Source organism: Lonchura striata, chromosome 17, assembly GCF_046129695.1.
Source record: "Lonchura striata isolate bLonStr1 chromosome 17, bLonStr1.mat, whole genome shotgun sequence".
NCBI lineage: Eukaryota > Metazoa > Chordata > Aves > Passeriformes > Estrildidae > Lonchura > Lonchura striata.
The window spans coordinates 1,451,160-1,521,173 of record NC_134619.1 but is presented as its reverse complement, the minus strand read 5'-3'; the positions used below and the strand labels follow the sequence as shown (position 1 = coordinate 1,521,173).

At 47.5% G+C, this 70,014-nt stretch overlaps 2 protein-coding genes across 3 annotated transcripts in view; both read left to right on the top strand.

The window, feature by feature from the left end:
- SALL4 (spalt like transcription factor 4) overlaps positions 1-5,610 on the top strand; it is a 12,364-nt gene extending 6,754 nt beyond the window's left edge. The window contains exons 2-4 of the mRNA XM_021534037.2: positions 619-3,141; positions 3,721-4,028; positions 5,098-5,610. Coding sequence (XP_021389712.1) covers positions 619-3,141; positions 3,721-4,028; positions 5,098-5,511 — 3,245 coding nt within the window. The 3' untranslated portion in view covers positions 5,512-5,610. The remainder of the gene's footprint in view (positions 1-618; positions 3,142-3,720; positions 4,029-5,097) is intronic.
- Positions 5,611-16,047: 10,437 nt separating this feature from the next.
- ATP9A (ATPase phospholipid transporting 9A) lies at positions 16,048-68,781 on the top strand. Of its 2 annotated transcripts, none has more exons than XM_021534035.3 (28): positions 16,048-16,210; positions 23,388-23,532; positions 23,845-23,958; positions 25,362-25,470; positions 30,638-30,696; positions 31,546-31,597; positions 32,602-32,696; positions 33,854-33,934; positions 34,121-34,196; positions 36,223-36,299; positions 36,896-37,056; positions 37,729-37,871; positions 38,695-38,807; positions 40,775-40,984; positions 46,223-46,384; positions 49,814-49,906; positions 50,990-51,073; positions 52,207-52,377; positions 54,624-54,722; positions 54,977-55,066; positions 55,965-56,109; positions 57,740-57,804; positions 58,558-58,713; positions 59,058-59,122; positions 59,827-59,935; positions 61,184-61,241; positions 63,335-63,538; positions 64,656-68,781. In XM_021534035.3, exons 1-28 carry the CDS (start codon positions 16,143-16,145, stop codon positions 64,790-64,792), a joined length of 3,141 nt encoding a protein of 1,046 aa, XP_021389710.1. In that variant the 5' UTR covers positions 16,048-16,142; the 3' UTR covers positions 64,793-68,781. The 2 variants fall into 2 exon arrangements, with proteins under 2 accessions (XP_021389710.1, XP_021389709.1); XM_021534034.3 differs by having other exon boundaries at positions 40,772-40,984.
- Positions 68,782-70,014: the final 1,233 nt, after the last annotated feature.

Below are 70,014 nucleotides of genomic sequence, written 5' to 3'. Positions count from 1 at the left end.
ATTACTGCTTGGGGTGTGTTGGCTTTCAAAGGATTTTAGAGCTAATTATTGGCATTGCTTTGCTGTTGTCAGCCCTCTTGGGTTGTAATTATTTTCATAATGATAAAGCAAAAGTCGTTTAGATCGGTACAGTCAGAATTGCTCAAAATTCCTGTGTCAACGATCTTGTATGAATTTTTGAGAGGTGGGTAACAAAGAATTAGGACCTGAAGTGTAAACATGTGGTAACAGATAACTCGTGTGTGGTGTTTTGCTCAGTGTTTCAATGCCTCCTCTGTCCTGGTGTTCCTTTTAAGCTGTTGCAGGTGCTGCCTTGCAGAACTGTTCCAGGGGATTTTTACCTGTATGAAAAGAGATTTTTTCGAAATCCCTTTTCATTGAGCCTTGTGAGAGTCCTTTTAAAATATGTTTTTTCTCGTAAACTGAACTGAGATGCAGATTAATTTTGAATTGTGAAGGAATTGGCCTCAAAACAAAGAGCAGAACTTCAGACTGATCTGCAAACTTGATTCCAGTGTCATGTACTTTAACTTGCAATTCAGGTGCAGTCAGTGATCTTAATAGGGAATGCTTGGTCTAAATCTACCAATTAATAATGTGACTTTCTTTTATTTTAAGGGAGTCCACAAGACGTCCCAGGTGATAGAGATGGTGAAATGAGTTCCAAAAGGTGCCGCACGGAGGAAACCAAAATCTGTGAGAAATGCTGTGCAGAATTCTTTGTTCTCTCCGAATTCCTTGAGCATAAGAAAAATTGCACTAAAAATCCGCCTGTTCTAATCATGAACGACAGTGAGGGAACAGTCCCCCCCGAGAGCTTCTCCGAGGCTCCTCTGGGGACCTTCCCAGGCGACCGAGTGGATGGCAGGACACGCAAGGACGTTCAGGCCAAGGGCTGCACTGGCTCTGTGGAAAAGAGAGAAGGAAAAATGGACGCTGAACCGGTAGGAGGAATGTACCTTAAAATAGAGCCCCCCCTCACGCCTGCGGCTGCCAGCCTAAGCTATCTACCCAAAGCCAAAGTACCAAACACTAACGTGACTCTGCAGACCATCCGCGGCACCAAGGTGGCCGTGAACCAGCGGGCGTCCGACGCCATCTCCTCCTCGGCGGCGGGCTTCAATGCCATCCCCATGATCCTGGAGCAGCTGGTGTGCTTGCAGCAGCAGCAGCTCCAGCAGATCCAGCTGACGGAGCAGATCCGCATCCAGATTGCCATGATGGCTCCCCACGCCCTGCACCCCTCCATAGCAGCTGCTACTGACCCGCTCAAGGCTCTGGGTGCCCACATGTCCCAGCAGCTCTCGGCTGCCGTGGCTTTAATCGGGCAGAAGGCGGGGAGCCAGAGCCTGTCGCTGGAGTCCTTGAAGCAAGGAAAACTACCTCACTCGAACACTGGCATTGCGGCCGCCAGCTCGCTGGCTGCTGGGCTCTCCTCCTCCTTCCCCCTGAAGCCAGAGGGGAGCCGAGGCCTCCCCGGCTCCATCTCTCAGTTCCCAAATCCTTTGCTACCTCAGTCCTCCGGCTCGGTCATCTTCCAGAACCCGCTTTCGGCCGTCTCGTCTGTGATGGATTCTGCCAAGAAGGGCAAGGGGAAGCCCCCCAACATCAGCGTGTCTGAAAGCAAACCGAACGCAGAGGAGCCGTTCTTCAAACACAAGTGTAAATTCTGTGGGAAGGTCTTTGGCAACGACAGTGCCCTGCAGATCCACCTCCGCTCCCACACTGGGGAAAGACCCTATAAATGCAACATCTGTGGGAACCGCTTCACGACCAAAGGAAACCTCAAAGTGCATTTTCAGCGTCACAAAGACAAGTACCCCCACATAAAGATGAATCCTTACCCAGTTCCTGAGCACCTGGACAATGTTCCTACCAGCACTGGAATCCCGTACGGGATGTCTGTGCCACTGGATGAGTCCAACCTGATTGTGGACAGCAAACCTCTCCTAACAACTCTGCCTACCTCCGTGGCCAGCGGCGCGCCTCAGAGCATCTCCAGCCTGGCAGGCATCAAGGAGGCTCTGCCTGGTCCGTTCTCAAGCGAGCTGCAGTCAAGGCCCTCTCCCGAAAGCGAGGGTGGCTCCTCCTCGTCGGGGGCGGTCGGTCACGAGTCGGGAACGGAGCAGAGCTTGAGCTCACCACAAGCTGCCTGCAGCGTGAGCATCTTCCACGTAGGTGGGTCAAACGAGCAAGGCTCAGAGACATCAAAGCTCCAGCAGCTGGTTGAAAATATCGACAAATCCACTGCTGACCCCAACGAGTGCCTGATCTGCCACAGAGTGCTGAGCTGCCAGAGCTCGCTGAAAATGCATTACCGCACCCACACTGGGGAGAGGCCCTTCAAGTGCAAGATCTGCGGCCGTGCCTTCTCCACTAAAGGGAACCTTAAAACCCACTACGGCGTCCACCGGGCCAATACCCCCTTGAAGATGCAGCATTCGTGCCCCATTTGCCAGAAGAAGTTCACCAATGCCGTGGTGCTGCAGCAGCACATCCGCATGCACATGGGCGGGCAGATCCCCAACACGCCGATGCCAGAACCCCCCTGCGACAGCGCCGAGGCCGAGGCCGCCGCGCCCGAGAAGAACGGAGACGTCGGGCGCCCGGAGGAGACGGTGGAAAGCATAGACATGGAAGACGACGTGGACTCTCAGGATGGCCCCAGGAGCTCTTCCAAGCCTCCCACTCCGTACGATGCGCAGTCAGAGTCGCCCGCCTTCTCAGGGGTTGCAGCGCTGGAGAACCAGATGAAGATGGTCGCCTCCTCTCTGAGCTTGCAGCGGCAGAGCAGCCTCAAGTCCAGCGACAACGGCTCGGCAGAGAGCGATGGCATGACCAACGACTCGTCCTCGGTGGCGGGTGACGCCGACTACCAGAACGGCAGGAGCCCCGCCGCCTCCGAGGCCGCGTCCCTGCAGGCGCCGTCCCCGGCCAACAGCCAGGCTGAGAGCGTCAGGTCCAAGTCGCCTGCCTTCAACACCCAGGAGGATGCAGGCACGGGCAGCAAGTCGGAGGCTCCCGAGAATGCTCCTGCAGAAGTGGAAGGGGTTGTCGGCGCGTTGGATTTAACCTACGGCAATATTGGTCGCAAGGTCATTAAGGAAGAGCCTGGGCTACACTTTGCAAATGGAGAATATGGTGAGCAAGGCAAAATGCTGCCAGGGATTTGGGGTGGGGCAGTAGGAAATCAATCCTAAAAGGACCAGCAGTAGAACAAAACTTGCTCAGCTTTCCCCTCTTCCTGCTCTGTTTGGATAAGGCCCTGTAAAGTTTTCCTGATTAAGACCCAAAATTCAAAGGCTTAACTGCTGTCATCTCCTTAAAATTAATGCAGACTGTGCCCTCTCTGTCTTTCATGGGCCCACTTAACATGTCCTTATAGTTCTTTAAAAATACACATTTGTGTTTTAAGGGAAAACTGCTTATCCCAGGAGTGTGACATGGAGACCCTAAAATAGTTTGTGGGGTTTTCAGGCTCTTTAGCATTGAGGTGTTAGGGTCGATCTAAATGTGGCCGGAAGATTTTGTATTTCAATCTCACCAACAAACCCAGGAATGAACTAATCAGTTTTAGGGTATCCTGGGAAGTGTGGTGCCCTCTGCAGATGTGCTCTTCAGGCACACACAGCTTCAAAGGCGGGGCCTGGAGTCTCAGCCAGGCTTAAGTTTGGCAGCAGAATTAGGCTGGGATAAGCATCACCTTTGCTTTCTTTCCAGGTCGAAGCAGTATTCCAGCTGCTTTTGTCAGAGCCCCACCAGCCCTGATAAAAATGGAGCTGCCCAGCGATCGTCCCCTCAGCACTGGCCACTTCATTGGCCCTCCAGCTCTGTCCCCTGGGGTCGCCCCTCTGCTGGTGCCACGCCCCAAGTTCTGCCGTCCTGCCAAACAGCACATCTGCACTACCTGTGGGAAGAACTTCTCCTCTGCCAGCGCCCTGCAGATCCACGAGCGCACCCACACCGGGGAGAAGCCCTTTGCCTGCACCATCTGTGGGAGAGCCTTCACCACCAAAGGAAACCTGAAGGTGGGTCCTGTCTGTTGTCATCTCCTTGGTCTCTGAGACTAAGACTAGAGATGGAAAGGCTGTTTCTGATATTTGACCTGCCTCTGAGACAGCACTGATTTTCTTTTAGTTCCTCGAATACTTACTTTTGACCCTTGTCTCCTTCCTGACTTTTTCCACACAGTTTTTTGTGTGCTACTGAGATCACCCACAGGTCTTTGCTGCCGTCCTTGACTTTCCTTTTGGGATGGAAGGGGAGGCTTAGCACTCACTAAGCAGATTGCTTTCTTTTTTAATTTGGATTTGGATGTGTCAAGACATAAGCATTCCATAGACTGCTACAAAACGCTGCCTGCTGAGTAAATGCATTACACTGCGCTGCTTGAAATTTTGTGAGATGAGAAGGGATAAACTAGGATAATCCTGAGATGGCAGAAAGTGCTTGGGGATTGTGGCTAAGCACATGCTGAAGAAGTGCTGTGAGTCTGTCCCTTTGCCAGATGAATCCATTTGCCCTGTGAGGGATTCAGCTCCCTCACTTGCACAGAGGCTTTTCCCTCCCTGTGGGAACCTCTTCAAGCTCTTCAGTCCTCTTGCATAAATGCTGATGGGGAGGGAGAGAAAATACTCTGCAGTGCCTTGCTGGAAGCACCAGCAGAATGTGGTGTGGAAGATTTCAGCTTAAATGAACCTCTCTGCCAAATTACTTAGTGTTTTTTGGGGTTTTTTTTGCATTACCCAGCATTTTTTTTCAGTATGGTCTGTTTGCAGCAGATAATGTGGTTTCTGTTTTGGGCAGAGAGAGGGTGTCTTTGCCAACAGCGCTTATTCCGAGTGTAAAACTGTCCTCTAAGCCCTCTAGCAGCCAACTCCAGAGAGCCACGGTGATGTCAGACAGTGAATGACTGTGTCTTACACGTGCCAGGAAGGGAGCTCTTACAAGAATCGCCCAACTTAATATTTACCAGAATGCAAACGGAGCAAGCCTGACTTCTCTGGGCTACTTGGCTGCAAGCAAAGTAGAATTCGGGTGCGCCATGGAAGAGCTGCAGCATTAACGATTCTCTTTGCTTCCCCCCCTCTCCGGAAGGTCCACGTAGGAACCCACATGTGGAACAACTCGGCCAGGCGGGGCAGGCGGCTGTCCATCGATAACCCCATGGCCCTGCTGGGCAACGACCCCAAGAAGGTGTCGGAGATGTTCCCCAAGGAGATGGTGGCGCCCTCGGTGAGCATCGACCCCGCCGTGTGGAACCAGTACGCGGCCGTGCTCAGCAACGGGCTGGCCGTGAAAACCAACGAGATCTCGGTGATCCAGAGCGGGGCCCTGCCCGTGCCCGTGCCCGGGGGCTCGCCCGTGAACTCCGGCCCGGCCTCCAAGGCGGACCCGGGCCAGGCTGGCGCCGCCTCGGAGGCGGAGAAGGCGGGCGGCGCTGCTGCAGACAGTGTGCCAAAACACCAGTTCCCTCTCTTCCTGGAGGAGAACAAAATCGCCGTTAGCTAAAGACTCGAGAGGAGTTGACCTACACAAAGAACAAATATATATAGACGCAAACATATATTTTTAAGAGATTCCACTTCGGCCTCCTATTTTCCTATCAACGTGCAAATGATTTTATGGTTGTCTTTGTAAGAGTTGCCCAGAGTACAATCATGACGTTGCTTTGCAAATAGTAATTAATAAAGAATAGGATTTCCTTCTATTTGGAAAGATGCGGGTCTTGCAAAGTAGTTCTTACGTGTGACTTTAATGTGTACAAGCCTTACAGAAGTTTCTACAACTTGAAATTCCAAAGGTTAGACTATTTACCTCTTTGTTTAGAGTGATAATGGGGGTTTTGAATAGAGTGGAAACAACCTACTGTTGATGGAAAAGCTTCTATTTACTGATGAGAAATGGAAACTATTGATGCGGGTAAATATCCTAGAATGTCTGCCACCCTCTTAGAATTTTTCTGTTTGGATTTTTGGCTCTGTGTGGTTTCTGAATGTACTTTTTCTTAATAATTGCTATGAAAACTACAAAGTTGGTTTTTTTTTTTTTAATTCCTTTGGTTTTTTTGCCTCAGAAGTTCTATGAAAAGGAAGTTGCTGTTTTTCTTTAGTCACTGCTATTAAGTAATTAATTGTGTTGTTGACTGCTGCTTATTTAATACTACTACTAGGACAGTCCTTCAAGTATAGTGCCAAAATTCCTGCTTCCAAAGATGTGCAGTTTTTCCTAGATGTTTTATTTCAATACCAAGAGCCCCAAACAAGCATGGGTGGGTATGTATATACTTTTTTTTTTATTGTTGTCTCCTCTTGAAAGGGAAGGCTTGCCTTGGGAAGTCAGGTCTGAAAGCTCTGCAAGGAATCTCAGGTGACTGTTGCAATTTGCCATGGGAACTGGTTTCCTTAGCAAGAGACTTTTTTTTTTTTTTTTTCGTTTGGGTAATTTAGGAGATCAGTCTATGTAAACCTGTATTTAAATATGAAGTATTCATGCTTAGGTTAAATGTTTTGTGGGTTTTTGGATGGCATTCCTACTCTGGTCATTAAGGCTTTTTTGGTGGTCTGTCAGCCTGCATTCCACCAAAATGGTAATTAATGATTCATGTGTGTTGTATGAAGGTTGCTGGGATAGTCATCTGGATTCTAAGTTATCTACCTCATTTTTTTCCTTTTGTAGTTGTAGTGTCTATTTTTTCTAATAATGACCACTGTAATGACTGAGATTCGAGCAGATGCTTCCATGCACTATGTGAAACCAAAACCTGTTGTATTATTAGTGGAAGCACCTGAGGAGTTGCTGGACTGACCTTTCACTATTCCTCGAACGCCTGCTGGAACTGGATGTGGAATGGGATCCGAACCAGGCTGCAAAGGGAGCATTTGGTGTGGAAGGACTGAAGGAAGGAAAGAAACCTGGCTGTTGACTGCAGGAAAGCTTCAAGTCCAGTCTCTTGTGGAAGGCCCCAGAAATGCAGATTTACCAAAAGTTTGTGTGATGCTGTTGCACCTGATTCTTGCTTATGATCTCTGTATGCCGAGTTGTGCCTTTCCTGCTGGACTTGTGGGTAAGAACATACCAGTACCTGTTTACACTGTAAAATGGATATTGTTACATAGACCACGCAAAAGGCATCCCAATGGTCACGTTTCTACATTGTGAATGTATGATTTCTAAGAACTCTGTAGTTTTGAGTATCTACTGATGCGTTTCTGTTGACATTTTTGAGAATAAATTTTGGGATGGCTTTTTCACACTTGGTGCTGAACATTTTTCTGGCAAAAAGCTTTTTGTCTGCTGGAGAGCGAGTTCAGGAGCAGCATGCTGCTTCACTCCAGGGACCTGAGATCCAGGAGCTAGAGTTAGGCTTTAGTTCATTCCTTGGAGCAAGAGGAGCTAGGAAGCCATGGAGGAATTGGAGATCCATTCCTCAGGAACAGCTGGGGTTTGATGCAGGGGTTGGGATGTGCCAGGGATGTTGATTTCCACACTAGAATAGAATTACAGGAATATGTGCAATCCTTTTTCTGCTGTGATCATCCTACAAAGGGAAAAAATAATATTAAGTTGTCAAATTGCCAGTGCTTGAAGATGCTGGCTGCATAGAAAAGGGATAAATAACTTCCCCTAAAGAGCAAAGAAACAGTTCTGAGAACAGCCCTGATAAAATGGAGAAGTGCTGAGACCCTGATTCTGACAACATAATCCAGCAAATGTATTTTGCCTTTGGGAGGTAAGAGAGGAGGAAAAGGGGTTCAGAACCAGGGAACCCCAAAAGCTGCACCTTTCCAACATCAGAGCTGCCTGACCGTGGTGCTCCTTGCTCAATCCTTGGGTGCAAAGAAAGGCAGAAAGCAAACACTTGTTTTCTCATCTCTGCCCCAAGCTCTCGAGGAAGGTGTAGGGAGGGCAGGACAAGTCCGAGGTCCAGGAACCTCTTGTCCCTTCCAATGGATTTCTGGCCAAGCTGAGGGGCTCTGCCTCTTCTTTACCATCCATAGCAGCATAATTCCATATTCACACCTCTGCTGCCTTCAGGTGTGTGGCTCAGCAGGCTGGACAGTGAGGGGAGATGAGGGAAGGAGTTTTGGAAAGCCTGAGTGCTGGGGTGGAAATAAACCCCGAGGAACGTGGGCAAAGCAGGACAGCAGGAAGGCTGTGGCAGGCAGGTGTGGTGGGCACTGGGGTCAGGCTGCCCTGGGGGCTGTGAGCTGCCCCGGGCACTGCAGGGCTTTGCTCTCCAGGCCAGGGTGGCAGGCAGGTGCTGGCTGTGTCCCAGGCTGTGGCAGCCTGGTGACAAGGCAGCTCCAGGCTGGAACAGGGGGAGATCCCTGGCTAAGCCACCGAGTCCTGATCTTCCCACAACACCTGGGTGACAGGTAGGACCTCTCTGAGGCTGTCCCCACAGCGGGAGCTGGGCCACAGGGATGCTCCTGCTGCAAGGGAGGGTTTGCAAAGCCAGCAGGGTGGGGATTACCTGCCCTCCCACGTGTGAGAGCTGAGCCAAGCCTGGGGCAAGTCAGTGTGCTGGAAGTGCCCACTGTGGCAAGTGTGCTCAGCTTACAGTAACACCTCCACTTGCATCTCGACAATTAAAAGAGACAGTTGATTGTCTTGTGGCCTTGCTGATGTGAATCAGGAGGGAGTTCACCGTGCTGGTGCAGCTGCAGTGGAGAGCAGAGTGAGCTCGGTATGTGCACTGTCTCTGCCCATTAGCCTCTCCTCTTGCCTGGAGGACTTTCTTCTTGCTGTTTGTTATTCCTTGCTTTGCCCCTCACTCACAGGATTTGCAGGCTGTTGCTGTTGTGTGAGTAGCATATTTGCTTGCATGAGCTAAGGTAAAATCTGGCTTGCTTGAAATGTCAGATTTGAACTTAAATGTTGCATTGTTTAAAACAAAACAGCTGAACAGTCAGTAAGTGCATTTGCTTTACCTTAATGTATTGCCTCACGTATTCCTCTAAGGAAAGATTTCTTTTAACCTGCCCTTTCTGTTCAAAGCTTCCCAAAAAGTCGATGGGAGCTTTGAGGAGGGAATTTGACAATTGCAGATGAGCAGCTCTGGGCTGAGCTCAGCGAGGCTGATTTGCCTTTCCACAGCTGGCAGGGAGGGAAGGACCTGGCTGAGGTGCTTGAACTGGCAGAGAGGGGCTGAAACAACAGCAAAGAGATGAGTATGACATTAATGTTCAATTTTTTTCTGTTGAAGGCCATGGGGCTCCGTGCAGGGTTTGCAGTCTGGAGTCGGGGAAGGTGATGCAAGGACAGAAATCTGTGAGATTCCAAGAAGTTCCTGCTCAGAGCTGAGACTTTCTTGGTGCTTTTCTGTGCTGAGAGCTCAGCTCAGAGGGCTCCTCTGCCTGCCCTTGCCCTGCCTCTGCTGCCGGGCTGTGCTGAGCGCTGGGCTCACGTGTTTGACTCCAGCTCACATTCACCACTGACCTAGAAAAGCTCCTGGCACTGCACAGCCCCAGCAGGACAGGAAAGAGCTCGGAGGCACAGAAAGAGCAGCAATTACACACTCCTGGAGCCTATTGCATGCTGTCTCTTCTGTTAGCATAGCTTCTGCTCCGTGCACTTGGAGTTCACTGCATTTAAGGGCTGTGTTCTTTGCAACGTTCTGGTTGCTGTTGGTGCTGGCTGCTTCATTGGAAAGCTTCTTTGTTAATGCCTGTTATAAGTGATTTTGTGCTGGACTTCCCAGCCACTCTCTGCCAGCATCACTCTCCTTTTAAACTTCTTTATTGACGTGTCTGATTGTCACATCTCACAGGCCCGAGATTCACTTCTCTGACTCAGTTTCTTGGTGCAGAAAGGGAAGTCTCAAGTCAGAATGAGAACAGGTGGAGCTCATCATGGGCCTTCTTTTCCATACTTGGTTTAGGCAAAATCCAGACGTGACTAAACATTTGTGTAAGTGTCTCTCTAAAGAAAACTAAAACCCCAAATCCAGTAAAATTCACAATATCTGGTGCTAATAAATATTTATGTTTATTTATCTTGTCCCCAGCCCAGAGCTCTGAGTGCACCTCCAGGAATTGCTGGGACACCTGCAGGGATGGGGATCCAAACCTCCCTGGCAGTCCCTTTCCATGCAGGGGACAAAGCTGAGCAGAGCCAAAGCACTCAGCTCATGAACTCACGGGAATGGGAGGGCCAGGTACAAACCACGCTGTGCTGTGAGCAGAATGTCTGGGGAAAAGAATGACAAATAAACTGTATTCTCAGCGTGGTAATACAGAATCAGTTCTGAAATCCTCTGTTCACCCCCTCTTCCCTGCCCTTGCAGTCCTGTGCATGTGCTGACAGAGGATGTTTGTAAATCAGGTTACCTGCCTTGGCTTTACAGCCCTGCACACTCCTGTCCACCCACTTGGCAGAGTTTGTTTTAGAAAAATTTGTCTCCATGCAGTCTAGATGTTCAGAATACCAAACATAACTTTTTTTTTTTTTTTTTGACACACTGTTTTGGTTCTCTTTCCCATGAAACCAGTTTGATTACTTAGGTCCTTAAAGTTCAGCACACATTCAGGTGATTTGCTGCCTCGGGGTACCTAAATCTCTGTATGTGTTAAAAGTACTCCACCCCTCTCAAGTCCCGAAGTCCAGATTTGAAAAACATCAAATGTCTTCGTAACTTATTCTTCTGTCTTCCCCAAAATTCTTCCAATCTTAAATGACAAAATAACTATATTATGTAGGGATTTTATTTTTTTTTCTTTTACTTTTTATAAAAGTTGCACATGTAACAAATATTTTCAGTTTATAGCTTTACATTTTTTTATCACACTCACGGGAGGTGTAACACAAAAACAATATGCCAAGAATTCACAGAACAGCTAATAGCCAGATCATGTCAAGAACTAACAAAACACAAACATAAAATGCAAGTGGGAGTGTATTTACCTAGAAAACCTTTTTTCTTTCTTCATTTCTTAAGCTGACAGCTGTCCTAGCTGAACGACAGTTTGACTATTATGGTTTTAAAAATTAGGTGCTAAAGGGTTGTTTTCTTCTTGATCCACAACATGCAATTATGCGAGGAAGAAAACGATCCTACACAAAGACTGCACTTCCTCAGAGCAGTATCTGCTCTGAAACTTCATTATGAGAACGCCAAATGTTCCCTGCATAGCAGAGCCCGTGGCAGGGGGAGCTTTATTGTCGTTTCCCTTAGCAAGTGTTGATGGATTTATGGAGGGCTTCATTAAATATGGGCTTAAAGGATATCCGCTATCGCCCACTTGTCAAAAGCAAAAATAATATCAAAGCCATGGGTGCAGGCCCGAGCTGCAGGTGTTAACAGTGCCCGCTAATCTGGGAGTGTTTAAGTCCCCAATTAATGGCAGTAGTCTTGTCTGAGCTCAGCCCTCTCAGAGATAAATTTCCAAGATGAATGCATGCCGTGGAGGCTGAGGGCACTGCTGCAGCCATCCCACCCTGCCGATGGCCCAGCTCGCCTTGTGTTTCCTGCCCTGGGATGGTGGAGAGGCTGCCTGCAGCGGGGGCTGGCCAGGGTTAAAGAGTAAAATAGGGATTTATCAAAAGGCCTGCAAAGGATGCACTGGGCAGGACAAGGCTACACCCAAGATGGATGGGGAGGCACGAGTTTCACACTTTTATAAGTTTTGGTCCATTTCCATATTGGGGTTCATTGCCCAATTCCAGCTCCAGGTTAAGCAGTCCCATCCTCCCAGTTTGCTCCCCTCAGTTCCCTGCTGTTTGCACTTTTTGGAGCTGGAGCTGCAGTGGTGTCCTTGGTTCTGGGCTGGAAAAGGATTATTCAGTGTGCCTGAGCTGGTTTTGGGCTGGAGAAGGATTGTTCTGTGTGCCTGGGCTGGAAAAGGATTGTTCAGTGTGCCTGAGCTGGTTCTGGGCTGGAAAAGGATTCCTCTGTGTGCTGAGCTGTGAGGAGAACTGCTGACACTTTACATGGAGTTCAGGGTTACACTAGTGCAGTGCAGAATCTGGAAAATATGAGAGCTAAAACTTGAGGCATCACCTGGCTCTCAGTGCTCCATCCCAGCAGTGTCAGAGCTGGGCTGGGAAAGGGCAGCTTTGGCTTTGGCAGGTTGGCTCTGATTTTGGGGACTGAATGCCACAGCCCAGGCTCTGATTTTGGGGACTGAATGCCACAGCCCAGACTCTGATTTTGGGGTGCTGAATGCCACAGCCCAGGCTGTGATTTTGGGGTGTTAAATGCCACAGCCCAGGCTGTGATTTTGGGGACTGAATGCCACAGCCCAGGCTGTGATTTTGGGGTGTTGAATGCCACAGCCCAGGCTGTGATTTTGGGGAGTTGTATACCACAGCCCAGGCCTGTAATGTTTCACAGCCCCAAACCAACCCTTTGCTGTCACTGGGAGTGAGTCAGAGCACGGGGAATGATCCCAGTGTAGGAGCTGAGTGCTGCCCGTTTGCCCTTGGCAACCAAATCCCTTTTCCTGCCTTGCTCACAAACGGGGCAGCTGCAAACCAGCCCTGAACAAAGCTGCAAATGCCACCTGCAACGGGCTGTGCTTCCAGACAAAGAGGGTGCACCCTGGTGTTTGTGAAACATGCACTTATGGAATCAGATAAGAACAGGTACAAAGAATAGTGGTACAGCTCGGGCTGCTTGTGGAATTATAAACATTTTGTTCAACCAGTCATACACCCTTAATCTGAGGGAACTCCTTAGATGTCAGAATTCTCTATATTTTGATATTATGGTTAGGGTAAATATATAAACAAACCCAAAAATAGTTCCAAAATTGAATTAATCTTTCAGCTTATAAGAAGTCAAACAGGATATAATTATTATGACTTTCCTCTGTATTCATCAGGAAAAAAAAATAGTCCTATGCATAAAACCACCAATTATTTATTTAGTAGCAAACTATAATGGAAGAAAATTTATAGCATATTGTGCTAAACAGGTAATGAGTTCAGTTTGTAAATGCATTGTCAGAACCACCCATCCATTGTTTGAGTGGGAAAATGGCACCAGGACTTGCTCCTTGAAGGAGTACGGGCAGGCCCCCAAAATCCAATTTATTTCCATGTTCTTTGATCGGTGGAGCTGAGAGACCTGGGTGCATTTGGGGATCGGTGGGGCCCTGAAGGCCTCAGGGTGGGTGAGAAATTGGTGTGGTGGGCAGAGAGCAGCAGGCAAGGCTGCAGGGCAGGAGGGGACAGTGCTCTGCAGCTGCAGCCGAGAAAGGCCAGGGACGAGGCAGGAGAGGCTCCCAAACCCAGTGGGACACTGTGGCAGACACTGATGGACACAGGAATTTCTGTGTGGCTAAGATGCACCTGCAGCCAGCTGTGTCCATAGGCTTTGCCAGGCTCAGCTCCCACTGGTCCATGGGAGCCTGAACCGTGGGAGACTCAGTCCAAAAACCATCATAATCCTGCTGGCAAAGCGGGTGTGCTCGTGCTGCCTGCTCAGGGAAAAGGGGGAAAATCACCCCAGTCCACAGCCTGCTGCCTTCACCCAGCCTTCATGTGCAAAATGAGCCTCAGCCTTGGACCTGCCAGTAAACCATTCCTGGGCTGAAATGGGATTTATGGGGTGCACAGGTGAGAACGGCGACAGCCCCTGATGGACTCTCCTGACGGGACAACCTCAGAGGGGTCAAGTGGCCCAGCTCTGGTTCTAAGATAAATCACTTGCTGGGATCACATCAAACTGCTTGCTCTGTTGTTAATTTGATCATCTGGGGGGGAAAAAGTCCTGGAAAAAAAACCAAACCAAAATAATATAGATAATGATTTAAAATTACAGAAAATATCTCAGTTCCTTTTAATTAGTAGTGATGCAGTATTCATTCTGGAGCTTGCAGGGCTCCTTTGTGAGCCTCAAGTTCTGTGCTTGCAAAAATAGAGCATCAAAACATGCTGTTGGCATCAGGGGAAAAAAACCAAAATCAGTTTTATTTCACTTGATTTAACAATTCTAACTTCTCTGACTGAGGCTGGAGGTTTTCCCTTGGGCATTCCTTCTCAGTAGGAGACTGAAAATCAAAGGCTTGGAAACCAGGAGGGCTCGTACCTGCTGTGAGTGCTGCTGAGATCACAAGGGATCCTTCCAGCAAAGCAAATGTTTTGGCAGCAATATGACAAGGAGAGGGTTTAGTCCATTGGGCTACAGCCTGGTCTAGACCCTCCAGAGTGATTTTCTAACTGAAAACCAGAAGTGTCTCAATACAAAGCAGAACAGAGCGCCCATAAAGGAGGCTCTGAGCGCTTGTCTGGCTCCTCAGATGCTGTGGGAGCCTGCAGGGCATCCCTTTGCTCCTCCTTTGGGATTTCCTTTGGGGCTGAGCCACCCGACAGCAGCCAGTGCTTCCTTCTCCCACCTTCTGGGATGTTGAAGAGGGGCAGGAGTGACGTGGAGGAGCTTCAGCTGCTCCATGGAAAGGAGCAAGTTCTGTCTGAGTACAAAGGTGTCAAGGGCATAAAAGAATGTGGGGTGTTTTCAAATCCAGTGCCACTTTCACATCAAAGCAAATAAAAACTGGCATTTGGTAAGTTTTGCTTTAATCGAGGCTGGAGGCTCAGACTGGCATTCCAGCCTGTACAGCATTAGGGCAGTGGGTTTGTGGCAACAGTCTGACAAGGTCGTGTTTAGGTTCTTCTTGCTCCTTTTATGAAATTATGATTTGCAGTGAATTCTAGCATCATACCCCTTCATATAAAAAAAAATTCAGGTGTAGAATATGAGAAAAAATAGAACAAATATGTTTTGTGAGCCAAACTGTTTGTGGGAGAAAGGATTTCTGTTTCTACTTCAATTGTCTCTACAAGGGGGTAAGAACAGTAGATTGGGAAATAATAAATTAAAACATGGTATCACTTAATTGAAATACAGCCTAAAAATCAACCCTACAAACAGTTTTTGTAACAAGACAGCCCAAGTTAGGATGGCATTGGAGATACCTATCTAACCACCTCAGACTGGTGCCTGAAATTGGTGTAACTCTCCATGGTCTTGCTGAAATGCCCTCATTGCAAAATGTCAGGATGACTCTGCTTCAACTGTAAGGGAAAACATCAGTTGCAGGTTTTGTGCTGCTGTAATCCATAGTGTAATGAGATGCTTGAAATCAGAAACTGAAGTGCTGGAGCAATTTGTGCCTAAAAGTGCCCAGGACATCTGACTCTGGATGCAGAAACGGGCGTTGGGAGGAGCGGGTGAAGGTCAGGAGCAGGCAGGCTGCGAGCAGCAGCGGCAGCAGCGCGATCCCAGCCCGTGCCGCGGGCGGGAGCGGAGCTGGGGCAGCTCGGGAGGCGGAACAGGCAGGGCAGGAGCGCCCAGCGAGCTGCGAGAGAACGGGCAACGAGCGGGGGCACGGAACGGGCAGCACGGGGCGGAGGGCAGGGCAGGGAAGGGCAGGGCAGGGCAGAGCAGGGCAGATCGGGGCACGGCTGCTCTGACCCCACCGGACCCCAGCCGGCCCCGCGGAGCCGCCGGGCGCCGGCGCTCGGGCCGGGCCAGCGGAGCATCACTGCCGGCCGGTGCGGCCGTGCCCGGAGCGGCCGCGCCCGGTGTGGCGGTGCCCGGTGCCCGGAGAGGCGGTGCCAGGTGCCCGGTGCAGCGGTGCCCGGTACGGCAGTGCCCGGTGCTGGCGGTGCTCGGAGCGGCCGTGCCCGGTGCTGGCGGTGCCCGGTGTGCCCGGTGTGGCGGTGTCCGGTGTGGCGGTGCCCGGTGCCGGTGGTGCCCGGTGCCCGGTGTGCCGGTGCCCGGTGTGCCGGTGTGCCGGTGCCCGGTGCCCGGTGTGCCCGGTGTGCCGGTGCCCGGTGCCCGGTGTGCCCGGTGTGCCGGTGCCGGCGGTGCCCGGTGTGCCGGTGCCCGGTGTGCCGGTGCCCGGTATGCCGGTGCCGGCGGTGCCCGGTGTGCCGGTGCCCGGTGTGCCGGTGCCAGCGGTGTCCGGTGTGGCGGTGCCCGGTGCCGGCGGTGCCCGGTGTGCCCGGTGTGGCGGTGCCCGGTGCCCGGAGCGGCGGGGGCGGAGCGGGCGGGCGGGGCGGCAGCGGCACCTGCGTGCTGGGAGCCGGCGGCGGCGGGCCGGCCCCTCGGCGGTGCCGCCAGACGGCGGCGGCCGGGCTGGGCGCTGCCGGCAGCCGGAGCATCCCTGGCTCCGCTCCGCCCCGCAGCCGCGGCCATGACCGACAACATCCCGCTGCAGCCGGTCCGGCAGAAGAAGCGCATGGACAGCAAGCACCGCGGCGGGTGAGCGGCGGCGGGGCCGGCTCGGGATGCGCGGGGCGGGGGCGGCGGGAGGAGGATGAGGATGAGGATGAGGATGAGGATGAGGATGAGGGGGAGGCAGGCGGCGCTGACAGGTTGCTCCTGACGCCATTGCCGCGGCACGCCCGGCGCAGGGCAGGATGCAGGCGGGCTGAGGGAGCGGGGCCAGCCCCGGCGGGGAGCGGCCCTGCCCGGCCCGGCCTTCAGCGCCGGAGCCGCGGGCACGGCGGGGCAGCAGCGCCCGGAGGGGCCGGGCCGGCCGGGGGCCGTGTCACCCCCGCCGATTGTCACCGCCGATGTGTCACCGCCGCCCGGCCCGGCTCGGCTCGGTCCTGCTTGTCCTCGCTCATCCCCGCCGTGCTGGAGAATCCCCCGGCGGCGCCGGGAGGAGCGCAGGACCGGCGGCGCCGGGTGTAACAAAGGCCCGGCTCCGGTAACTGTAGCAGCTCAGCAATACAATGTCCTTGCGGGCGATGTTGCCCTGAGCCGGCTGTGCGACGCGTCTCGAAAGGAGACGCGTGGATGTGTTCGTACCGGCATTCCCGTGCGGGAAGTTAAATAAGAAAAATGGTTTCCCAATAGTCTTCCATGATGAAATCGCACACACCTTGCACACAGCAGGGTGTACGTGGTATCCGAGTCACTGGCCGTCAATTATCACAGCATTTCAGTCATCCCTGGAGAATTTCTTAAATGTGGCGAGTGATGTCAGCAAAACAAACCAAAATATTGAAAGAAATCCTCACTGTTGTAGAAGGGGAAACGTACACGTTTGCCTTGTTCGTGGTTTTGGTTGGTAGATTGGGTTCAGAGCCCTGTACCGGCATTGTTGTGCATTTGTTCAGGTTGGGTTCGTTCCTTGTTGTGGGGCTGTGGGCGGTGCTGTAGGGCAGCCGGGGCAGGGCGGTGTGTGTGACCCAGGCACGGGGATGGCTGCTGCAGCACACACACCGCCCAGCAAGGGCCGCGGGGTGCAGCCACCACGGCCTTGCCTTTGCTGGCGTGATTGAAGGCAGAGGTGAGGGCCTGGGAAATTTCTCCAAGCTGCTCGAGTGGTTTCTTTTCTTGGAGTTCCCTAATCTCCAGCAAGAGCCTCCTGGGTGTTCCGATGTGGTTAGTGCTGCCTAGCAGAACCTGCCCCCAGCTAACCCCAGCTATGGTTCACTGCCCGTGGATCCTGCCTGATTAGCAGCCACTGAGAGGCTTTCCAGTGGTAGCAAAAGAATTCCAGCAGCACGGGAAGGAAGCTCGCCTAGGCGTTTTACTCAATAGCAGCTGAAATAAATTGGATTGGGGGTTTCTGTTTGGTGCAGTACTTGTTTGGGGGTGGGATTTGTCATAGAGGATGAACCCTTGTTTTAGTGGTGTGATCTCTTGGTATTTAATCAAGTGATGGATAGCAAAAGCATCGAGGTTGAGCCAATCCAAGCCAGTGTTACAGACCATAGAAGAAATCCAGCAAGTCGAGGGGTCCCTGGTGTCGCACCCAGAGCAGAGTCCTGGGAATCCTAAGCCATAATGAAGGCCTCCTTTCTTCTGTTCTCTCTGAGGAAAAACTCAAACTAAAGCCATCCAGTTTATGTTCCTCGATGCACATGAGAGCCCAGGATGAGCAAGTGTTGATGGGCTTCACTTCAGCACAGCCCCAGCTGGTTTCTACTGTGGGGGTCCCCCAGCAGTGGGGGTGAGCTTTCAGACGGATTTTTGTTGGTGTGGCCTTCTGGAGTGGGGAGCAGATTTCTGGTCATGAATGTCTCTATAGAAATCTTTGTTTCTGTTAAAATAAAAGTGGGAAATGGCTGATTCACCTGTAGGGCAGGTGCCATCCGGCAAGGCTGTCATTCCCCTCAGCCCCTGGCAAGCTTTGAAAGGAAGCTGGGGAGGAGCTGGCTCAGGAGCCTTGCAGAGATGAGTGATGGCTCAGACAGCTCAGGACTGTGTTGGAGAGAAGCCACGAGCTTAAAGAACCGAGTGGGAGAGTGGGATCTGTTCCTGAGCACAGCCTCAGCGGGGCTCTTCTTGCTGCCATCAGGGGCTGAGCTCTGAACTCCCGTGCCAAACTCAGCCGTGTTTGTTCATCCCAGGGCTTTGCACACACAGGGAGCCCTGCGAGGCTGTGCCAGCCAGGAGGGAAGGCTGGCAGGAGCTGCAGCAGCCCTGGTGGGAGCTTCCCCTGAGCTTCCAGGACCCAGTCCTGGCAGGGAGGAGCTGCCGGGTGCCCCGCTCAGCACATGACACAAGTTTTCCCCTAAATAGCTCCTGGTGTCAGTCCCAGTCCTGCGAGGCTCCTTTTAAAGCAGCAAAGTGCTGTGCTCGTGCAGCTGCTGCCGTGGAAGAGGCCTGGATGCAGAGCTGCAGGGAAGGAGGAGCTTTACAGCAACACTTGCTGATGCCGTTGTGCTGCCTGTGTACTCTGGCTCTGTTTAAAATGGCAAATTCCATGTCAGAGTCAACAGAGAGGGATGGCAGCTCCTGCCCTGGCAGAGCCTGTGTGGGTGTGCCTTGGCACACGCAGGGCTGGGGCTGAGCTGCCTTCCCAGAGCCAGGGAATTGCAGGAATTGCAGGAATTGCAGCTCTCCTGGCCCATTCCCGAGCCACCCCAGCTGCCTGCAGCGGGAATGTTCCAGAATGTTCCACGTGGAGTGTCTCATGTGCAGGTGTACAAAAGGGTGAGGTGGTGGTGCATGGCTCTGGTTTTCTTTAGCCATGGAAAATTTGTCCCCTGCTTTTGGAATAATGGACCTGGGGGTTGGTTTGTGTATTAGGGGTGGCAAGCACAGCCCCTGAGGGTCACAGAACAAAATCTGAGAAATGGGCTCAGTTTGGAAATGACTAAATACGGCAGTGAACTTCAGCAGTAATTTGACAAATGCTCCCTCAGAACACGTTTGGCTGTAGGTTTGCACACCTACAAATGTGACACCTTTTCCCCATTGGGTTTGTTTTACATGGGAGTATTTTTCATTTCATCTTCAAATACCTCTCCAGCAAAGGCACTGCGTTTATAAATAAAACTGCTTCTTGCTAGTGGCTGTTCACCTGGCAACTGGCAGTCACTCTGCTGTGTTACTGCCTCTTACATCACCACCAGGAACGTGGTTTTGGAAGCAAATATAATCCCAGGTGAAGCGCAGAGCTGTTCTCCTGTTCCTCCTGCTCGCTTGGATCCCTCTGCAGATGAAGGGCAGCCTCACTTACAGGCCTGAGTTTCAGGTACACTTTGCATCCTGAGAGATTCTTTTCAGTGGCTGTGACTGTATTTGAGGATTTGTGAGTTTGCTTCCCGTTGTTATTTTTGCCGAGTTATGATTTAAAATGTGAATTGCTCAGTGCTGTATTAGCTGCCCCATGTAAGATGTGTTGGTGTATTTTCATGGTCTTTCTGTAAGGTGGTAACTTTTAAAGTCCATTACTTACCTTCACTTGCTAGTTTTCTCTACTTCAGGGGTTATTGCAGGATTGTTCCTCAGTCCTTCAGCTGCAAAATGGAAAAGGAGAAATGTTTAGGAATGTGTTCCCAAACTTTTACAGAAAACTGTTGACATTTATGTAACGTTGTGATTCCTGTTCTTGGAAAGTGCACATTAATTTTATCAGCGTTTCTCAGCAGCAATGTAAACTCTCAGCTGTTTTTATAGACAATCTTTCCCTTTCCAGGATGCAGCCTTTAGTTTTCATGATGGAAAATGGTTTATTATTCCTACTAATGCAAATAATTCTCTGCCAAAAACTTCCTCCTGTGCCACTGCCCCTGAGCAGAGAATTTTGTAGTAACGAAGCAGCTCCTTCCCTCATCATCTGCCTCTCTAAGCTTAAAAATAGGGGTGGTAGCCAGAGAAAAAGCAGATCACAGAGCTACAATGCCTGCAAAATTCTTGCAGGAAGGAGCAAATAAAGTAACTGGAAAAAGCTGACAGCTCCAGTCAAAAGCACTTTTTATTTAATGGGCACCAAAGCTAATCTGAAAACATGTTTGTATGTGCCAGAGAACTTTGTTTCTGGTGCCCATATGAATAGATTTTTCTTTTTTACATTAAGATTATTTCGTTTCCAGAGGAGAAAGGGAAAAGGAGAACTAATGATCTTATTGATTCTTTCCCAGTGAAGTTTAAGGCATCACTGAAAAGTTTAAAAATTATAAAATTAAGTCAATTGGCTACCTTTGGGAGGAGGGATAAACATCTGGTTGGAAGAATGAGCACATGGCTCTGTGCTTGAGAAATTATAATCTGTTCTTACCCAAACTTTTAACTTATTTCAGCAGTTCATGGGCTGGAACTGGAGCAATGACTGTGGGATAACATTGCTGCTGTTCAGGTTTGGGTGCAGAGCACAGGAGGGAGAGCCACGGGGTGGTGAGGGTTAAATACCAGCTGCTTTCAGAACAAAAACCCTGAAATGCTGTGGGATAAAAGTCAGGGTTTGCTGTCAGGATTTCCAGCCCCTGGCACAGGAGCTCCTGGCTGAGGCTGCAGCCCTGGGCTGGGATGTTTTGGCATTCCCGAGTGCTGAGGAACCTCCCCAGTTCAGGTGCTGGAACCTCCCACTGCTGCTTTTAGTATTCTGTTCTTTGGGAATTTTTAACTTAAATACTTGACAGAAACTTCCTGCTGTATGCCTGTGGAGGAGACTCCCAGCAGAAATTCTGGATATTCTCTACTTGGGCATTGATGCTCCTGATATTTGCCTTCAAAAGTTGCTAGGCAGGAAGCTTTGCTTTTGTTTGCTTAATTAGTTTGTTTAATTTTCAGTTTGCTTTCCCTGTAATTCAGGAGGTTGCAAAAACTGACTCCAGCCAAGCAGGGATTTCACAAACCTGTTATTTTTACTCAGCAGATTCTCCCGTGCCCTTTCTTGCTTATTCTTGGAGCTGCATTATTTTGGGGTTGTTTCTCAAACCCTGTAGCAGCACAGCATTTGTAAATCACCATTCTTACAGCAGCAAGTGTGCTTGTGGTGGAAATGCTACAAGGGGTCACCCTATTGTAAATATTATGATATAGGTGTGGGGCTATTTTTGCTGTTGAGTACAATCCCTGTGAGAGGCCCAACCTCAAAAATAAACAAAGGTAAATGGTTTCAGATGGCTGATTGCAAGGACTGACTGATTTTTCCTAACTGGAAAGCACATTGTGATGAAATAGGCTGTGTGGACACCAGATTTGCTCCCTTGGGTAAAGCTTCTTTTTGGAGCCTTTTTTCCTTTGTGAAAGAAGGAAAACCACATTTTTCTCCCTTTTTCTTTTTTCCCTGTAGAGCATATCTATATTCTGTTGGAATCCAAATAGTACAATTTCCAGTACTTCCTATTCAAATATATTTGGGATGCAAGTGGCTATTTGTCTTAGGTCTTCACCTGCAAACACAAAACTGTAGCTGAAAGGTATCCAGCTGATAAAATACACTTCTGTAGTAGAGCTTCTGAATTTGAGTGTTTAACACAATTTTGCTATTTGTCTGGTCTTGGTACCGAACTGCCTTTCAGTGTGGATTTTTTACATAAATGTGGGGGGCAAAAGAATCTGCTAGTTAGGTTTTTTTTAACAAGCAAAAATAGTTTGTAGAGGTAACAAAAATTGAGAGTTTCAGGGGCAAGCATGAATTTTTGAAGTGGTTCTATTTAGGGTATTTCTATTAATTATGGTTGTATGGCACTAGCTAGGGAGTGAAGAAGGAAATTCCCTTAGAAAAATTCCAAATGCAGAGTACAGGGGATGTTTCTATGCAGAGGGAAGCAGGCATGGCAGTCGTGGTGCTGCAGGAAATCAGAAGTGGTTTATAGATGCCTGAAGATGAAACCAGCTCCGTTATTCCAGTGCAGAAATTGGGTTTAGGTGTTGGAGGGGAGGGTTTGGCTCGGCCTGGAGCTGGAGGAGCAGCATCCAGAGCTGGGATTCCTGTGTTCCCTGTTGCTGCAGCACTGCTGGGGGTGCTGAGCAGAGCTCTGCTCTCTCCAGGCTCCTTTCAGGAGAAAAACCCTTTCCTGTGCTCGGGGGCATCTGTGCCCTGAGGCTTGCCAGAGAGAAAATCCACCTTTCCAGGGCTTGTCTGAGGCTCTTCATGAAAGAGAATCGTGTCCAAATAATTTGATTGAGCAGAAGGGCTTGCTGTGTAGTTCCAAAACTGTGAGAATTCTTCTTGCCTGTGCCCGCTCAGGGAGCACTGCATCATGTGGTGACACCTCCTTACTTCTGGAAGCAAAGTTGAGTTTTAGTCCCCTTCTGTACTCAGGGAACTGACTTAACTGGTAAAACTTCTTTGTATTTGCAGCCAGCAGTGCTTGAAACATGAAAAGTTGAGTTCTTTGTAGGTGAGCACCTTCATTGTGGTGAGCTGTGGGCTCTGCTCAGTGCACCGTGTGTATCTCTGCAAGGCAGGGACTTCCAGGGTGCTTTATGCACCTCCTTCAGTAGATGTTTCCTTGTCAGCTGTGCATTGAACTGAAATTTTGGGGCAGAACACTTGAATCAAGAACAGACCTTTGTGGTACATTCTGGAAGGATGATCTGTAAGAGCTTTTGGTGATCAATCTGCCAAATGTCAGCAGGTCTGCTCTTCCAGGAGCAAGGGCCCTGGGGAGAGGCTGGCTTCCAGAAAGCAGCAGTGGCAGCAGAAAAATGCCCTTTTTTGGCTCAGGGAGGGGTGATTTTGAACAGAGAGGCCTTTTCAAGGGGCAGGAAGGGTGGCTGGTACCTCTGTGCATCTTCCCTGAAGGGCTTGACCTGGATTTGAGTCTGTGCCTGGAGTAAGGATTGGTGAAGTGGGCAGGGCAGGGTTTCCTTCACTGCATTGGTGAGAGCAGAGCTCCTGGTGTGAGCAGAGCTCCTGGAGTGAGCAGAGAGCTCCTGGATTGAGCAGAGAGCTCCTGGATTGAGCAGAGAGCTCCTGGATTGAGCAGAGAGCTCCTGGATTGAGCAGAGAGCTCCTGGATTGAGCAGAGAGCTCCTGGAGTGAGCAGAGAGCTCCTGGATTGAGCAGAGCTCCTGGATTGAGCAGAGCTCCCGGATCTCCTGGTTTGAGCTGTGAGCAGAGCTCTCGTTGTGAGCAGAGCTCCCGGTGGGCTCAGTGCCAGCCTGGGGGTCCTGTTGGCAGCTGGGGCTGTTCAGGCAGTGCAGGGCTGTGTGGAATGAGCTCACGGTGGGTGGATGTCCCCTGCAGGTGCTGCGAGTGCCTGAGGTGCTGTGGCAGGAGGGAGCCCAGGCCTCGCACTGTCTGGCTCGGCCACCCCGAGAAGAGGGAGCAGAGGTACCCCCGCAATGTCATCAACAACCAGAAGTACAACTTCTTCACCTTCCTCCCTGGGGTAAGCAGCACTACAGTTCATTTTCGTCATCCCACCCCAGTGCTATCCCCATTTTCCAGTGGTTTCACAGTAGATAAGTGCAGAATGTGGGGCTGGAGAAAATGATGGGGCTGTGTTTGGTAGAGTTCATGCCAAGACCGCCCCAGGGCAGCAGCAGACCAGACACAGAAGCGTCCTGTGCGTCCAGGACTGCTTTAAATCTGCCCCAAGTCAGCATTTAGTCACTAGGAATGCATGCAGAAATGCTTCTGGTGGTTACTTCAACGTGCATAACATCCTCCCTCCTCTTTTTGTCTTCTTTTTTTTTTTTAGGTGTTGTTTAACCAGTTCAAATACTTCTTCAACCTTTATTTCTTGCTCTTGGCCTGCTCTCAGTTCGTGGTTGAGATGAGGCTTGGAGCACTTTACACATACTGGGTTCCTCTGGTAGGTCACTCAACATTTATTTATCCAAGAACGTTTTGGTGCTTGACAAAATTTATTGCACTGCCTTTTCTGTGGGGTGTTTGTGCCTTAAATAATATTTTTGACTTGTATTTTAACAGTCTGTGCTGTGCATGTTGTTGGGTTCAGCTTTCAGTGCAGAGAGATCCCTGGTAAAAGCCAGAAAGAAGGGGAAGGGCAGCTTTGGGACACTGCTGTTAAAATTCCATTTTTTTAAAGCCTGGATTCTCCGTGAATGACACATGAGATGACACAGTCAGCTGGAACATATGGGAATATTTTGGGGTGATTATTTAAAGACTCTTCAAACAGCTGGAACCTCAGCTGAAAATAGCTGATGCTTTTTTAGTTTTATTTTGGAAAGCAGGTAGGAATTTCTAGGTAAATGAATGAATGCATTTCATTACTATGTTAATGAGTTAGATCACACATTTAGATATGTGTAAGCACTAGAAATCTGCAGTTTCTCATGTCACCTTGCTCCCTTCCTGAAGTTCCTTATTGACAGCGGTAATCAGTACCTGGTCTCAGCTTTCAACACAAGCTGTAAAAAGTTCATTTTCTCTGGTGCATGAGGAGTGTTTTAACTGTTTAGTGAGTCCGAGCTAATAGTCTCTGTTAGAAACATGACTTTGTGATACCAAGCCCATAAAGAATTGGCTTGCATTAATTATTTTTTATACAGTGAAGGATGTGATGCAGGCATTTCCTCATGGCAACAGGAAATGAAATGACTGCTCATATGCACAGAAAAGCAGGACTGGAGCCCTAATCAGGCAAACGTGTAATTATGCCATGAGTAGAGCACATAATATCTCTATGGAGTTATTTGTGTAGGTGGAGTGTCTGCATACATCCACACATGCATCCTCTGTGTATCTGTATGTATAAAAAGGGAGTTATACAGATTTCTGTATACATTTCTGTACAAACAAATCTCCCAGATGAGATGTGCTGACTTCAGTGGCTCTGAGGTGCTGAGCACCAAGATTTGAGGGATCTGCCTTAGCCTGGATTTCTCACTCTGAGTTACTCAGCTGTGAGGTGAAATGAGATGTGGTACTTGCATTCTTCAGGGAAACTCCACAAAGGTTTCCTTGGGGATAAGTTTACAAAGACTTGCTTGGGGGTTACCTTTACAGAGATGTGCTTGGGGAAAGCATCATGTTAAAACTGGAAAGTTTCTTGAACTCCAAGGGTGTTTTTAAGCAGCTGGTGTGTGTTTGGTGCTGGGGGTTGCACAGCAGCCGATTCGGGAAGATGGGACAGAAAAAGGAAATGCAGATTGCTGGTGCTGGCACTGATGAATCTTGCTGTCTCGGAGGCAGAGGTGATTTTTTGCCTGACCTTTTGCTCCCTGCTCTTTCCCCCCGTGCTGCTGGCAGGGGTTTGTGCTGGCTGTCACCGTGATCCGCGAGGCGGCCGAGGAGCTGCGCTGCTACGTGCGGGACAAGGAGGTGAACTCGCAGATCTACAGCAAGCTGACGGCCAGAGGTGAGCTCCAGGCCCCAGATCCTGCCCTGCTGCCAGCCACAGCCACAGCTCAGGCCTGGCAGGGGGCTCGGGGCTCCCGCGCACGTGCCTTCGTGGCCACGCTGCTGCTGCTGCCATCTGGGGCTGCTCCTGGGTGGCTCTGCTGGAGTTGGGGTTTGCTGAGGGGTTCGTGGGATGGTTGGGTGGGAAGGGACCCTAAAGATCATCCAGTGCCACCCCATCCATGGTAGGGACACTTTACATTGTCCAAGCTGCTCCAAGCCCTGTCCAGCCTGGCCCTGGGCACTGCCAGGGATCCAGGACAGCCACAACAAATCTGGGAATTCCATCCCAGCCCTGCCCAGCCTGGCCCTGGGCACTGCCAGGGATCCAGAACAGCCACGGCTGCTCTGGGAATTCCATCCCAGCCCTGCCCAGCCTGGCCCTGGGCACTGCCAGGGATCCAGAACAGCCACAGCTGCTCTGGGAATTCTGTTCCAGGGCATCCCCACCCTGTAGAGCCTAAAAAGACCCTAAAATGTCTGTGAGGGGTGTGTTTGCCAGCAGAAGCTGATGCAGTTCTGGCAGGATCAGCTCCTGCATTTTCCTGTCCATCCCCCTGAGCTCCTGGCCAGCCTGAGGAGTTTGGAGCCCCCGTTTGGGGTTTGGGGTTTGGGAGGGAGCCAGGCTGGGGCTCAGCTGAGCCTGGCCCAGCTCTGGCCCTTGTTTCCAGCCGTGCTGTACCTGACAAAGAATTGAAATTCTCCTGTGAGCAGTCCAGTGCTGCCTCACTACGGACTTACTCCTAATGCCACGGCAAAGATGGTGAGGCCAGGCTTTTGTTTTAAAAAGGGAATGAACTGAATTTGAGCAAGTTTTGCTGCTTTTCCATTTCCAGTTTCTTAGTTATAGAAGTTGATAGCCCTGAATTAAGATGCAGTGATGGAGGTGTAGTAAAAATAGGCTGCATTTGTAGGAATAAGGCTGCTTTTCAAATGTAATTGCTTAAGGCTGATATATTTCCCATGCCAGGAGTTATGAGGCAACTCCAAACTGGGGAGTTTGGAGTTTCTGAATATTAAATCCCCCTTTAATAACATGTTCTTAGTACAACACTTAAAATGCTTGGCAACCAACAAAAGCCTCATGCAAGAGGGGTGTACTACATCTATTTAAAGATATAAAAGAGTTGCCTTCTGGATTCTATTCAATGATCTATAAGGGGCCTGACCTCTCCTTTAGTTCTTTTCATATTGCTATTACGTTTCCCATGAATGATTTCCCTCCCCCCAGTCCTTTAACTTTTCTAATTTTTGTGAAAGAAACCAAGGAGGATTGGCAGCTGGCACTAGCTGAAAATCTCAAGCCACTGTATTTAACATGAATTTTTGCAGAAACAGGAATGGGACTGTAGTATAATTTAGAGTAGAAAAAAAACATAGAAAATTATTTATGATTGTCACATGGTTTGGGGAGAAAAGTAATTTTCTGTCCCTCACCGAATCTCAGAACTTAATTTTTTGGGAGAGCTGATAATCTCATTTTCCGCTGATTTATACCTCAGCTCCTCTGGGAATTACCTGGGAGCAGGGAAGGGCCTGGTGAGGCTGGGGATGGAAATTTGGGGGTTGTTTTATCTCACCCCTTTATACAGTCAGAGGAAGGAGCTGAGTTTTCAAGGGAGAGTGTCACCAGCTCAGAGGTAGAGGCAGCAAATACCAAAATAAATTTGGAACAGCTGATCTGAACAATTAATTTTCAGTGTAGCTGACAGCAGGACTTGGGCTATTTGCAGGCTGTTTCTTTTTTTGCTGCTGTTCACCAGCACAGGTCATGCTGCAGGGGTTTGGCACAGCCCTGTGCTGAGACCTGATGACAAAAACCTCCACCCTAAACCTTCTTTATCCTTTTACCCAGATGATCCATTTATGTTCTAAAATGATGAAACCAGCAGACTTCTGGAAAGCTTTTTTTTTTTTTAGTGGAAAGCTGTGCATTGAAAGGAGAGATGTTTGGATTGTTATAAAAAATAATCAAATTTCAATCCCCTATTCATGAGGCACAAGCCTCCCTGTGTTCAGGGGTCTGTGTCCTGATCTGCTTGATGGAAAGCTCGGACTGTGCTTGCAAATTCCTGGCTTGTTTTTCTTCTCCTGCAGCCCCCCTCCCTGGGTAACGCTGCATAATAGAGAGAAACTCCACAGAGAAGTGGGAAGGGACCTCCTACTGAGGGGTGCTACTTAAGATACAGATCATTGGCATTTACCAGCCATAAAAAAACCAATATTTTCCCAAACTCTGCGAGTCCTGCTCCACAGCATAAGGCTACAAAAGCCAAAAGTTTGGTGCAGAGCATCAAAAAAACCTACCCCCACCTTATTTTTTATTTTTTAGATGTGTTTAATTTGGTTTAGTAAATCTATGGCCTCATCTTTAATTCCAAAGTAAGTGTTTGGATCTGTACTTCAGTGCAGCTTTTCAGATCTATTGTGAAATTTTGACCTAAGTGCTCACAGGGCAAAAAAGGGAATATTTTTTGGCCAATATATTTTTTACTTGAAATGATCTGCTTTCTGGTACATCCATCATGCTGCAAATTTGGTGATCATTTCAATAACCATAGCTTAAATTGGAGCAAACTGTTTGCATTTGATTATGTTTACTTCCTTGTCTCTAAAGAAGATAAATCAGAATACAGCAGAGAATGAAATGAATACCAGACCAATTTTAAAACAGATTTTTTTGAATGAGAGATCAAGACTAGTTTTAAAAAGTGATCAACACCAACTTCTATTCTGATTAACTTAAGTACAAACTGAAAGTGATATAAATGCTGAATAAACCTGTGTGTATTTCAAGGAAGCATTTCTAGTTGCACTTAGAAAACCAGGAGTTTATGATTACAAAAATAATTAAATAGCAGAGCAATTCTGGGAAATGAACCAGTTGTGCTTATTAGCTGGTTTTAAACTTGCACGAGAAAACATCTGATGTTTAGGTGGCAGTTTCCCCACAGAAAGAAAAGGGAATTACAGAATTCCCAAGATCAAAATAAAACTAATTCAAGCAAGTTGCTTTATGGGAGTCCTGAGTCAAAGGAAACATCTGGTCCTGGGCCTCCTTAGCAGGACGTGTGGTGCACACTGCAGAGATGTCACCCACGGGGCCAGGGAGGCTGCAGAAGCAGAATTAGCTACCCAAAAAGGGCATCTCATTTATCCAGGAGTTATAAAAACGTGTGCTGCTTAGAAAGGTCCCCTCTTTGTTTTACCCTCCAACAGCTGAGCTTGGGAGGCTTGGTGAACAAGACAAATCTGCTCCAGCTGCTTTGGGTTTTCTCAAATTGGAAAGATTTTAAAGCAGATGATACTGTTTTCAGCATAATGATCCCAAAAGCCTTTTATGTGCGTAATGATAGGAAATCATCACGTTGCAGCCTTGTCCAGGCATTAATTTTTCTTTTGCAGAGTGATTTTTAACCTCGTTAAGGAAAACCTCACAAAATAAGTTTGCCTGAACCCTGCAGGTAGCTCTGCTCCTTCTGACAGTCCCCAGATAAATCCTCGTGCTCTCGGAGAGAATACAGAAAATATGGTTAAACAAATCCACACTTTTTTGCACTTGGGGTCGGCAGTGGCTGTGCCTGTGTGGGGGAGCACTCGGGCTTTCCCCCGCCTCCCTTTGCCCAGGAGAATATTCAAAAGCACTTTTTGTTGCTTTGTGAATAACCGTATTAAAAGGAGAGGAAGAGATGTTATCTGTCAGACCCTTTTAGTGTCATAGTACCTAACTTTGTATAGCCCATACAGAGGACTGCCAGGGATGCTTTTTTTGATCCTCTTGGAGTGCAGCTTTTCTTTTCAAGCCCCGGCGTAATGGACTCTTAATCCCCAGTTTGCTTCCTGCCCCGGCAGAGATGTCTTTAGCCCAGCATTCATTTTGTTTACCCTTTTTTTTTTTTTTTTAAATAAATCAAAAAACCTCACACGGCAAACTCCAGAATCCACGAAAGACCTATGAGATATTTGTGAAATGGGCCATGACTGCTTATAATTTGTAGGAATAATTACAGCATGCAAGGAAGTCTGCATTTATTAGCAGCAGTGATGAAGCATGTTGTTAGGCACACAGTGTGTCACCAAAGCAGCAGGCTGCCCCCAGCCCAGAATGGCTTTCATTGTTAATTTGGAGCAGAAACACTGAAGCATATCCTGAGAAGGATGCTAATGAAGGGACTGCCAGTAGTAAAATCCCAGTGACCTTTGTGCTTTGTGCTAATTTCTATTCCCCCTCCTTTCCCCCTCTGCTTTCCCCCTGAGCTGCTATCTGGCCAGTTAGCCCGTGAATTTTGAGGTACAGTACGAGTGCTGTCCGTGCCAGGGTGAGCTCCACGTGCCTCCCCCACTTCCACTCAAATCACAGCAGATTAAAGAGGCTTTTGTTGAAATATAACAGACACGTGGAGGCAGGGTTCAAATTAACTGATTATAAATCACTAGTTAGTCTGAGGAGCCAAATCTAGAGCTGGCTAATGATTCGAAATTACTGGCCAATTGTTAAATTAATCCCCTGTTTTAAAGCAACCGGGAAATGTTTGACAGCTGCGCGGGAATAAATATTTACACCATTTCTGGAGGACCTGTTCTCTGCTTGCTTGGCCAGTCCTGCCAGAGGCACAGCAGAGGTGGCAGAGCTGAGCCAGATCCTGGAGCTGCAGCAGGGCAGGGAATGAGGCTGGAATTTGATGGACCTGTTTTATTCCAGCTTCGAGGCCTTGGCTTGGGAGTCCAGCCTTACGTTCTCAGGCACCTGAGGAGAGGAGTTGGATTTGATGGTTCCCTGCTGTAGCTTTCTGTTCTCGCTCTGGCATCTGCCCGATGCTGAAAGTGGTTTTGGATTCATGAGTTAAGCAGGACAAAAAGGAGTTTAAGGAGTTGTTTCAGAGTTATGACTGGGGACTGGCTGGGGCTGTTATATGAGGGGCTTTCATCCCTTTTTTGGGACCCACCCCTTAGTGGGGATAGTGGGCTCAGGATTCTTTTCAGGGCAGCATTGCCCACCTCCTGTGGTGGAAACATTTCCCATTTTTGCCCCCACAGTGCAGGGGAAGGAAGGGAGGGGAGGAGCAGCACACAGCACCCCAAGCCCTGTCCTGCTCTGCTCTAACACCAGCTCCTTCCCTTTGCAGGGACTGTCAAGGTGAAGAGCTCTAACATACAAGTGGGTGACCTCATCATTGTGGAAAAGGTTTGCCTTTATATTCATCTTTCTGTGTAAAGCTTTTTTTTTTTTTTTTTTTTTGTGTAAGACCATAGAAAATGAGATCTTTTGAATTCCTGCTTGCTTTATAATAGGCTTAGAATAGCAGGTGTTGAATATAAGTTTAAATATTTAATCCCTTTACAGGGTTCTCCCATCTCACCAGTAACATCAGATACCTTTACAAATGAGGCATGCACCTATAACCTCATTTTTTACTTATGCTAGAGCAAGAGAAAGAGCTTCCCTATCCTTCCTGTGAGTGTTGGACACAGGTTAAATAGCTGGAACAGATGCAGCACCCAGGTGTTTCTTTGGGTATTGGCATTGCAGTTTTGGGAGGCCCAGTGATCTCTCTGTAGGTACTGGTACATACAGGTATATTTCCCCCTTCCTACAACTTCTAATGTGGTTTTTTTAATCCACTGATTTTATATTTTTCCCACCCACTCTCTGCATGCAGCTGTGACCTCTAAAACCATTAGTATGAAAACTCTCAGTGAAAATGAGAAACTTGGTAGCTGCAGATTGCAGATAGAACCTTTCTGCTAGCATGGGACTCCTTGAAAGGAAACCAGCACTAGTTTAAGATTCCTTCATACTTCTAGAATTACTCTGCAGCCCTTTTGTAAACCTAACCCTTGGGTCTGGCCGGTGGGAGCTGGCACCAGTTATTGCCCTGCGCTTGGAATTCTGCAGGGGAGCGAGTTCAGGATTCAGAGCAGAGTCCCAGGCTCCAGGCTGACAAAGGAATCCTCTCTGTGCCTCTGCTCTGGCAGGGCGCTGCACACGCGTGCAGGGCTGCCTGCACAATCATGGCCTTTCTTCTCCTCCCAGAACCAGAGGGTCCCTGCTGACATGATCTTCCTGAGGACGTCAGAGAAGAATGGTAAACATCTGGAACCAATTGTCAAAATGGCCATTAACCTTTCACTGGTTGTTTGGAGAAAATTATCTTTGGGAAATGTGAAAGAAATAGATAATAGTAAAATTTTAGAGAGAGGGGGAACTCAAGTGGTTTTATGGACCACCACTTCTCAGGATGTTATACTCTACTTTTGTTTGCTAATGAAAGAATGTAGGGGTTGAGTCTGGGGTAAATGAATCTGGTTGCATTTTAGATATATTTACTTACAGTTCAGGCTTGTTTTGTTAAGTGTGGGATTAGGAAATGTTTGATCAGAAGGGTTAGAAAACAGATTAATGGGAACATTTCAAGTGTCTTAAAAAGGTATAGCACAGAGAATTCTGGCCTAGTGGAGGAAAGGAATGGGGTGCAGGAACGCCATCGTTCATTATGAACAAATGTAAATCAGACCCTGTTTCCAGAGAAAGTGTTAGTGTTCAGGAACACACAAAATCACGGGACATGTTTATATGCAGGTTCTTTTATTGAGAACTCTGGGAATCAGGGGTCCAGACCCAAATCTGACTCCGACACGGCTTTCGAGCTGAATGTATTTTATATTCTATTGTTATATAACTTACATATTCATTATTAAACTTATATTGTTCTATTGTATACATTGACATGAGTTTCTCATGATCTTTCTTCAGGCCCCTGACCACAGTTTCTCATGATTATTCTTACGATTAAACAGCAATTATATTTAATTACTGAACAATCATCATCTAACAATTATATCATTTATTACGTACTAGTTACACAGGTGCAGTTCTAGCAAGGTACAAGGCCTACATGTACCTAAGGTATTTATTTTTCCACGGCCTACTAAGCTTAATTTTCCTTTTAACCCTAAATGCCCATGATGTTAAAACCCTTTTGCTATCAAAAGAAGGCTGTGAGTGCCCTGGGGGGGAAGCATGCCCTGGGTTAGCTGTGGCTGTGCCTGGGCAGAGCAGGAAGGGTCCCTGACTGTGTTCCATCCCCAGGCTCCTGCTTCCTGCGCACGGACCAGCTGGACGGCGAGACGGACTGGAAGCTGCGCCTGCCCGTGGGCTGCACCCAGCGCCTGCCCACGGCCTCGGTGAGCCTGCCCCGGCTGGGCTGGGAGGGGGGGCTTCACCTGCTTGAGACCCCGGGCTTGCTCTGGGGTCTCGTGTGCTGGAAAAGTCTCTCCTCCAGCCCGAGCTTCCAAAGAAAGGCTCAGCAGTCTCTGTTGTTTGGTGTCAAGGCAGTTTATTGCAAGTTATCTAAAAGAATTTCTCCTGAGGCTGCTGTCGTTTGCTCACAGCTCAGGCAGAGGCACACACACACCCTGACATCCTCTCTGACCCCGACTGCTTCTTCTCTCCCCGCCAGAGCTGCTGCTTTCTTTTATATGGGACATTACGTGTTACATATTTATGGTTTTTCCCCAGTGCCTATTACCTATATTAAATGGTGCTTTTCTATCTTTTATATGGTACATTACGTGTTACATGTTTACAGTTTTCCCCCAAAGCCTATTACCTATATTAAATGGTGATTTTCTATCTTTTATATGTACATTACGTGTTACATGGTTACAGTTTTTCCCCAATGCCTATTACCTATATTACAAAGTGCTTTTCTACTCTAAACCAATCTGTGAGTGCCAACATCACCAAGAACATGGAGGCAAGGAAGAAGAAGGAGGAATAACAGGATCAGCCCACTTTCCTCCATCTTAGAACTTCTGACCCCCATGTACAAAGTAAAAACCCCCCTGGACAGGTGCTAAAACCTCCCTGTACAATACTAAAAAAATTTCCCTTCTGTTTTGTAACTACTTTTACTATCCCATCTAACCCTTTGTGACTGCTTGTTCCACCTTCAAAGTTGGTAATTCATTCCATGGTTCAAACTCAAAATCACAGCTGTTTGCAGCTGCCTGCTGGGATCTAAAATGCTTCTGACCAAGGCCTGGAACCTCTAAAAATGTCTGAGGGCCATTCTGAGTTCCAACAACCTGCGAGCCCTGCCTGCAGGCTGCGGGGCTGCTCCTGGGCACGGAGCAGTGCCAGGGCTGGACACTGAAATCCCCTCAGTGCTGCTGCTGCCCAGCTGTGCTGTCTGGGGGGCTCTGGGGGTGCCGCAGGTATCGAGAGGAGTTGGTTCTAAACCACGCCGAGCGACTCTTGGTGCAGCTCTGGTAAAGCCCTGTGTGCTGCTAGGCTGTGGGTGGCTGTAGCTGTGGGACTGATGGATGTGTCTGCTTGGCAGGACCTGCTGCAAATCCGCTCCTACGTCTACGCAGAGGAGCCCAACATTGACATCCACAACTTCGTGGGGACCTTCACCAGGGTGAGTCTGCTGGCAGGGTCTGGAGGCAGCCAGAGAGCCACCAGGGCTTATGAAACTTCTCCATCCTATCCGAAATCCTCTGCCAGCTCGCCCAGCACCTCTCCCCAAACACCTCTGTGGACTCTTCTCATCCTCTGCTCTTTTCCATTACTGACGAGTTTATTTTTCTCTTTTCATCCATTGCAGGAAGACAGTGACCCTGCAGTAAATGAAAGTTTAAGCATAGAAAACACCCTGTGGGCCAGCACAGTGATCGCATCAGGTAAGGTGGAGACCCATGTAAAATTGTTTTTAAGGGAATATGTTAACAATTTTTAAAGGTATTTCTGTGATGGAATAATAATTCTGTCAGTTGGAGAAATTAGCAGTTGGAATGAGGTTTCCCCCTTGTCCTGACACCTCTGGGGAGCTGAGCTGACATCTAATTGCCTCTTGGACATTTCTAGATGAGAAAGAAGTGGAGTGGCCTTTGGGGCCCTTCTTTAGCATCTAGGAGCAGAATAGCACTTAATTGCCCTGCACATTGACATCCTAATCTGTAACAGAAATGGTGTCAAATGGATTCTGGGAACAGAAACTGAGATGAAAGATTTCCAGGTAAGTGCTTCCATTGAGTTTGTCCTATATGTTCTTAAAAAAGGGGAAAAAAAATCAAGTCTTTGGCAGATTTTGACTCATGTGTACGATAAACTCCCGAGGCCTGAGATGAATCAATGCCCCCCTGTAGAGGCTTGTCACAGTAAAAGCCTTGCTCCTCTCCTGCCCAGAGTGTTTGCTGGGCAGTAGCTGGAGGAGAGTGGAATTCTGGAGTCCAGCTCTGGAATGAAACTTGTCAAATGGAGAGACTTGCCAGTGCATTTGCAAATATAATTTCAAATGGTTTATGCCACTGAGTCTGTCTGAAATGGCCATAAACCAACTAGAAACACTCCTTTTTTACAGCTCCTCAAGCTTTTAATAGTCCTGGCAGGTGCTTCCTCTCATTTTGACTGACTTAGCAATACAATACTGGATTTTGTTTCTCCTGTGGTAACAACAAATAGCATGTTGTAGGTTATTTCTGTTAGGAGAAAATGTGGATATTATTTTTCTTCTGCTGTGAGTGGTGCCATCTCGCTGGGGCAGCCCCTGTAAGATGAAGCAGAGCAATGTGTCTTTCTCCATCTGCTGCAGGAGGGCTGGGTCTGACTCTGCCTGTTTGCAGTGGATTTGGAGTAGCTGTGCCATCTGCTGATCTGAATTGTGATGATCTTACCACCACCTGCCATCTGGCTCCGAGGATTTGTTGTTGTTTTTGGGGGTGTTTTTTTAAAGGAATGTTTCTCAGTGTATTTTTAGAAACCACCTCTCTTGAATCAGCCTTATTTAAAAATAAGTCACCTGCAGCTTGTTAAAACTGATTATAAGTGAGAGCAGGGAACAGGAGAGTATAAAGTATCAATGTATTGGCAGCAGTGCTTTTTTTTAGAGTTGGTTTTCTCCATTTTTAGAGACTCCTAACACTGGGCAATAGCAGCTATTAAACTGTTGATGGTAGACAGCTTTTTCTTCATGGCTCTTTGCAAAGTCTTTAAGAGAAAAACCATAGAAACCCTGTATTTTATGGTGCTAAACTGAAATATGTTTCTGCAAGAAGAAAAATGAGAACTTCATTGCTCTCAGCTCTTTAGCAACTGTGGGACAGAGCATTCAAATTCACTGATGGGCTCCCAGCAGCTCCATCTGTTCCAGGAAGGCAGGAGTTGATATGATTCACTTTGTGGTAGGAGCAGTGTTTAGATAAACACTTAAAGGAAATTGTAGATTGTAAAATGAGGCAATTATGTCTTTGAGCTCTGAGTTCATTGGATTTGCTCTGATTGTTCCAGCCTTTACCAATAAATAACCCTGGCCCAGAGCTGGTTTAATTTGGACACACAGTGAAGTTCTGGTAGAAGGCAGCACCGAAGTGGGATTCCAAGTGGTGGGAGGAAATCCAAGAAATCCTCCATCCCTACCTGCTTTTATTTATAGTGTGGACAGACAAGTGGATCAAAAGGGGGTCAGGGAAGATGGAGCAGAGCTGGCTGCTCTTCCCATGAGCTGCTGGAGTCTGGGATGCTGCATCCAGCCCAACCCTGGGACTGAATTACTGCCTGGGAGGATGTTTCCTGTTCCAGTCTGTGTTTTCATAGGTGTTGTATTGCAGATATCAGCTTTTTGAATTTCTGGTTGCTTCTGAAATTAGCCTGCTGAAAATGCTCTCCACCTGAGAAGTATTTTGATGGAGAAAACCTTTGTGTGTGCAGGTACTGTGGTGGGAGTTGTCCTCTACACGGGCAGGGAGCTGCGCAGTGTGATGAATACTTCCAACCCAAGAAGTAAGGTATGGTGAAGAAACAGGTTTGTAAAAATAACAAGGGTCAGAAACAGATCATTTTTTAAAAGAAGATCCTTCCAAATACTCTATGTATACACTACAGGGAGAACCTCACAGGAATAATTAATATTTTCCAGCCTGTGATTTAAGATAGTTACCATAACAGAACCTATTTCTCCTGATTTTTTTCATCCTATTATACACGTGTCCTGATGCTCTTTTTAAGGTTGTCAAAACCATTGTTGTACATGTTTCTAATGAGGCAGTCCCTGTTGGAATAGAACAGCTACTTTTGCTGCATTCTTCCATTGAAGCACAGCTAAGCCACGGTGCAGGGACGTTTGCTCAGCCTGCAGCTTGTGGCAGCCTGAGCCCTCCCACACCTCTGCATCCTCTGCTGAGCTTCTGAGGGATGGAAATCTCATTCAATAAGCTGGCAAGAGTATTGATTATAAATTTAAATATGTTTGTAGTGTTTTGAAAGAAGAGGAGCTGACTAGTGGGAATGGATTTTTGAATGAAGTGGCAGCTCACTTCCTTTTGAACATTGCACTAAGCTGACACCTTCATCTGTGTGCCTGAAATCTCTCCTGCTGTTCTAGATTGGCCTCTTTGATTTGGAGGTGAACTGTCTCACCAAGATCCTCTTTGGGGCTCTGGTGGTGGTGTCCCTGGTCATGGTGGCCCTTCAGCACTTTGCAGGCCGTTGGTACCTGCAGATCATCAGGTTCCTGCTGCTGTTCTCCAATATCATTCCCATCAGGTGAGGGGACAGCTGGGAATGTTCCCCAGCACAGCACAGCCTGCTCGGGCACCTCAGCTCTTCCTGTTCCTCCTGTCACAGTGAGCAAGGCCAGGAGTGCAGTTACTGGTCAAACATAAGAATTGCTTTGTTGTTTCTGCTGAATTTGTTCCATTTGTTAGCCCATTCACTGGCTCAGGCTGTGCATTAGGCATTTAAATTCACTTCTCTCAGTGTAAGGAGGTTGCTGTGATAAGAACAGAGCAAAAAATGGAAATTGAGGGTGTTTTGTACAGAATGTAGGGGAATACATTTAGAGGGCAATGAAACTTTGATATTAAATTGTACTGTATTAGTAAGTAGATTAGTAAATTACTTTGGGTTCAGGACTGGGATTCATTTCAGTTCCATTTCTAATCTGCTCTCTGGTATCCATCACTTACTCTGTCCACCCTCAAATCATATCTGCTCTTCTCATTCAATTTTGTCATCTGTCTTTGAATCACACTGTAATTACATTGGCCACCGGAGCACTGACTCTGAATAAACTTCTCCTGAAACTCTCCTTTGGCACCTCGGGCTCACTGTGGAACTCGTCGTCTTTTCATTCACTGTGGCAGTTCACGAGGACTTTTTCCAAAGTTTACCTGGTGGTAGCTTTTTATTTTCCTTTTTCTCTTTCCTCCTGTGCAGTTTACGTGTGAATCTGGACATGGGGAAGATTGTGTACAGCTGGGTGATCCGCAGAGATTCCAAAATCCCTGGCACTGTGGTTCGGTCCAGCACCATCCCTGAGCAGCTGGGGAGGATTTCCTATTTGCTTACAGACAAAACAGGTACTGGTGCAGAAAACACAGCTTCGAGTCATGGCATGTGGTTTGGATTTTGTTATGTTTTTGGCCAGGAAAAGAGGATAATGTGAGATTTCTTTGGACTGGAAGAAATATGCATTTCCTGTCACTTTGATAATATGATTTAATCAGTTTTTGAAAAAGAAGTTCTGCTTTTTTTTGTTCTGAATGTGCTGTAAGTAAGGTAGGACAGGAATATTATACTACTTGAAGGAATACTCAAAGCACGTTATTACAACAAAAGCTGAGGGTAAAAATAAAATTAAAATCAACTTTTTAGAGCTGATTTTCAAAGCCAGGTTAAGATAACTTACATATGTAGGCAGAAGCTGTCTGCTGCTGCCCTTACACTTCTGAACCTGAGCTTGAATTGAGGGCCTGAGCTGTAAGGAAAAGTTTGGTCTGACATAAAATCCTGGTCCCACTGAAGCAGCTTCCAGTGTTTTTGGTTCCAGTGGGAACTGCAGCTCCTGCTGGCAGTGACTGTGAGGTGAATCTCACTGCTGTTTATACACCCCCAGCCCTCAGGTCTGTGATTTGGGATTTCTGCCAGCCTGGCTGTGCTGGGAGTGGCAGTGATGGTTCAGCTGCACGGTCAGGGTTTAATTTGGACACACAGTGAAGTTCTGGTAGAAGGCAGCACCAAAGTGGGATTCCAAGTGGTGGGAGGAAATCCAGGAAATCCTCCATCCCTACCTGCTTTTATTTATAGTGTGGACAGACAAGTGGATCAAAAGGGGGTGCCTGAGGCACAGCAGGACAGGGGCTGTGCTGGCAGCTGCTCCCATGCACGGTGCTCTTTTCCCAGGGACTCTCACCCAGAACGAGATGGTTTTCAAGAGACTCCACCTGGGAACGGTGGCCTACGGCCTGGACTCCATGGACGAGGTGCAGAGCCACATTTTCAGCATCTACACACAGGTACCAGCAGCTGCACTCCCTGGCTCCCTCACCCCAAAATTCCACATCACTGGGCCAGCACTGAATTCATGTGGTAGGGATCTGCTTGTGAGCTGCTTTTGGGGAAGTGTGAAGGTCTGTGGATGTTTAATTCATAATTAATATTCAGATTGCTCATTGTGTTCTGTGGGTTGTTTCACATCACCTGCAAGTGTGTGTGCCTGTGTCCTGTTGCTGAGGTCTGAGTCTAAAATAACTTCTATTTAGATATCCACTATCTCTTTTCTTTCTCCTTCCTGGCATTTGGTTCTTCTCTTGCCGTTGAGACCCTTATATGACAGAACCGTATTTAAAAATAAAAAACCAACAAAAAAACCCCAAATCACAAATCCCCAGACTTCAGCTTTATTTGCCTTCGCTTTACACTGAATCTCTAGAGAAAACTTGACTACTGATGGATTATTTGCCAAAGTGTCCAGTATTTGTCAGGAATATTTGGGTGACTGGCTAGTCCAGTGTGTGAGCAGTGACCAAGTGCACTTCAGCTGAAGTGTTTTATACTGTTCTGTCTTTTTGCTGTTGGATTTTGGCAGCAGTGCTGATGAGCAGTGATGCTAAATTTGAAGATCTTATGGGACCTAATCACTAGTGTAGAAAATAACATGTGGAAGTACCCTGGTAATGGATATATGTCTCATAAAACTTCCATAATTACCAAGTAAGATTCCTTATAATGAGAAGCATTTGCTGGCAATGATTCATTTTGAACTGTAGATCTTATTCTTTGCTCTTATTTTTACCATGTTGTGGCCCTTTGACCTGGAAGTGAAACTTTTGTCCTCTTGACACTAAAGGTTAACAGAGCAGGAAACTGGATCACTGTGTGTCCCTTCTTCAACTGGGATAATTTAGTAATTGTGCAATTATCTGAAGACTCCCATTCTGATACTATAAATAGTATTAAAAAATAAATGAATGTAATTAAGATTTTCTAGCTCCATACGAGTCATCTGTTTTGTGTTTTCACCAATTATATCCTCTTGCACATGAAACCCAAGCGATTCTGAATTTCCCAAAGCAGTGTTTTTTTTATGGAGTAAAAAAGAGGTTTCTCTGAGCCTTTTGAGGCTGGCGTGTCACCCTTTGGGTGGATTTGCAGCAAAGAGGCTTTTTGTTGGTGTACTGTCCCAAAACTTCAATCTTTTTGTAACCTAAGCGATTCTGAATTTCCCAAAGCAGTGGTTTTTTTATGGAGTAAAAAAGAGGTTTCTTTGAGCCTTTTGAGGCTAGCGTGTCACCCTTTGGGTGGATTTGCAGCAGAGAGGCTTTTGGTTGGTGTAATGTCCCAAAACTTCAGTCTTTTGGGGGCTTTCAGGAGGACGCTGCAGGAGTTGAGCCATGCTGGGGCATTGCCAGGGCCGGGCTGAGCGAGGGTGTGGTTGTGCCTGGTTTTTGGGGATGCGGATGTGGCTGTCTGTACAATCCCAGCTCAGAGGTTTGCCTGTCCCCTTGTCAGCATTTGGGAACACACATCATCATGGGATGTGATTATATGCAGGTGCTTTTATTGAGAGCTCAGGGAATCAGGGGTACAGACCCAAATCTGGCTCCGACACGTCTTTCAAGCTGAATGTATTTTATGTTCTATCGTTTTAACTTCTATCATCTATATAACTTACATATTCATTATTAAACTTATATTGTTCCATTGTATACATTGACATGAGTTTCTCGTGATCTTTCTTAGGCCCCTGACCACAGTTTCTCATGATTATTCTTACGATTAAACAGCAATTATATTTAATTACTAAACAATGATCACATCCAACAATTATATCATTTACCATGTACAGGTGCAGTTCTAGCACGTATAAGTTCTCCGTGCGCTTAGGGCGTTTATTTTCCCAGGGCCTGCTAAGCTTATTTTTCCTCCTAACGCTAAGTGCCGGTGATTTTACAGCCCTTTTGCTGTCGCCCTGTCCCAGCAGGCGCAGGAGCCGCCGGCCGTGAAGGGGCCGTCGCTGGCCACCAAGGTGCGGCGCAGCATGAGCAGCCGCGTGCACGAGGCCGTCAAGGCCATCGCGCTGTGCCACAACGTCACGCCCGTCTACGAGTCCAACGGCGTCACCGACCAGGCCGAGGCCGAGCGCCACTACGAGGACTCCTGCAGGGTGTACCAGGCCTCCAGCCCCGACGAGGTCAGCGCGGCGCCGCGGGCAGACGGCCGCGGGAGGGGATGGCCGCGGAACGCGTCTCCGGCGGGTTGTTCCTCAGCATCACTCTCGTTAGGAACACGCGGTCCTCAAAAAACGGGGAACGCGCTTGGAACCAGTATGGTTAATGGTTCTCCGGTTATTCGAGAGAAGGTGGCAGTTTAGGTACACTTCTTTATAGTTTACAAAGACACTCTAATGTTGTTTACCTTTGCCTTAAGGTGGTCAGGCTTTTCACACTGCAGCTCTACCCTAATTCACACTCAGGTAGCTCATTACTTTGTAGTTACCTTAACATCATTTCTAACTGCGCCACAACTGAATTCTTATCAAAGGTTTCTAGGCCCCCTCAAGGCCGCTTATCAGGGGTCTGGTCTGAGGGGCAGCTCAATTCTCACTCCAGACATAAATCATGCCCTCTCTCTCAGAAATTCTCAACATCATTACATGGTTATGACAATGGGAAGATGCCAGCAGCTCGCATCCCAGCCAGCAGACCAAGAACTTAATGTTACAACTCACTTTATAAGCTTTTTGACCAATTACACAAAAGCATATTGATGGTAGTTCTATCCAATCACCATAAATGCACGTACCTTTGGTTAAAACAATGATTGCTTATTTCAAATAGACACTTGCTTGTAAACCTTAAGATACAATTAATTAAGCTTAGAACTTCCTAATATCTCACTAGATATACTTTTCTGCAACTTGGGCAGTTATTCTACCCAAGCGTTAATACACAGACCATGGTTCTATTTGTCTTTTCTTTCTACATGTATAATTTTTCTGCTGACAAATCTTATAGCTACTGCTTAGCTCTAATCGCCATCCTGCTGTCTCTGAGGGCTGCCTTTTGCAACGTGCCCAAAACTCTCTGATTTGAAGGAATCCTACAGGGGCCCTCACACCGTCCGTGCCACCTGGCTGGCTGCAAAAATCCCCGCGGTGACCTGGGGAGCGCTCGGGTTCAGTGACAAGGATGGTGTTTTAATGTGTTTGTTGCTCTGAGGAGCTGGGCATAGACTGGAAGTGCCCTCTCAGCTGTTCTGCCTCTCTGCCTGAAGCTCCTGACTGGTATCTGGCTGTTCTGTCAGCCTCTGCACCACAGAATTTTGTCCGTGTTCCTGCACCTTTTGTCCTGGGTATATTTTTTATTTCAACGCCAGGAATCCCTTTGCCCACAGTTGGTAAATGATGAGTGATCTCTTGTCTGGGGGAGGACAGTTGTGAAGGGGGTTGGAATGCTCCCTCAGCTCAGCTCTGTGAGGTGTGTGACCTTCCAGACCAGGGAGAAGCTGTAAACCACTGTAACCAGGCACATCCCACGGCAGGTGGGCAGAGCCAGTGCCCAGGTTGGTTCTGGGGAGGGAGTGAAGTGCACAGGTTTATTGGAGAGCAGAGCTGGGCCCTGCCAGCTCTCTGCCAGCAGCCAGGCTGTGCAGATGGCACAGTGGGGAGAAGCTCTGGAGCTCTCCAGAGACTCACTGGAGACTTTTACTGAGCGTTTAGATCAGGTTCAATGCAGCACTTAAATGCTGTTTGCCACCCCTTGCAAAATCTGGGAAATGTAATTATAGTGTTGTTTCCTTCTGTGACAAAGACAGAGGAATAAAATGTGGTTTCATATATTGGTTATGCTTTTTGGATGCACCTTTTAGTGCAACAAAAGTAATGGATTTTGCTGTCTATTAATTTGTACAATTAGGTTTGCTCTGTGCTGGAGGGACACTGAAGTTTGAGTTTTCCCCTGAGAATCCCACTGGCAGTGTGAGATCAAATCACCCTTCTGACTACATTCAAAGGGTTCTTCCATGTATTGCCTCAAAGAAACCAGCTTTGCCTCTGATAACAACCTTCCCACCTTTGCCATCAGAAGAGAAGCTGGCTTGCCTCATTGTTAGGGAAATGCTTTGCAGGGAATTAAATGCACTGTTGGAAGCCCAGCTGAGTGAGGATTTTGGGGCTGTTGTGCTGCTGAAAGACTGGCACAGAGCTGCTTTGCACATTTACATACATTCAGAATATTCCCTATCGTGTTGTTCTCCCAAAGTAGGCAATTCATTGGTTTCATATGCGTTTTTATATATTCATTTTCTTCCGTGCGTTGGCCCAAGGCTGCATTTCTGCTGTGCCCCTGCGTGGCTGGGCTGCAGTGCAGTGCTAGCAGCAGCTCCTCCCTGGCAGGGTGTGGGTGTCCTGTCCCACACGTGGGCTGGGGCAGGCTTGCTCTCCCCAAAAAGGCAGTGTGCAGAAAGCAACTGCCTTTGCACTGAAACCAGTTCTCAATGATTTCCAGATGGTCGCTTTTGTCATCTGCATCTAAGGTTTTTTTTTTTTTTTCTTTTTCTCCTAAAGCATTTGCAGGCTATTTTTGCACAAATTTCTGTTTATTTACATATATACTGCGGTATATAGTGAAGTCAGTGATTTTTCTTTTACTTTTACTCTTTATACAGTTCTGTCCTTAAAATATTTACACAGCAATTTGTCTGAAATACCCGGGGGATATTGTTTATTTATTTTACTATAGCATGATAACTAATCCTTCCAAGATTATTGTTTAAATTCTTTTTTCCTTTCTTGTGATATCTTAAGTAGAGAATTACAGCAGGTTCAGAAATCAGATATGCTTTGCTGCACTGAGGAAATCTTGTCTGTAGGTCTTGGATATACAAATATTATTTAGCTGTGCTCTGTATGTCATCCTAGATGGTACAAAATGCAGGACCTACACAAGTGGAGCCCTTGAAAAGGGAGTAATGCTGTTAAATAACATTCCCTGTAGGGGAATGGCTTTGGACTCCTGTTAAAGCCAGCCTTTGAAATCCTATATCAATAAAATATTGCCATGGCAGGGAAGGTCAGTTTATGAAATGAGTACAAAAACTTGTGTTCTCTTTACTTTAACAGCAAGGGTAATTTCTACCAGTTGGCATAGGATTCATTTCCTGTAACAGAAAGCAGGATTTCCTAAATTTGTTTCCTGTGCACGCTGCCATTTAGAAGTCTTGAAGTATCTTTATTCAGATATCAGTTACAGCCTTGGGGCTCTGCGAGCCAGTTGTCAGTTGTAGCCATACAGTAACTAGGAGGGGAAATGAAATAGATATAATCTGATCAGAGATAAGAGGCCTGGGATTCCTGGGCAAACAGTCTTTAACCCTGACAGGGCGGCAGCTGCCAGCACATGAAAGGGTGCGGGATCAATTGGTCTCTGCCTGCTGTCTGCCTGCCTAGGCAACCCAGAGGGGACCCTGCAGAGCAGCTCATGGCACAGGAGGATCAATTTGTCTCTTTAGAATGAAATTTATTAGTCGATATTCACTTCAGTGGTGGCTTGGCTAATTTAATTGTCGGGGAGAGCAGGGCTGGAGGACGCTGTGCTGGGCTGCTGTGCTTTGAAATGCTCAGGTCTCAGTCAGGCCTGGCCTGGCTGGAGCTGAAAAATGCTGGCTGGGCTTCACTGATTTCCCTCATCAGTGAGCACGGGCTCCCTTTAAATCAAGGGATTTCAAGCCTGCTTTTAATTCTCCTTCCTCTAAGCTGTAAATGCACTTTTGCATCTTGAACATTTCTCATCTTTGTGCTGTGGCTGAGAGCAGCTTGAGTTCCGTGTTTGCAGAGCAAACCCGTTGTGTCTGAGCTGGAGCTGGGTGTGCTGCCCATCCCAGCCCAGTGCCAGGCACTGCCAGGAGAGCTCTCAGTGCCCTGCTGCCACCTCCGACACTGCTCGTCCCTTTGTCCCTCCGCACGGGGCTTTACCTTCAGAGCTGCAGGGATGGCAGTGAGGTGCAGATGGGAATCAGTGAGATGCTGGCAGGGAAGGAGGGAGGAGGTGTCTGTGCAGAGCAGATCTTTACCAGGTTTGTACCTCCAGGCATTTGGAGCTCACCAGCCCAGGAAGAACAACCAGGGCTGCACACGCTGAACGTCACACAGCGTCACACTGGGAATAATTCCCAATAATTCTTTATTAACCAGAGTGTTAGAAAGCCAAGCTCCAGCTCTGCTCTGGGAGGCTGCTAGGAGGATTATCTGACTGCACACTTTAATGCACTGCGGATGGCTTGTAGAAACTTCTGAGAAAGATAAGCTTGAAAGAGCCTTTGATTTGTCATAATCTTTGTGAGTAAGCCTGCACAAACTTGTTAATATTAAGCCAAATATTGATTCAAATTGACTTAAAGGTCTTTCAAGGCAAAGCCAACTCAATTACTTGGTTGTTTTTTTTTTTTTTTAATCTGACAATTTAAGACTACTTTGTGAAAGGAAAAGTTTGTTTTAGGTTCTCTTTTGAGCTTTTGGATGAAAAGGAGCCGAGTTCACAAAAGCTTCAGTTAGTTCCAATGGTATCAATTCATCAATAAAATCTTAACTCGGTGCAAGTATTTACAGGTTCTGATTTTATTTGTATCTCTTGTATGTGATTTTCCAAGATCAATTTCATTTTTAACTGAGGTATTTGTGGTCACTTGAGGCAGTAGAGGCAGAACCTGAAAGGCAGGAGGGATAATTAACCTTCAAGTCAACAGCAACCATGTGCCCAGCACTCTTGTGCCTTTGAAAATGTCACTGTAAAACACTTCCAGTATTTCATGTCTGTTTAGGGAAAGGATCCCTTGATCCTTTCTGGGGCCAGTGATGGATGGGCTCATGTCAGCTGCTGCTCCATCTGTTACTGCCCAGGCAGCTTCTGGAGGTAAATCTCAGCAAGCTCAGGCTGAGATGGATGTGGCAGCTGAGCTGGGCACTCCGGGGCATTCTCAGGGAAGAAAAGGAAAGGCTTTGGTTGCTGGCATGGCTCTGGCTGCAATTGAGCAAAAGCTTGCAAAGAACTCAGTTTTGTAGGTCCTGAAATAGTAGAGGCTACAATCAAAATTATGCCCACCTCAGTTCAGTTAAACCTTGAACAATCTGGGAGTTTTTTTGGGGTTGTTGGGGTTTTTTGTTTTTTTAGTAGGGTTTTTTTTTTTTTGTTTTGTTTTTTAATATTTAGGGAGAAGGGTTCTGTGCTAAGAAGTGTCTGAGCCAGCCTTCAGCTGTCTTGGTGATCACTGCAAAATCGTTGAAATTTGTGGATGAGCTGGTACTGCTAAACACATAGAGAATACCACAGAGCTAATGACTGTGAATTAATGACTGATGAATCCTCTGCAGCCGCCTCTGTCCCTGCCCTGGGGAGGTGTGGCAGGAGCCCTCACTGTGCCCTTCTCCTCACAGGTGGCCCTGGTGCAGTGGACAGAGAGCGTGGGCCTGACTCTGGTGGGCAGAGACCAGTCCTCAGTGCAGCTGAGGAGCCCAGGGGGGCACATCCTCAACTTCACCATCCTGCAGATCTTCCCCTTCACCTACGAGAGCAAGCGCATGGGCATCATCGTGCGGGTAAGGGCTGCCAGTCCCGGGGCAGCCACACCTGGGGCACCTGGGGCTCACCTGGGGGCACCTGGGGCTCACCTGGGACAGCCTGGGGCACCTGGGGCAGCCTGGGGCACCTGGGGCTCACCTGGGGCAGCTTGGGGGCACCTGGGGCTGATCTGGGGCAGCTTGGGGGCACCTGGGGCTCACCTGGGCTGGCCTCCTGCTCAGAGGTGTCACCAGAACACAGCAGGGCAGCCAGCCAGGGCTGTATCAACAATCCACTCCCTCCCTGGGAGGGGAAAAATTTAGGAGACTCTGGAATATGAACACGTGGCCAAGGGCAGGGGTGGCAGGGGAAGGGAGCTGAGGGGCTGACCTGGTACAGAGTAATCCCTGTGGTAAATCTGGGAGTTCAGAGAGCCAGGGGATGCCCTGGGCATACCCTGAGTGTTCCCACAAATGCCTTGTGCTGCTGGGGATACCTGCAACAAGTGCAGTGCGTATCCAGTCCAGTGCAAATTCTTCAAATTAATTACTTCTAGAATGAAAATTATGTGGAGACTCTGGGCAATCTTTTCGCGACCTAAAATAAAAATCTTATCAATAGAAGAGGGAGGACTAAATTGCTTTTATTGCAAGTGCAAGCTTTTGAAGAAATGCTGTTTTATCAAAGGTATAAGAGGTGGACAAACCATCAAAGCCAGGGTGAGTTTCATTAAATTGTGGTTTTGTGCTCAACAGAAGTGAATGCACTGAAATTTTCTCATCATGAGTATAAGAGGTTTTTTTTCCCTTCTTTGATTTGAAGTTTATTCCTATTAAATTACCTACTATTTATCTTCTCCCTCACTAGAAATGAAAAGGTTTCTAGTTTGTATTTCTCTGTTTGGATTTTGCTGTTTGTATTTTAGGCAAAACCAGCAAAACTCCCACTTGTGGTCAGTGGGAGCAACATCAGGCCTAGGTCCTGACTGTAAATACCTCTAAAGGAGTATTGGTCCCTCTCTGTGAATTGTCTTTATTTTGTAGCCACTCAGCTGCTCCAAGCCACTAAAATCAGCTCCCTGTGTGCCCTGTGCAGAATTAGGGTTGAGTAGCAGACCTTGGGTATTACTTTGCCACATTTCTCTATACTCCAGAATAGTATCTTCAAGCAGGGTTTAATTTCCATTTAAGAACCAAACAAAACATTTTTAAAATAGGTAGTTATCAAGTAAAGTTTGCTTCAATTAAATATTTATATGTATGTGGAGGCACTCCATTTGGTTTGATCCACAACTTGAAGGGTGTTCAGCTTTTCAGTGCTTCTCCTAAACTGTGCTGCCTGTTTAAAAAACAGAAATAGGGGAGGGAGAGCAGCATGAAGCATCCAGAGGAAAATCCACCCAGGGAGGGAGATGAAGCTGCAGCCAGCACTGCCATGAGCAGAACCCAAAGGGAAACATTCCTGCTCACCTGCACAGGTATTGCCTGTCCTAAAAACTGCAATTTTGGGCTCTTGAGAGCCCTGTAGAATTTTGCCAGGCTTCCTGCCCAGCCTGGAGCCAGCGTGTGAGCAGAGCTGTGTGTCCAGCCCAGCAGTGCTGTCCCTGCAGGCACCATCTCCCTGCACATCCTGTCTGCTCTGCCCCAGGGAACAGATCTCCTTCAACACAACTTCAGTAAATAAAGCAATTAATAGTGGTAACAAGTGGCAGATGTTGCCTGCTTTGGGATATTTTTACAATATCTGAGTGTTTCCTTGCAGTCAACTGTCATTTCTGTACCTGATTATTTCAGTTCTGAGAAACCCTGTTCTACCCAAGCAGCCTCCCCAGCACAGTGTGCACTGCCTTATCTTCCTCTTTGAAGGAGGCCTGTTTGTTTGACCACAATATTTTCCATCCTTCGTTTTCTTTGGGTTTTTTCCCCTTACCCGTGTGGAATGATCTTTGTTGCAGAGCAGAGATAGTGCTATTGTCATATCTGGAATTGAAAGGAGCCTTTGAACCGTGGCCAGAGGCAGACCATGGTGGAAAAAGATGCTTCCCCAAAACAATATAACTGGCAAATCTGTGTGCAGATTTATAGAGTGATGCTGCCACGATCTGAGAACGCACTAACCTCCTCCTGAACTCAGGCAGAGGAAATGACTAATGCAGGGAGATAGCTGATGCAGTATTTATATTGGACAAAAAATCTAAACTATCCTGAGCCAGCTCTGCAGCACGGGAAGTGCAGATTTATTCAGTTTCCTACAGAGATGTTGTTAGACACTCTTTAATCAAATTAGTTCATAGATAAACCTTTACCTTTGGCTACTGGCAGAAGTGGTGTATTTTATTTAAGCACATTCTGGTAGTGTTGGAAGAGTGACACCCGTTTTCCTCTGGGGATGTGGGATGTGTATCACTCTGTGAGGGCTGGATGTTCCAGGAATTGAAAACCATACTTGGGCTCAATTACAAGCATCTTCCTTGTGAATATCTCTGTGAGCTTGGCAAAAATATTCAGCAAAGGAGCTTCATTATCCTTGTCTACTTCTTCATTTCCTCAGTTTTAGTGTCCATATCAGGTGCTACATTTTGGGTGGCGGTGTTGTTTTTTTTTGTAGGGTTTGTTTTTTTCTTTTTTTTTTTTTTTTTCTTCCCCTGTGGATTTAAACTCTGTTTTGCCAGTGCCACAGGACCTGGGGCTTTTAACCTATTTCTGTGTGAGAACCTCCACCACTAATTTCTGTAATGGTGGAACAGACTCACCCAAATACTAGGTGAGAGAATGAAGAAGTATCCACTTGGCATTTCTTTAATTTCTCTTATTCCTAAAGTACTTTGGTCCCTTCATTCACAGCTGTTTATTTCAGACCTTCCTGGGCTTTTTGATTTTGCAGTTTAAGTTTGTTTTCCTCCTATCCCTGGTGGCTGTCTAAGTTTACAGAGCAGTTTGTTCCTTACTCATAATTTCATCTCCTTTGAGGAAATTGCCAGGTTTCCATTAGCTTGTAATACTCAGAGCTGTGGCCTCTTTATGTATCTGCCTGCTTAGAAGGGGCTTTTTAATTTGTGGTACTGTAAATATGCTTTGCTTGCAGCCTATAAACTCCTTGTATCCGATAAGGCAGGCAGCAATCTAAGCTTATTCCATATGGTGTAAGAGAGCAGGTGAATCAGTGATTTTTACTCTGCTGTGCTTTGTGCATCTGCTCTGCTGTTTCAGGTAAGAGGGCTCAGGTTTCAGGGTGAGGGCTGAGGTTATTCTGGAGGCACAGGCAGGGCTGGGAGGGCTCTGCTGTGTGGAGATGCTGATTAAAAAGCTGATGCCCCTTGTGTAAAGCATGAATTCCTGCTGTGAGGAGCTGAGTTACAATCCAGCAGGCACCTCCTGGCCCCAGACAAGCAGCTGAGCTGGTGGCCCCTCACCTGCCCCAGGTGTGTGAGTGCCAGCCCAGCTGAGACTGCTGTGTTGTGTCTGCAGGATGAATCCACAGGAGAGATCACCTTCTACATGAAGGGGGCAGACGTGGTGATGGCTGGCATCGTGCAGTACAACGACTGGCTGGAGGAGGAGGTATGGGGGCTGTGCCAGGGCTGCTGTGCCCCTGCTCTGTCCCTGCTGTGTCCTGGCTGTGTCCCTGTTCCTCTGTCCCTGCTGCTGTGTCTCTTCTGTGCCCCTGCTGTGTCCCTTCTGTGTCCCTGCTGCTGTGTCCCTGTTCCTCTGTCCCTTCTGTGTCTCTCTTGCTGTGTCCCTGTTGCTGTGTCCCTGCTTCTCTGTCCCTGCTGCTGTGTCCCTGTTCTCTGTCCCTGCTGTGTCCCTTCTGTGTCCCTTCTCTGCCCCTGCTGCTCTGCTCCAGGCCACAGCACAGCCAGAAGGTTCTGATCCTGGCAATTCCTTGGATTAGCCAAACGCATCCACAGGAGCAAGGGTGTCAGTGGCAAACTCAGCAAATTTAATGGGGAATAAGTCCTGTGAATAAAATGGGTTTTGCTCAAAACTGATGGACGCTCACCAAAGTTGTGCTGGGCTTGATTCTGTGTTTGGATCTGTTTTAGCCTGAAGGGTCTAATTTCAAACCTGCATTTGGCAGCTTTATACTGGGGGATGTTTGTCAGGGCAGCAGTCATGGTGGCACAGAGTTCATGGAATCCCAGGATGGTTTGGAATCTCACCCCACTGCACCCCTGCCGTGGGCAGGGACACCTTCCACCATCCCAGGCTGCTCCAAGCCCTGTCCAGCCTGGCCTGGGACACTGCCAGGGATCCAGGGGCATCCTCAAAAGTAGCTTCACTTACTGATTCTCTGGTGTTCAGAGAAATAATAATATCTTGGTCTTATTTCCAAGAGTTGGTTGCCAAACATGTGAAGTCTACAAATCACAGACAGAGAAAATCTAATCATTGGGGTTTTTGCTGCCCTGGTGTAGCAGAGAGGACATTTTTCTTCCTGATCACTGAGCTAGGTCACAAAGCACTGCAGATCCCCTCTTTCCTCTCGAGTTTATCGTGCACTTTATCAGATATTGTAGACTCACTGGGGTTGCTCAAACGAGTTGGTTATTTTCTTAACCTGCTATCTTACACTGCCATCTCCCACTGCTGTGCATAAATCATTTCTGTGGAGTTTATGGTTTACAACGTGATCCTTCTTCGCAGTGTGGTAACATGGCTCGGGAAGGCCTGAGGGTTCTTGTCGTGGCCAAGAAGTCTCTGACAGAAGAGCAGTATCAAGACTTTGAGGTAAGTTTTTATTTGGTTGTTTTCCTTTGTTTTTAAACAAACAGTCATTGAAATGATTCTCACAAAACTCTTGTGATGATACTTCCTCTCACCTCCCAGCTCTCTGCTAGAATTGTTTTTCTGAAATGTCTTGATACTCTTTTTATCAAAGTTGCTTTTCAAGTGATGGCTGTGAAGTGTTTATCCCAGGGAAGACCCTCCCAAGCAGTTCCTGAATCCTGAATAACTAGAATATAAACCAGGCAGCTCCCTGGCAGCACAGGCTGCACATGTGGGGTTTGGGTGTCTGCCCTGGGCACTGCCTGGCTCCTGCAGGCAGGCGGGATGGGAAGGGGAACTGTTCAGTTAATGCAGGGATGTGGTGCAACTGCTCAGGGTTCTGTGGTGCCCCTGTTTCTGCAAGTGCTGCCAGTGGTGGGAGGGAGCTGTGGCAGGCTCTGCTGTGCCTCTGTGTGGCTGTGCTGCCCACCTCAGCTGCCAGGGGCACAGCAGCAGCAGCTCCCTGAGCCTCTTCCACTCAGCAGCCCCGACAGGTTCCACCTCTGAGGCCTTGGAGGGCACCTGACAGAGGATGTGCCTCCAAAATGTGCACAGGGACACCTTCCCTAGGGGAGCTGGAGGCCCCAGAGGGAGATGGAGTGCTTCCCCCTGGAGCTGGCCAGCCCAGTGTCCCCAAAGCCAGGCTGGCTGTCCCAGTGTCCCCAAAGCCACTCTGGCTGTGCTGTGTCCCCAAAGCCACACTAGCTGTGCTGTGTCCCCAAAGCCAGGCTGGCTGTGCTGTGTGTCCCCAAAGCCAGGCTGGCTGTCCCATGTCCCCAAAGCCAGGCTGGCTGTCCCATGTCCCCAAATTCAGGCTGGCTGTCCCATGTCCCCAAACTCAGGCTGGGCATGCTGTGTGTCCCCAAAGCCACGCTGGCTGTCCCATGTCCCCAAACTCAGGCTGGCTGTGCTGTGTCCCCAAAGCCACGCTGGCTGTCCCATGTCCCCAAACTCAGGCTGGGCATGCTGTGTGTCCCCAAAGCCACGCTGGCTGTCCCATGTCCCCAAATTCAGGCTGGCTGTGCCGTGTCCCCAAATTCAGGCTGGCTGTCCCATGTCCCCAAACTCAGGCTGGGCATGCTGTGTGTCCCCAGGCACGCTACGTCCAGGCCAAGCTGAGCGTGCACGACCGCTCGCTGAAGGTGGCCACGGTGATCGAGAGCCTGGAGATGGAGATGGAGCTGCTGTGCCTGACGGGCGTGGAGGACCAGCTGCAGACAGACGTCAGGCCCACGCTGGAGACGCTGAGGAACGCTGGCATCAAGGTCTGCCCAGCCCGGGCTGCTCCAGCAGCAGCTCTGGGGACCCCCGGAACGTGTGGCACTGGCCCACGGTGGGGACGTTCAGAGCTGGGGGGCCTTGTGAAATGCAGATGAAAAATGAAACCCTACAATTCCAATAAAGATTTGTAGGGAATGGGTGTGTTTATTCACAGCGCTGTGGGCACAAGTCAGGATTTATTGCTCTTTAATAGACATACGTACCTCTGAGAACTTTCAATTCTTTTTTATTATCTTTACTAATTTCTATATGCATAGAATTTTACAATAGGTTAATGCATATTCATTCTGCTGATTTTATATTATACTCATAGCTAGTTATACTTCTACTTCGTTTTTGTTAGAAAGTATAGAAAGAACTCTTGGGTTACTCTGCTCTGTTTGTTTTAAGGTCTGAGGAGTTTTTCTTATCTCTTATTTTTTAGTGTGGAAATTTGCATTTTTTCTCTTTAGTTTGGGTAGTTTATTTAGGGCTGCAGTTACTAGACTAAACAGCATATTTAGTAAGCTCCAAGTGGCACATTTTACTTAAATGGATTTCTACCCTGTTAAATTTTCACTCCGTCTCATTTGTGGGTGTTTTAAGCATCACTTTGGGAGCAGAATGTGCTGCAGGTAGTAAATCTTAACACCTCTTGTGTTAAGTGTGTCATCTCTTGTGCTTTTCATCCCCTCGCCTGCTCTGGCTCCTCTGGCAGAGAAAGGAATCGTGTGGGCAGGAGGAGGGTCCAACAGGAAATTTTGGGGCAGTTCTCCAGGGAGTAGCACGAAACGGGGCAGGTTGGGCTGTGTTTGCTTTGTGGTGCACGAGCCCCCGTGCTGGGCCTGGAGCTGGGGATATCCAGGTTTTCAGTAGCCACTAGAGGGGAGTCTGAGCCAAGAGAATCAGGGACTGGATTTTTGTTTTTCCAGCTTTTCTGTGACTCCACAGCTACAGCCTGAGCTGTGCTCAGCAGTGAGCAAGCTGCTGTGGTGCCTGTCTAGGTTCTCTCTCTAAAAACTTTGTCAGCCTTGCAAAAGGGGGAAAAAATGTATTAAACATTCAGATTTGGGTAAGAAAAATAGGTGAGAGGTCCTGGTTGTGGTTTCTCTGCTTTAAGCTGCAAAGTGAACAAAAATCTGAAGCAGTGCTGTGAATGCAAAGCAAGGCTGTGTGTCTGGGGCTGAGGTAGGAAATTCAATATTTGGGATAAGCTTCCAAAATGCTTTTTGTTTGGGGCCACCCCTGTAAACAGAGACTTCAGCAGGGAGGTGAGACCAGGGGAACCTGAGCTCCTCAGTGATGCTGTGGCCCTGGCCCAGCACTGCCAGGGCTTTTCCTCTTCCCTTTCTGCTCAGCTTGGCTGGAGCTGGAGTGGAGGTGTGGGATGTGCTGAGCACTCCTTGCACTGCCCTGTTTATCAGGTGAGGAGTGAATCCAGAGTGGAGGGGGGCTTGCAGCTCATGACAGGGACCAGTTAGGATCAAATCTCTTTCCAGCCTTAGGTTATTTGACAAATGAATGAGTCTTTGTGTGTTTGGGGGTTTTTTGTTGTTGTTGTTGATGTTTTGGGATTTTCTTCATGTTTTTGTATTTTTCATTAAATATTCTTGGGCAGTGTCTTGAAAGAATAAAAACACCAGTGGAAAAAACCACCCTCACTGTGATATATTTACACTGGAGAAGGAATTCCCAGCCATTGCTGCTGACATTGCTTTCTAACTCCCTCCCCTCAGCAGCACAAAATAAAAGGAGCAGTGTAGATTTAAAAAAAAAAATAAAAAAATCTAAAAAAAACCCCTGAAGCAAGTGAGTGTGTTCCAGACGTACACATCAGCACTGAGCTAACCCCAGTTGCATCATCCACATTTCAGGCTGGGCCAGGAGGGAACTTTCTGCAGCAGGGCCCAGCTGAGAAATGGCCGGGGAGGGACACATTAACACACAAATACACATTATTTTTTAGCTTGCGTTTTGTGGGTTTATCAGCAGAATCTTGAAATATTGCAGGCGGGAAAAATGTGACACAGAGTTTGTAACTTCGTTTGTGTCTCAGCCTCTTTAAAAGCTTTGCTTTCCTTCACGTGTGAGGATTTTCCTGCATGTTTCAAAATAGGGGTTTTTTAGAAGAATGATTTGTACGTGTATTTCACCAGTCCTTTTTTAATCCTGAAGAGGCAGGTGCTGTTGCAGAGGTCCTGCAGACGTGGCTGTTGAGCTTTACTTGACACATGGAATGTTTGGATTTTAGGTGTGGATGCTGACAGGGGACAAGCTGGAGACAGCCACGTGTACAGCCAAGAACGCTCATCTGGTGACACGGACACAGGACATCCATATATTCAGACTCGTGAGTTCCACCCACAGCCCCTGTCTCGAGGGGCCAGGCCCTGGGACTGGAGGGCTGGGAGATCCCAGCTGTTTGCCAGCAGGGTATTTTTATTCTTTTGACCCAGCTTTCTACCCGAGTTTCTGTTTCTGTGACTGCGTGCCCTAACCCAGTGTGCTGCCTGTCCTGGCTGTGTCACTGTTGCTCCCTCTGGGATTCTTTGCTGTTTTCTCACACCAGTGGAGCACACCTTGCTCAGTTCCATCCTCCCCCAGGTGACAAACCGAGGAGAAGCCCACCTGGAGCTGAACGCCTTCCGCCGCAAGCACGACTGTGCCCTGGTCATCTCGGGGGACTCGCTGGAGGTACTGATGCCCTAGGGGTTTGCTCTTATCTTTTCCAGATTCTGCACTGCATTGGTGTATAACCCTGAACTCCATGTAAAGTGTCAGCAGTTCTCACAGCTCAGGCACACAGAAGAATCCTTTTCCAGCCCAGGCACACAGAACAATCCTTCTCCAGCCCAGAACCAGCTCAGGCACACAGAACAATCCTTCTCCAGCCCAAAACCAGCTCAGGCACACTGAACAATCCTTTTCCAGCCCAGAACCAGCTCAGGCACACTGAACAATCCTAAACCAGCCCAGAACCAGCTCAGGCACACTGAACAATCCTTCTCCAGCCCAGAACCAGCTCAGGCACACTGAACAATCCTTTTCCAGCCCAGAACCAGCTCAGGCACACTGAACAATCCTAAACCAGCCCAGAACCAGCTCAGGCACACTGAACAATCCTTCTCCAGCCCAGAACCAGCTCAGGCACACTGAACAATCCTTTTCCAGCTCAGAACCAAGGACACGCTGTAGCTCCAGCTCCAAAAAGTGCAAACAGCAGGGAACTGAGGGGAGCAAACTGGGAGGATGGGACTGCTTAACCTGGAGCTGGCATTGGGCAATGAACCCCAATATGGAAACGGACCAAAACTTATAAAAGTGTGAAACTCGTGACATGCTGTCCATCTTAGGCAGAGCCACGCCCAGGCTCTCGTACTGCCCAAGATATATCCTTTGAAGGCCTTTTAATAAATCCCTACTTTATTAAAGTATTTATTTAGTATTTCTAGCCTAGTTGATTAAATCTCTGCTGCCTAGCCTCTGTTCCAGGGAGTTTCCCATCAGTGGGAGCAGCCCCGGCGCGCGGGCTGGAGGAAGCCTGGTGCCCAGCGAGCAGGTGCAAGGCAGGTGTGTGCTGTGTGTAAACCAGGTGTGCCTGAAGTACTACGAGTGCGAGTTCATGGAGCTGGCGTGCCAGTGCCCCGCGGTCGTGTGCTGCCGCTGCGCCCCCACGCAGAAAGCCCAGATCGTGCGGCTGCTGCAGGAGAGGACGGGCAGGCTCACCTGCGCCGTGGGTGAGTGACAACCTCGGGCAGGGCCAGCAGGCTGGCAGCTCCACGCCTCCCCTCGAGGCAACTCGCAGCTCATGTCATCTCATGTCCCAGCCAGAACTCCCTCTGGCTGCCCTGGCAGGTCTGGGACCCTGGCAGGGGTGAGGAACCCATGGACAGAGATCACAGACAGTGTCTCTGGGGGCTCTACAGAGCCCCCAGAGACACTGTCTGTGATCTCTGTCCATGGAAATGAGTTTTCAATCTTACAGGACGTATTACAAGCTCTGAGTGTTTGATATAAGCAGTAATCAAATGTGCAAAAATAAAATTTTAGGATTCTAGATTAGGGGTCCAAAGGGGACAAGATGGAGGAAATTGGGTGTGCCTTGTCCTTTTTCTCCTTCTTCATGCCCTCCATGTCTCACTGTGGTGTTGGCATTTTTCTGTTGGTTCAGGCTGGGGACACACTGTCCAACGTAGGTGACAGATATTGGCACGTTCTTGTAAATGCAGCCCAGGGAGTTTCTGGTATTTAATGTTTGTCACATCCCACTGAGGGCAGAGCCCCACACGCTGCCCTGCAGGACAGAGCTGGGCAGGGCAGCAGAACATGTGAGAGATAAACAGAATAAACAACCTGGAAACCAGCACAGACCAATTATGGCTTCTGCTTTAGCAGTGGGGCTGACAGACAGAGACTTTCTACAATCTCAGAATCATCAATACCTCAGATTCCAACAGTGTGATATTTGAAGTAACACAGGGTGGAAAAAACAGATTTTTAAGATCTTTAGAATGAGGTTCAAGGGGGTACAAGATAGAGGAATCTAGGTGTGTCCTAGCCTTTTTCTCCTTCTTCTTGTCCTCCATGTCTTAGTGTGATAGTAGCACTTTTCTAATAGTTTAAGATAGAGACACACTGGCCAACATAAATTTTAAGTATTAGTACAACAACTGTAAACATAGTACACATAATTTTGAGTATATAATGTAGGAGCTACCCAAAACTCGAAGCCAAACTGCTATAACTTCTGTGCTAGGCAGACCACAGCAATTCAAAAAGAAAATATTATAGGTAAGAAGAAATAAACAACCTTAAAAACACAACTGAAAGCATTCCAAGATTCCTCATTTAACTGCATTCAGGCTAAAGAAGCAAAGACTTGTTCAGATTTTTCTCTTATAGTCACCCTAACCTATAAGAACCCCCAGAGAGAGAAAAAACCCACAATCTCACGCCTCCTGGAAATGGTGGTTTAGGGAGCGGTGGTTTTGTGGGGTGATAGAGAAAATTATGGAAATTTTGCACATGGAAATTCAGTGCCAAACTCCTCAGCACCTTTCAGGTGGCATCTTTGCAAAGCAGAGCTTGGACCTCATCTGTTCAAGATTAAGCAGCACTGTTAACCTGAGCTGTGTCACAGCACTGTAGATGTACCACCTGCAAGTGAGATACATCAATCACTGATCTGGGGGGTCTATTAAAACAAAACTTAAGAGCTTAAATTCATGATTTCTGTTTAAAATCTTACTTTTGTTGATTGGGTTAAGTGTTTCTCATAATATTCCAGTGTGCTGCAGATGACTTTGGTGGGGTTGCAGGTTGCCCCTGTTGCTAAACTCCCAGTTTTGTTTGTGCTCTGCCCTGCAGGTGATGGAGGGAATGATGTTAGCATGATTCAGGAGGCTGACTGTGGTGTTGGAGTTGAAGGAAAGGTGAGATTACCTCATCTTTAATCAGAATTTCTGTGGCCAGTTTTCAAGCAACTCTTAAATGAATCCTCAGATATTTGTGCAAGAAAGGGAACAAGCTCCCACACGAATCATCATCAGACCAGTAGCCTTATAATGAGAAATAATTTGGCTATAAAGGAGAATACTGTTAAAGGGAGTTCAAATTCATTATTTGGTTCTTGGCAGAATCCCTGAATTTGTACCCTCATGGTTAGTTTTGGGGGTTTTTGATGCTTCAGGTGCTGGAGTTACAATTACACTGATAAGATATACCCTACATGCACAATTAAAAACTGCTCAAATTAGTTTGCAAAACAAACTGTGGGTTAGAGCTCTGATTCCTGCACCTGGGGCTGTGTGGAGCTGCAGGACTGGATTGGCAGCAGCAGAGAGACTCTGCTTGCAGTGAGCCAAAATTGTGTGAACTTTTGGGACTGAGAATTTGTTCAGCACTGACTTGATAGGAGTGTCACGTTAACATGTGTGTTGTGAATCAGAATCCAGAGGTTGCTTGGAATTGGAGGCCAAGGTTCAAATGGGAATTCTCCTCATATTTTTTGCTCTTTGCTTAAAACCCACAGTGGAAGGAGAAGCACTGAGGCAATGCTCTCCCTCACCTAACATACTGCAAATATTCCTGGAAATTCTGTCAGTGATAACTCAACAATAACATGACATTCCTTGTTTCCAGTGCTGAAATGGTCTCACTGTGCTTTTCCTGGCTCTTGTTCCCAGGAAGGGAAGCAGGCATCGCTGGCAGCTGATTTCTCCATCACTCAGTTCAAGCACCTGGGTCGTTTGCTCATGGTCCATGGAAGGAACAGCTACAAGAGGTCTGCAGCCCTCAGCCAGTTTGTGATCCACAGGAGCCTCTGCATCAGCACCATGCAGGTAAAGGGGCTGCCAGAGGGGCTCTCCAAAAGAGGTGGAGAAGCCAAATCCTAAAGGAAAGATCCTGTCTCATTTGGAATGCTGCTATTTCTTCTGAAAATTTTCATGGGTTTGGACTTGAGGTTGTTACTTTGATATGAAAACACATGAGCAAACTCCTGGTATTGGACAAATACCAGCAACTGCTCCAAAGGAATAAAAAGGGTTGATATTCCAATATTGTATCTTCATTTCAGGAATTGGGAGAACCCACTGTAAGGATGTTTCATTTTGAACAGAGTGTATTTTAAGCTGTTACTTTTACAGCAGTATTTTAGTGCCTAAAAAGCTCATTTCTTTTCTAGGCTGTCTTCTCATCAGTGTTTTACTTTGCTTCAGTTCCTCTCTACCAAGGCTTCCTCATCATTGGGTAAGAGCTCAGTGTTTACTGGCAATGAGGAGAACCTCTGCACAATGAACACTTTTGGGCTGATGAACGTGCAAGCCCCACACATCTCCACGCTGCTCACAGCTCTGCTTCAGGAGCTGGATGTGAGCCTTGTCCCCTTCGTGCAGACACTGGCAGAAACCTTTCCAGCAGGAGGTTTGTGATGGTTGTGAAGCTGCCCATGCTCCAGGAATGTTCCTTTGATCCCATAAGGAGCAGAGGGGCAGTTTTGTGGGCTGGTGTCTGTGCAGCAGTGAGAGGCAGTGACAGGAGGAGACAACTCAACCTTAGATCCTGTCCAAAAACTGTCTAAAACAGGGCATTGCAACTGTGATCCCGGTATGGCTTTTTATACTTTCTAGTACATAATTTAGAAACCAGCAAATTCACCTCCATTGCCTTCTGATGCAAACAGAATCAGAGCTGAGCTGCAGAGCAGATTTTGGATGGGCACAGGTCAGTCCTTGGCTCCATTGAGAACCTGCTGCAATATTTGAACCAGTCACTTGTGTATGTGTTCCTAATCAAAACTCACTCAAAAAGCCAATCCTGATGGTTTTGCCCTAGCTGCAGAACTCTGGTGTGCTCCATTTGCCAGTTTTTATAATCTGTACATTTCTGGAGCCTAGCATTTCTTTGCTCATCTCCACCTGAGATAATTTACTGCTCTCCTGCCTTCTTCCCAGGTACTCCACAATTTACACCATGTTTCCTGTGTTTTCTCTTGTCCTGGACAAGGATGTGAAATCTGAAGTTGCAATGTTGTACCCAGAGCTCTACAAAGATCTTCTTAAGGTATGGGAGACTCTTGTTTGTGTGTTTTGCTCGAAGGCAAGAGCCTCATCTTGATCTGAAACTGTAAATGTGTAAAGTCATATATATTGCCAGGAGATCCAGAACTTTATCAGGCATTTTCAGGCAAAATTCTGTTAAAGTCACATTTCAATCAACAGATAGAGCAAGAATTCCTGGCAGTTGTTTATTGAATGCTGCGTGAAATGCAATTTATTAGAAACGGCTGGGCAAGTAGAAGTTTCATTCTGTGGGAAATTCTAGGGATTTAATATTACCAGTTTGTTCCATAATAAAGGGAAAAGAGAAATTGTTGGGGATTTGGCCCTGTCCTGAAGCCAGAAAATAGAAGAGGGGAAGGGATATGCTCATTTGATGGAGGCAGGGGGTTATCCCAGAGTTTCTTCAGTAGAAATTTGACTGGAGCATGATCTAAAGTTGGCTTGCTGTGCCATTTTTGTAGCTTTAGCATCTAAGTCAGGTCCTTCTCCTTAAACAAAGAAAACTTTATTTTATGTTTACCATAGAAATATCAGGAAGGTCATTCTTGTCTTAGGTTCCTTTTAAATATTTTTTTCTTCCTCCCTGGAAAATGTTTTGAATAACTGGGGTATGCAGCCTGGGAACATCTTTCTTAGTTGGAGGAAAGGGTGGACTGAATCTTCCCCAGCTCCTTTCCCTCAAGGATTGCTGTTAAACAGATACTCTGAGAAGCACAGCCTGTTTTTCCAGAGCCTCAATAAGTCTCCATCTGGTTTCACTTGGATGTTGTCTCTTATGTCATAAACCACTAATTCTTCAACCATCCTTAGGCCTGGTCTAAACATAGGGGGTTTTGTGCTGGTATAGCTGTGTTGGCTGGAGATGGATTTTTAAAATCTATCTGCCTTCAATATGAGGGTGATTTGTGTGTGTCTAGAAATGCAGTATTAATGTGTTCACATCGATGTGTGTGCACACATCTTCTGTTCCACAGGGCGGTGATTAAACTCCTGAGGCATCTTTGCACTGGATTAATTGTGTGTGCAGTGAGGGCCAGGTTGTGCTGGGGCAGCCCTGAGCTTTCACAGCCCCTTCATGCACCCAGAAAAATGAGAATAAAGGGGCACTACCTCAGCGTTGCTTGATTTGTTTTATTTTCTTTTCTAACGCACCTTCCGATTATCTTCTTAATTTCTAAGTTGATCAATAAGTGAATTTTCATAAAAGAAAACCCCAATGGAGCTTTGTCTTTTTTTTTCCCTCACCCAGGGACGACCGTTGTCATACAAAACATTTTTAATCTGGGTCTTGATAAGCATTTATCAAGGTAAGAAATCAACTTCTGCTTTGCCTTCAGATGCTGTAGTGTGTGTGGCTGTCTAAGTTTTGGTATTGCAGAAGTAAGGCACAAAATTAATTTCCCCAAGCATCCTTGTGGTGATGAATAAATATTTTTTTTTTTGTCTCGGAAAATGTCGGTAGCGTTACCAAAGGAAAAAATTATCTAAACCCAAATATTGTCAGTAATTGGTCAACCCTGTGATGTAGAATTCAGGCCACTGTGCCTCTTCCCATCAGAACCATCCGCTGTCACTCTGTGCACGTTCCTTGCAGTGCTGCAGTTACCCCAGCTGTAAAGCAGAGCTCATCACCCTCCCTGCCCTTCCTTTGGGAAAATTCTCCAATCTGTGCATTTTGCAGGTTTTTGTCAACATGGAAAATGAGCACCTGTGTTTTATCCAAAACTGGAAGTGGCAAGAGTTCTGGTTGCTTCTCAGGCAGTAATTCAGGGTCACAGTCAAGCTCATGTTCTTGATCATATCTCATACACTCTAATTAGGCTGATAAAGCAATTAAGTAAATGCCTTAATTATTATGCATTTTCAACAGTGGATGTAGTAATTTGGGTATCTATCTAAGAAGGTATTTTCTTTCATTTTGTATTTTTTTTTATCAATTATCCTCAAATTCAGATTTTCTCTATAATTATTAATCAGGGAATTTTAGAAAACAGGTCAATAATGTGGAGCTAAAAGCTGAAGTGGCAAAATTCCTTGTTTCCTCTTTATCAACAAGAGGGATAATTGTCACTACAGGACACATGAAAGCACTGCGTGTGCCGCTGATATTGTGAAGGTAAAAAAGGCAAGTTTATTTTCTGACTCCAGCATTTACAGTTTTCCAAAGGTGACAGTGGATTGGAGGGTGAAAGTGCCACTTCTCTAATGACACTGGACAAACTACTAGTCCATCAAATTTCTCCACCTCTATGAAAGAATGCAAAAACTATCAGTTATTTACAGAAAGTGTGTGAGAAAGTTTGTTACAAGAATGTAAACTCAGAAGGCTTTAGAAAATATTGAAAAAATCAGGGTGACATCATAATAAGGGGCCAAAATAACCAGGTTATTCGTACAGATATAATTGACATTGCCATCCTCAGCAGGGCATGAATCTAGGAGTCTCAGATCTCTGTTGGCTTTATTTTCTGAAGTCTATCACAGCTTGGGATGCTGAGTGACACAATGGCAAAGCCAAGGCATTGAGAGAACACTCCCAAGTGCTGGAAGGCTGCAGCCAGGGGGTGATGCACAGGGGGAAAGAGTCCTCCTTGAGCTGAGAGCACTCTCTGGTTACAGGGTTTGGTTAAAGTGACTTCAGTGCTCTGCTCGAGAACCAGCAAACAGCGGCCAAACAACGGGGCCAGTTGCTAGCAGAGATGAGCCCGACCAAGCCCTGAGCAGCCCGAAAGTTTGGAAAGTTCACAGCTGGGTTTGAACTCTGTGGCTGGAGCTGGGTTCCCTCGCAGCTTTTCCCTTCCCGAGTGATGGATGTTGGTGTGGATTACTCACGCTGCTCACATGAGTTATTTGTGCAGGTGGCCTGCAGCGAGCCCTGCCAGCCAGCATGGGAGCACAGACAATGCCTCGTTAGCAGAGCCTTAATGGGATTGCTTAGGGGAGGTGTAAAGGGGAGAGACCTCGGCCCAGCAGTGCAAATTGAGCCTCACACTTATCCACTGAGCTTTTCAACACTTGGCTGCCTCTTGGCACCGAGGCAGTGTGGTAGGATATAGAGGAATTTGATATCCTTTAGCTTCTGAGTAGTGACCGAGTGCTTTTGTGGGAGGATGGAGTTTCATGATGTTGGAGATCTCCAGTTGCCAAAACAGCATGTATTAATTTCCTATCTCCGTGTGTCATGTATGATAGACTGTTAGAAAACTTTGGGTACCTCTGCTGTAACTTTTCCCTGCCTTCTCATCAGTTCTGTCTCCTAAACAGTAACTGATTTGTTGTCATTACATTCCTCAGGTTTCATGAAAAACAGCCTCAAGATAGGATTGTTTCAGCCTTTCCAAGACCTAACTGTGGGTTTTAGAGCTGAGTGTTTGACTGAAGAAGTTCCATTCCCTTGCAGGTAGCATCATCATGTATGGAGCGCTCCTCCTCTTTGAATCCGAATTTGTGCACATTGTTGCCATTTCCTTCACGTCCCTGATCCTCACCGAGCTGCTGATGGTGGCACTGACGATCCAGACGTGGCACTGGCTGATGATCGTGGCTGAGCTGCTCAGCCTCTCCTGCTACATCGCTTCCCTGGTCTTCTTGCACGAGTTTATCGGTGAGGTTTCATGCTCTCCTCCAGTCAGTTCATGGCCTGGATGGTGACAGGGCTGCACTGAGCAAAAAGCTTGTGGTGGGGCCAACAGGAGGCACAGTGGTACCACAGTAAGCCCTCTGTGATTTGAAGGTATTTGGAAGATATTTTATGGTTTCTTCCCACAGCAAAATGCTAGAGGAGGTAAAAGTGGTCAGCAGTGTGCTACCCAGTTAATCTCATCCATGCTTTGACGTGGCAGCTGTCTCATGTAGCAGTGACCTTTATTTCCATATGGGAATTTGAGGTGGAAGATTGAAGTCTCTGTTGTTGTATTGAAAGATTTGGTCTTTCAAAGTGGGAGAAGGAGCTGCCTCCTAAAATTTACCTTATTTTATCTGTTCACTGCGACCATTCTCTTATGGGTTTGGTTGTTGGTGTTTTAGTTCCCTGCAGCAGAGCTAACTCTATTCCCTGGGTAGAGGAAGAAGGGTGAGGAGTTCCAGATTGCCCCAGTAACTGTTGAGCTGCAGACCCATGGGCTTGTTCAGTGTTCAGTCAGGAACCACAAGATGTCACTGCTTCTTCCATAAAGCTCTTTGCTAGCTGAAGGCAGCAGGGATCACTTCCCCCTGCCTGCCTGTCTCTTGCATGTGGTTATACCAGTTCCATTTTGGAGGATGCTCTAACACTTTTATAAAGGTTCTGAGGTGTTTTGAGTCCGGAGCTGTGTTTGCTGGGCTCGGCCGAGCAGCAGAGGCAGCTCCCAGAGTGGGAGGATGTGCAGTGCTTGGCAGTGCCTGGAGAATGTCCCTGTTTCAGTGGGGTTTGGGAGGGCAGCTACCTGTGAGAGCCACATTCCTTGCACTGCTCAGTACATCTCTGCATCTTCTGGGGAAGAGAAGGGCACAGGAGTGAGGAGCCAGGTGTCACGTGAACTTTGATCTTGGGGTGGGGCAGCTTTAAGAATTGTAAAATCATGGAATAGCCTGGGTTGGAAGGGAGCTCAAAGATGATGCAGTTCCAGCCCCGTGCCACGGGCAGAAGGAAGCAGAAGCAGTGGTGGACTGAGCTGCTTTTCTGCAGCCCTTCCCAGAAGGTCCTCCCGTGGTTTTGACGCCGTGCTCGTTTCTCCACACAGATGTTTACTTCATTGCCACCTTGTCGTTCCTGTGGAAGGTCACTGTCATCACCCTGGTGAGCTGCCTGCCCCTCTACGTCCTCAAGTACCTGCGACGGAGGTTTTCTCCCCCCAGCTACTCCAAGCTCACGTCCTAGGGCTGCTCCTGGCACACAGACAGACATTGCCCAGGACCCAGAGACAACCCCAGCTGTCCCTCAGCAGCACGCCCCGTCCCTGCCTCGGGAGCCCTGGTCATCTCTGTCACCTGGTCATCTCTGTCACCTGGTCATCTCTGTCACCTGGTGATCTCTGTCACCTGGTGATCTCTGTCACCGACTTCAGGCTGCCCTGGATGGGACCCTGATGCCAAAAGGGAGTGTTTGGAGGGTGGAGGCTCTGAGTTAATCCAGTTCTTGGCACTTTTGTACTACTTAACTGGGGGCAAATGCGTGGAACTGTGATGGCAATGGGTTTCTCTTGCATGGTTCAAAGCTGCTACCTGACCTTGGAATTTACGTTTGACAATTTAAAGTGAATTTTTTAAGTGTCTACGCTGTTCTTTGCATTGTGTTACTTTTTTTTAAGTTTATGTTATTCGTATTTTTGATTCAAGCACTTACATTCTTTTTACATCTTGGAAATCCCTTAATGTAGGTGATGTACTACACTGCTGACAGCTGATTCCTGATTTATGGCATGTTGTTTCCATAATGGGGCTCCAGCCTGTCGGATCTACACACGCTGGAGAATCTGAGTGTGCCTGAGACTTTCCTTCCCTTGAAATGTGGTCACCCCAGTGATTTTGGGGGTATCCAGCCATTGATAAAAACAGAGAAGTGGTAGCTCAAAAACAGAGAATTCAGTTTTGTTTAGCTTTTGTGCTTCCTGTTAAAAGGAGCAGTGACATAATAGTTTTACTGTGTATTTATTTGTGTAGGAGAAAATTATCTAAACTAAAGCAAATCCTCTTTGGAGCAGAACTTTGCAGTTGATCATCCTTGAAATGTGTCGACAACGTGAGAAGAGACTCGGTACTGTTCTGCAGACAATGTGGCAGATGTGTCTTGAATCCTTGGAGACTGAGAGGAGAGGTCACAGAGCTGCTACTCCTCACAGCTCCATGAAATCTGTTTCCTGTTAGTGTGAAACTTTGAGGATGAGCTGCAAATAAGCAGAGGCATTCCTAGGTGGATGTTTTAATGACATGCCCCTGCAGAGAGGCAGGTTTGGAGCCTCGCACTCGCTTGACTCTAAAAACCAAACCTGACTCACAGGAGTGGGTTCATACAAAGGCATTAGGCTTGTGTGCAGAGCAAATTAAGGCATTTTTAATTTTCAACAATTAAACTCAATGAGTTATGCCATTATTATAAAATTTGGTCCATGTGATAATATCATGAGGAGAGCCACACATACTTGGGCTTCTCAGTAGGAGGACAGAGACTTCCAGGGACCTTTTAGAGCTGGGTTGGTGCATCAGACACGGATGGGCTTTTAGTGGCAGCCGTCCTTTTCGGAGGCCCTTCAGTCTGTGCTAAATTAGTTGCTTGCTGTCTTCTTCCCACATCAGAGAAACCATGGGCTGAGCTGGCACTGCTTGGTGCCCTTGTTCCTTGGCTGCCCAGGAGGGAAAGAGCCCAGGGGCTGAGCTCCTGTCCCTGAGCAGAGCCTGAGCTCCTGTCCCTGAGCAGATCCTGAGCTCCTGTCCCAGAGCAGATCCTGGGCTCCTGTCCCAGAGCAGATCCTGGGCTCCTGTCCCAGAGCAGATCCTGAGCTCCTGTCCCAGAGCAGATCCTGGGCTCCTGTCCCAGAGCAGATCCTGAGCTCCTGTCCCAGAGCAGATCCTGGGCTCCTGTCCCAGAGCAGATCCTGGGCTCCCTGCTGGGAGGTGGGCTCACAGCCTCCTGTGAATTCATTAATGCCATTTTGCCAGAAAAGTCCACAGCATTGTTTTCATCATGACCGGGTAGTGTTGGCCATGTCACTGTTCTGGAGTGCCCAGACAGCATTTCACAGAACCATGGAATGGTTTGGGTTGGAAGGACCTTAAAGCCCACCCAGTGCCACCCCTGCCATGGCAGGGACACCTCCTTCTGTCCCAGCTGCTCCAAACCCTGCCCAGCCTGGCCTTGGGCACTGCCAGGGATCCAGGGGCAGCCACAGCTGCTCTGGGAATTCTATTCCAGGCCTGCCCACCCTCCTAGGGCAGAACTTCTCAGTATCTAATTTGCTTTCATTGGTTCAAGTACAAGAACCAGGAATTCCTTTCATCCCCAGGTGTGACTGAGCAGCCCAGTGGGCTCTGGTGCCCAGCCCTGCCCCTCTCTCCTGTGTGTTGGTACTTCAGTGTCCTGCAACAGCAGCAGTGCCAAGCTCCTGTGTGTAAATATTTGAGACATATAAATGGTAGAATTCACTGTTTCCTCGAGTCAATACCGTTTACACTGAGTGGACCATATTTGCAAACTGTTAGCTTACACCAAGAAAGGGAGTGAACTGTGATTTCATTTGTATTTATTGCATCATAAGTTTAGTAGCATATTTAGTAGAGTTGATAGTGATCTAGAGCTGTGTTTCGGGGTGTGGATTATGTTCTTTGCAGTTTGTGTTTTTGCACAAGGTAGTAAATCCAGAAGTCATTTCTGCCTGGATATACACTACATTTTTTCAAAGCAGTCAGAGACTAAAACTGCCATCTAACCAACAGCAGGAAAGAGGAAGAATTCTGTTTTTCAAGTTCAGCACTTTATGTTTGCAACCCATTTCTCTTAAGTTATTTTAAAATGTTTTTTAAAGCAAAATTTAATATACCTGTCCCTATTTACTGTACATTAAAATAAATGGATTCTCTGCTGGAAATTTCATCTTTTCCTCTGGTACGCTCATAATTTGTACTTTTGGGGAGTGAAGCATTGTTTTCTTCTTCTCTGTAGTATCTTGTTTGTGGCCTCAGTGTTCTTGCTGTTCCTTTTTCTGTATGGGTTGTGCTGTAGCAGTTCCTGTGTGACCTGTGTGCTCTGGGGCTGCTCCAGGTGATGCCCCTGGGTGCCCGTGGAGTCTCACCCTGTTCCTGCTGCCCGTGCTGAGCTGCTGCAGGGTGGGGCTTTGTGGCACCCTCTGTTCTCTTTCTGCAGCAATTCCAGGTGTGTCACAGCCTTCTCTATCCCCTTCCCTCTGAACTTCTCTCCTCCTCTGAGCTTCTCCTGTTCCTCTGTGCAAACCTTTGTGTAGCTCAGCTCGTGGGGCAGTGGAAACCCAACATTGTCTGTGTAGGGTCTGATGAGAGCTGGCTGGAGGGTGGTCAGGAGCATCCCTGCTGTCCCTGGGAGCATCCTGCTGTCCCTGGGAGCATCCTGCTGTCCCCTGGGAGCATCCTGCTGTCCCTGGGACCATCCTGCTGTCCCCTGGGAGCATCCTGCTGTCCCTGGGGGTGAGCACTGTGTGCTGGGGCTGCACCAGGGCTGTTCTCCTGTGCTCCCAGAGCTGTCCCAGCCCAGCCCGGGCCAGCCTCGGCCTCTGGGGCTGCCTGGGCAGCTGTGCTGGAGCTGAGCTGGGTCTGTCAGGGATTCCCAGGTCAGGGGGGTCCCTAAAGCTGCTCTGTGGGGTTTGTGTGGAGGAAGCTGAGCTCTGCTGCATCACCAGGCCCTGGTGTGTGCAAGCAGAGCTCTGCCCCAGGGATGTGAAGCCCTGCCTGGTGCAGCTCAGTGTCCCCAGCCCAGGGCCCATGTCAGCAGGATGGGCTCAGTATTTATTATTAGTTATTTCATAAGGGTTAAACTCTATGATTTGCATGAAATCCTGTGGTTCACAGCTTTGCCAATATGGTCCATTACTACTGCCTACGACAACTTGTGTACTTATATGCCTTTGAGAATATTTTTAATTGTTAAAATTGTCAAAAAAAATCAGTGTTAATTTTTAATGGGGAAATGGATTCTGGTGTCAAAATGGTATTTACTGTGTTGCTGATGTTTTGTACCTGTCATCCAGCTAAACAACCTGTAAATACCCTGAGTCAAGAGAAACATGAATGCCAATTATTTATTGTTCTGTGGAGTTACATGTCGCAGATGTGTAAGACCTTAAAAGGGAATGTTGTAAAACAAGGTGGAAAAAATAAATTTTATGCAACTTCTTTATTTCACCCCTGTATGATGCACCTGGTTAGTCCTGGCATGATCAGTCCCAGATATATGGGAATTGTCAGGATATAGGGGAGTTGTACCCTGGGCCTTTAACCTGTGTGTGGGAAATTCATCTCCAAGAAGTGATCAGAGCTGCTTGGTTAAATCCCTCCTAGGGCCAGCTTTGGATTTAACAGGGGTGGCCATTGCTGCTGGCAGCCAGAGCTGGGAATGAGGAGGGGATTTCCCTGGAACACAGATCTGTCCTGCCCTGGGAAGAGCAGTGGTGCAGCAGCATCAGGAACTATTTTGGGCATGTTCTCATCCCTGGATATTTGATTCAGTGAGTGGCTCAGCACAGGAGCAGTCCCAGGGTCAGGAGCAGGGGGAGAGGCAGGATTTAACACTGAATATTCTCCACAGGGGAAACATCACTAATGGTGAGTACAAACACAGTACAGCAATCTTCTACCAAAAATGTAATAGAGCAATAAACACTCTTAAAAAAAAAAAAAGAAAAAGAAAAAGAAAAAAAGGAAATTAAGAGTGCAATTGGATAAAGTAAATTTCTAACTTGGGAGGCTGTGTACTGAAAGCAGTGATAAACTATCCCTGGGATAACTGACTATGTATGGAAGTGTTCCCTTAGATTCTATAGGACACAGATGCCCTTTTTAATGACTAACTTTTTTTTGGTATAAAGTAGTTAATGCAAATATTAAATAAACCATTTTTGTGATGTTTACACACATCAAATGAATGGTCTAGACTCCAGAAATCACAGGAACAGACTTTGCTCCCAAGTGTTACCAATTTCCCACTCTAAATAGGTTACATAAGGCCTGGATAGTGGTTCCTTTAATTTATGAACGGTTTCTTTTTAATGGTGAAATGTGTAATTTAAAAAGCTAGAAATAGTTTTTCTAAACTCACTCTGGAAGGGAAGGAGAATTTCAGCAATTTTTTTTTTTTTCACCCAAGCATTGCATAATAGTAGAAATGTCAAAGATTTCCATGGGGTTTCATTCCACTCTTCATGTGGCTGTGGTCGTGCAAGAAGTTTGAACACTGCAGGGGCTGGCAGACTTTTGGGAGATCACACATCCTGGGGTAAGTTTTTACCAAAGAATGCCAGTGGCCTTGTTCTCCAAACTGGGCTTGTATTTGACACTGGTGTGGCTCTGGTTTTCCTTTCTTCTGAAGAGAAAGAAGAGGTGCTGGCTGGAATTGGGTGTCTGGCTCTGCCTCTGAGC

Excerpts from the sequence above, each read along its gene's own strand:
- ATP9A (XM_021534034.3), top strand. The coding sequence starts at position 16,143 with ATGACCGACAACATCCCGCTGCAGCCGGTCCGGCAGAAGAAGCGCATG. Across the intron at positions 16,211-23,387 it reads GACAGCAAGCACCGCGGCGG|GTGCTGCGAGTGCCTGAGGT; the intron begins GTGAGCGGCGGC and ends TGTCCCCTGCAG. Across the intron at positions 23,533-23,844 it reads TCTTCACCTTCCTCCCTGGG|GTGTTGTTTAACCAGTTCAA; the intron begins GTAAGCAGCACT and ends TTTTTTTTTTAG.